Source organism: Cnephaeus nilssonii (assembly GCF_951640355.1).
Source record: "Cnephaeus nilssonii genome assembly, chromosome: 9".
Taxonomy (NCBI): domain Eukaryota; kingdom Metazoa; phylum Chordata; class Mammalia; order Chiroptera; family Vespertilionidae; genus Cnephaeus; species Cnephaeus nilssonii.
Genome location: NC_137080.1, coordinates 83,901,658 through 83,971,136, shown reverse-complemented (window position 1 = coordinate 83,971,136; position 69,479 = coordinate 83,901,658). Strand labels below are relative to the sequence as shown.

General features: G+C 55.6%; 2 protein-coding genes across 7 annotated transcripts; one reads left to right on the top strand and one right to left on the bottom strand.

Moving 5' to 3' along the window:
* Positions 1 to 31,869: 31,869 nt before the first annotated feature.
* On the bottom strand, positions 31,870 to 44,741 carry MRPL14 (mitochondrial ribosomal protein L14). Of its 6 annotated transcripts, none has more exons than XM_079779746.1 (4): positions 44,638 to 44,715; positions 35,747 to 35,943; positions 34,437 to 34,528; positions 31,870 to 32,380 (listed from the first exon to the last, which is right to left on the bottom strand). In XM_079779746.1, the coding sequence occupies exons 2-4, from the start codon at positions 35,822 to 35,824 to the stop codon at positions 32,014 to 32,016; spliced, it is 537 nt and encodes a 178-aa protein (XP_079635872.1). In that variant the 5' UTR covers positions 35,825 to 35,943; positions 44,638 to 44,715; the 3' UTR covers positions 31,870 to 32,013. The 6 variants fall into 6 exon arrangements, with proteins under 6 accessions (XP_079635872.1, XP_079635871.1, XP_079635873.1 ...); XM_079779745.1 differs by lacking the exon at positions 44,638 to 44,715 and adding an exon at positions 40,205 to 41,035; XM_079779747.1 differs by lacking the exon at positions 44,638 to 44,715 and adding an exon at positions 40,205 to 40,341 and having other exon boundaries at positions 35,872 to 35,943.
* Positions 44,742 to 49,936: 5,195 nt separating this feature from the next.
* Positions 49,937 to 67,784, top strand: TMEM63B (transmembrane protein 63B). The gene is made up of 23 exons (XM_079779743.1): positions 49,937 to 50,790; positions 51,067 to 51,146; positions 51,379 to 51,417; positions 52,309 to 52,399; positions 53,810 to 53,847; positions 54,754 to 54,896; positions 54,991 to 55,042; positions 55,520 to 55,628; positions 56,222 to 56,292; positions 59,464 to 59,544; positions 60,087 to 60,210; positions 60,828 to 60,961; positions 61,067 to 61,204; positions 61,339 to 61,492; positions 62,385 to 62,491; positions 62,728 to 62,814; positions 63,002 to 63,067; positions 64,252 to 64,414; positions 64,930 to 65,035; positions 65,989 to 66,156; positions 66,391 to 66,506; positions 66,681 to 66,761; positions 67,005 to 67,784. Exons 1-23 carry the CDS (start codon positions 50,632 to 50,634, stop codon positions 67,194 to 67,196), a joined length of 2,499 nt encoding a protein of 832 aa, XP_079635869.1. The 5' UTR covers positions 49,937 to 50,631; the 3' UTR covers positions 67,197 to 67,784.
* The last annotated feature ends 1,695 nt before the right edge of the window (positions 67,785 to 69,479 follow it).

Below are 69,479 nucleotides of genomic sequence, written 5' to 3'. Positions count from 1 at the left end.
CACAGAGGAAAGGGGACTTGCCCCAGGTCCCTCCAAGAGGGAGGGCAGAGGGCAGGTCTGCTAGCCCCAAGCCATCCTCTCTGCCCTGCGATGCCCCGGCCCCAGGTCAGAAGGAAAGCCAGGGCAGGGGCCAAGGAGGCTCGAAGGGCCCATGGGCCCCAGCAGGGAAGGGGTCCTGTGGGGGGTTGCGGAGGGGTCAGTAAGTAGGAGCTGATCTGGAAACAGTGGGGGTGTCTATGGGAGGTCACTGGACCTCAAAGGCCGTGAAAAAGAAAGACCAGAAATCACGTCCTCTGGAATGGACGTGAAAAGCTCCCCTTCTCTTCCCACTCGGGGTTTTAACTAAGACGTCGCCGAGGCCTGCAGGACGCTTGTGCTTCCTCCACAGCCCAAGGCACCTCCTCCGGGAGGCCCACCCTGACCAGCGCCCGCAGTGGCCCAAGCTGTGTCTTTTTTTTTTTAAATATATTTTATTGATTTTTTACAGAGAGGAAAGGAGAGGGATAGAGAGCTAGAAACATCGATGAGAGAGAAACATCGATCAGCTGCCTCCTGCACACCTCCTACTGGGGATGTGCCTGCAACCAAGGCACATGCCCTTGACCGGAATCGAACCTGGGGCCCTTCAGTCCGCAGGCCGACGCTCTATCCACTGAGCCAAACCGGCTAGGGCCCAAGCTGTGCCTTGCAGTGCCCTCTCTCTGAGGCCCAGCGGCCCCCCGGTCAGTGAAGAAGTTGTTCTCCCCACTGAGCTGGTGGTGTTGAGGCCAGGCCCCCTCTTCATCCAATGGAGGCCCCAGGTCCGATGCCAGGATCCAGCCTAGTGCTGGCGAGTGTGGGATGAGGAACCTTGATGAGCTGGGCCTAGACCTGCCGGGGGCAAGGGCACCCACGGGGTAGGCACAGGACTTGGGGCAGCTGCTGCCCTGCCCTGGCCGGTCTCCCTCCCCCCGCCTGGGCCCCGTGCTAAGAGCAAGTTCCTGGTGCAGGCTGTACCCTGTTCCGGACGCCTGGCATTTACCGAAAGGGCAGAGACAGTGAGAAGGGCCTCACCTGTGCCATCCACTCAGAACGGGCGGGCGGCAGGCAGGAGGGAGCGGGGTTAGGTTTCAAAGGGCCTGAAGGTGACAGAGTGACGGTGAGTGCCGGCCGGCTGGGTGGCACCTGACAAAGGTTCATATCTGGACGAGATGGCACAGGAGCACCCGCGAGCAGTGCGAGGGAGCGGCCCCACCCGAAAATGGACGAGAGAAATGAACAGGCGAAACGGAGAGGCGGCCCAAGGAGACCAGACCCCACTCTCACAAGCTCGAGAAAGGGCGCTGAAAACCAGACATCCCTGTGCCTCCAGCCGATGAGCAGAACGGGAGAGCTGGACGGAGCCCAGCGCTGGCAGGCTGCGGGGACACAGAAGCCCTGTGCTCGGCAGGTGTGGACGCGTCAGCCACCGGGGTTAGCCGTGCTGAATGAAATGGAACACCAGCGTGTCCTGTGACCAGCAGCGCCACTCCTGACGACGTCCCTGATCTCAGCCCAGGCCCTACCGGCCAGGCCGGGGGAGCCAGGCAGCTCATTCCCGGGGGGGAGGAAGGGGGGCGCAGAAACGTGTGGGTTTGCACATGACGGAGTGCGAGGAAACTGTTTGAAGCAACACGGCTAGATTTTTAAAACAGCGCTAAGTGAAGAGCTATTTCACAACGGCATTTACCAAAGTAAAAAAATTAAAACCATGTGTATAAAACAGCAATTCCCGTTTGCAGGAAACCTACAAGCAGAGAAAGAAGGTGTGGGAAGGGATGGAAAGGAATCACCGTACAAACAAAACACGGAAGGCCGGTGATGCCGGCGCACCTGCTGTGACCGAGGGAGGCCAACTCCGCGCCGGAGGTGGGCCCAGGACCTGGCACAGGCTCACAGGTGGAGCCGCGTGCTGAGGGTCAGAGCTGGGCTGACCTCAGAGGTTTCCACCCCACCGCCTGGCAGGGGAAGGTCTGGCCAGAGTCACTCGGACGCACACGCAGCCCCCACAGCCTGCACTGCTCTCTCGCCCTGGAAACGGACGCCGAAGAGCCTCAGACCTGGAGCAGTGGGCTCCCCTGGGCCGGGTGCAGGGGGACAGGAGCAGCAAGTCCTTGGCTTCGCAAGTCTCTATAATTAAGGGGGTTTCCCTTTTCTTGAAGAGTCTATCTCTAGACACACATTCAGAAACAGCGGTGAAATGATATGGAGTCTGAGATGCGCTTCAAAATCACCTAAGGGGTGGGGGGCCTGGGGGGGAGGAGAGGGTGGGATTGGTAAAGCCAGATTGGCCATGATGGATGGCTGCCACGCCTGCCAGTGGGTGCGTGAGGTTTATTATGCTTTATCCCTACTTACATGTATGCTCAAAAGTTTCCGTGGTAGAACTTTAAAAAAAAAGTTCCCAGGGAGAAAGTCTGTCATGTGAGGAGATTAGCCCCTGACCTCAGGGAGCCCCCACGCTGATCAGAGAGAGGCAGCCCCTGCCTTCTGAGTGGCCAGGCCTCCCTGCTCCCAGGGGCCACATGTGGACAGAGGCCTGGTCCCCGCACTGAGGCCCTGGACCCCTCTCCACGCAGACCTGGGTCTGGTTCCAGCTCCACCTGCCGGAAACCCCTCTTCACCGTCACAGCGCGTGCCTGGAACAGAGGGGACACGGTGAACCCACTCCTGTCCGTGGGGAGAAGCCCAGCCTCCCCCCACTCCCGACCAAGTCTCTGTTCTTCTTCTTCTTCTTTTTTAATATATTTTCATTGATTTCAAAGAGGAAGGGAGAAAGAGATAGAAACATCAATGATGAAAGAGAATCACTGATCAGCTGCCTCCTGCACGCCCCCTACTGGGGATCGAGTCCACAACCCAGGCACATGCCCTTGACTGGAATCAAACCTGGGAACCTTCAGTCCACAGGCCGACACTCTATCCACTGAGCCAAGCCAGCCAGGGCCCAAGTCTCTGTTCTTATTGTGGTTGCTCACCCGGCGCTGCCACAGCTTCCAGGTCGTATAATGAGAATGAGAATCCTGGTGACTTTGCGGAATAATGAGGTAATATTTCATAAATGCTCATACTGTCACCAGGACCGAGGAGGGAGCCAAGGCCACATAGCCAGGTAGTGGTCGAGCTGACTTATTCACAGGTACCAGCTGCCAATCCCCCCCCCCCCCACCACCACCACCACCATCACCACCACCATGAGGCCTGTAGGCTGGTAGACCAAGTGCTCTGGGTCAGAGTCCAGGGTGGGATGCCTGGAACCAGCTCCTCTGCCTCCAGTCCCACTACCGGAGCCACCAGGAGCCCTGCCTGGGTGAGATGCAAGCCAGGGAGAGGGGGGCTGGGGAAGGAGGGAGGCAGAGGCCCTTACCCTGCCCCTGGGAACACAGAGGGACCCGGAGATGTCTGCCTGGGTGGGTGTGCCCAGACTCCCGGGCTCTCAGGGGCTGGGGGCGACTCTAGGTCAGGAGTCTTCGCCGGGCCTAGCCTCTCCCTTCATGGCAGCAGTAATAACAAGAGCCCACACTCTCAGGGTTCCTACTAGGGTAGCCCCCCCTTATCTGTGGCTTTGCTCTCTGTGGTTTCCGTTACCCACAGTCAACCGCAGTCTGAAAATATTAAATGGCAATTTTCAGAAAGAAACAATTGGTACGTTTTTAATGGCATGCCGTTCTGAGTAGCGTGATGGAATCTGGCTCCGTCCCACCCGGGACGTGAGCCTTCCCTTTGTCCGGTGCCTTCACGCCATAGATACCACCTGCCCATTAGGTCAGTTACTGGTTATCAGATCCACTGTCCCAGTATCGTCCTGCTCACATTCAAGTAACCCTTATTTTACTTAATTATGGCTCATCCACAAACTTTTACTGCAGTATATTATAATTGTCCTACTTTATTATTAGTTATTATTGTTAATCTCTTACTGTGCCTAGTTTATAAATTATATATATATATATATATATATATATATATATATATATATATGAAAAAGCATGCATATACAGGGCTCGTGCTGTCTGCAGTGTCACATCCACTGGGGGTCTTGGGACGTACCCCAGCAGATAAGGGGACTAGTGCATGTGTTCTGTCTGCCTTGTGGATATTATCTCGATTAATTCTCAAAGGACCCTAAGAGGCCAAAGTTGTCACTGTTTCCGCTTCACAGATGGGGGAGCTGAGGCTCTGGGTGAGTAAATAACTTTCTCAGAGTCACTCAGCTCCACACAGCAGAGCTAGGAGTGGATCCCAGGCAGTCTGCCCTGAGTCTGTGCTCTCAACCACGCAGCACACTCAGACTGCGAACCTGGCTTCTCCCAAGACCGCACTTCTGATTGCCCAGGGGTCTGAAGTTGGTGACAGAGGGGCGGTGCTTTATCACAAAGGGGCACGGGCCAATGGCCACACACCCTCCCCCCGTGGGAGCCTGAGACACCCACTCCCCATCTGCCTCGTGGGAGCTCAGATGGTGGGGAGACCAGGCAGCAGCTGGTACCCTGTTTACACCACAGCACGTACGCAGGGTCTTTACCGGGGGCGGCGGCACCGGCGCGTGGGCAGGACCTGCACTCTTGTTCTTGCTCAGCAAACAGAGTGAAAGGGAAGGGACAGTATCAGAGAGATGGGCCTAAATTCACTTATTTTTTCTTGACTAAAACCATTCACAGAAAGCTAACCAAGATCCATAACAAGTTACTTGTGAAACCCCCTCACAACCGGTCACAGAGCGGCCCTGGGGAATCTCTGTCCCCGTTAAATGGGAGTTGGGGCCTCCGCTTCCCCTCTCCCTGAAGCTCGTCCCCCTCAGGAGGAATGACTCGAGATCATTTGAAGATTGGAAGAGCCCGTGCCCCGGGCTCCTAGTGTAGCCACAAAAAGGGGTACCGTGGGCAGGAGCCCGGTCTTGGGAGGCAGACAAAGCTGGGGCTCAGGTGAGTGCTGCCACTTCCAAGCTGTGCAACCGGAGACCACATGTTAGTTAACCTCTCTGGGCCTCAGTTTCCTCATCTGTAAAGTGGGGATCACACCATCCCCTCCCAGACTTGTTACGAAGTTTAAACGAAGTGATGTCTTTAAAGCAATCAGCCTGGTGCCTACCGCATAGGAAGTGTGCAGCGTTGGCTATTGGCATTACTACTGATATCAGAACCAGCCCCAACCAAGCTGCAGGCTCCTTTGGGGAAGAAACTGCGTCTTGTCTATCTTTGTCTTTCTCAGCATTTCCCACAGGACTTCGCAACAGCAGGTACTCTGTGTCTTAGGTGGAGTTCCCCAGAAGCAGAGCCTGAGACGGGGATTCCGGGCTGAGGGAGTCCCTGAGGGAGTGCCCCCCGCCCCCGGGGACAGGAGAGGGACTGGGGGAAGCAGGACAGGAGAGGAGGAGGCCACAAGGTGCGGAGGATGCCTGTCCCCCAGGGGACCCAGACGTGTAAGTTCCGCCTCAGGGTTGCTCCCTTGGAGGTAAGGGAGCTGGGACCTCCCTCTCCTGCACCCCAGGCATTGGCTAAGGACTGCCTTGGGGGATAAACTCCCAGGCACATCCATGGTGCTCCTGTAGCGGTGGGCAGTCTGCAGAGAGAGTGTGCGCACAGAAGGGAAAGTGCACGGGTGGGGGGGGGGTGCAGGGAGCGTGCACAGAAACGGAAAAGGGGTTTGGGGGCTCTGCTACCCTCCATAATGTCTCCTGGGATGAATGGAAATCAGGCCTGGCCCAGCCTCGGAAGGGTCATGGCTCCCTGTGTCGTTCAGGGTGGTAGAGGGGATGGGGACTGTCAGGCAGAGGGGAGCAGCTCTAGTTTACCCCACAGTCCCAGCTGGTCAGAGCCAGGAAGGTCCCCTGGGAGGCCAGCCTCTCCCCTAGCTGAGCAGGAGTGGGCTGGGCCGACCCGAGATGGTCTTGAGAGTCCCTCCTATGTGCCCACCCAGTACGGATGCTGTTCTTTGCATGATTCACTCATTTCATCCTCACAACAACCCTAGGTAGTACCCTGATTTCAACATGAGGAATCTACGGCAATAGACAGAGTGAGGGACCTGCTTGAGACGCCCCCCAAAAGAGTTCAGGGCAAAGATGATCAATGCCATTACTCACTCAAAAAATGCAGAGAAAACCCACAATGAGACACCATTTCGCACCCACTAGGATGGCTATACAAAGGGAAAGACCAGCTCTAGCCGATTTGGCTCAGTGGGTAGAGTGTTGGCCAGTGGACTGAAGGGTCCTGGGTTTAATTCTGGTCAAGGGCATGTACCTCAGTTGCGAGCTCCTCCCCAGCCCAGGACCTGGTCAGGAGGCAACCAGTTGTGTTTCTCTCACATCAATGTTTCTCTGTCTTTCCCTCTCTCTTCCACTTTCTCTAAAAATTATTGGAAAAATATCCTCAGGTAAGGATTTAAAAAAAAAAAAAAAAGGAAAAGAACAATGTTGGCAAAGAACTGGAGAAATTGACCCCTCACACACTGCTGGTGGGAATGTCGAATGATGCAGCTACTGTAGCAAACAGTACAGCTGTTCCTCAATAAGTTTAACATAGAGTTATCATATGACCCAACAATTCCACTCCTAGTACGTACCCAAAAATTGAGATCAGGTGTTCAGACCCAAATTTGGATAAGAACATTCACAAGAGCACTATTCACAAGAGCTAAAAGGTAGAAACAACTTAAATGCCCATCTAACCTAATAATAGACAAACATGCAAATTGACCGCACCTCCGCTATGCCCACAGCCAATCAGAGCGAACAAGATGGTGGTTAATTTGCATATGTGGGCGCTGAGCGGCCTGGGTCCTGTAAACATCCTCCAGACCCAGGCCGCTCAGAGCCTATAGGCCCACGCTTAGGTCCTGAGTGGCAGGGGCCCAGAACGCCCCCTGGCCACTGGGAGCCTTGGTGGGGCAGGAACATTCCCGCGTCGCCATAGCGATGCAGGAATGTTCCCACCCCCAAACACTTGCAGAGGTCTGGGGTCTGGGAAACATCCTCCAGACCCAAGCCGCTCAGAGCCTGTAGGCCTGCGCTTAGGTCCTGAGCAGCAGGGTCCCAGAATGCCCCCTGGCCACTTGGAGCCTAAGGGTGCAGGCGCCAAGGGGCTGGGTCCCGCAAACATCCTCAGGACCCAGGCCAGTCTGAGCCTGTAGGCCCCTTGCTTAGGTCCTGAGTGGCAGGGGTCCCAGAATGCCCCCTGGCCACTTTGAGCCTATAGGTGCAGGCGCCAAGGGGCTGGGGGCGGGGCGGGGCAGGAACATCCCGTGTCACCATAGTGCCCCCAGCCGCTTGGGAATGCTCCAGCACCAAGAGGCAGTTTGGGTCCACGCCCCCAGCCTGGCGCACATGATGGGGGGCTGGCTGCTGGCCTCTGGGGTGTGTGGAGACCCCCGGCGGCCACCGCTGCATGTGGCCCAGGGGTCCCTGCATGCCCCCCAGCCTGGCGCCCATGGTCAGGGCTCATACAGGAGGCAACCAATCAAAGTGTCCCTCTCACATTGATGTTTCTCTCTGTCTCTCCCTCTCTCTTCCACACTCTCTAAAAATCAATGGGAACATACCCTCAGGTGAGGATTAAAAAAAAAAAATGCATATCCTATGAAAGACACATCTTGAAAATGCCTAAAGAAAGTTGTCATTTTTTCTTGGTGAAGGGACTGGAGTCCATGTTGATGAAAACACCTTGGTGGCTGTGGTGACTGGCAGTGGCTGCAGTAGCAGGGTGATGGGGCTGGTGCCTTCCCCTGATCAGCCCGGTTGTCTCCCACAAAGGAGCGTGGTGAGCAGGCCTAAGCCATCAGTAGGACATCCCCTGAGGGCACCCAGTATGTGAGAGGGGGCAGGTTGGGCTGAGGGACCCCCAACCCCAGTGCACGAATTTCGTGCACCGGGCCCCTAGTCAACTAATAAATGGATAAGCAAAATGTGGCACATCATACAATGAAATATTATCCTATATAATAAAAGACCAGCATAACGACCAGAACGACCAATCGACCAGTCGCTATGAGCTACATTGACCACCTCTCGGTCCCTCTCCCCAGCCCACAGGCTCCAATCGTTGGATGGCCAACAAGGAACCACAGGGAACCGGGTTGGGTGGTGGTGGGGCAGGACTGGGGACTGGCGAGCGGATGGAAGATGGCCCTGATCGCAGGCTAGGCCTAGGGACCTTACCCGCGCATGATTTTGTGCGCTGGACTATATAATAATCCTATATAATAAAAGGCTAATATGGCCCTAGCTGGTTTGGCTCAGTGGATAGAGCGTCGGCCTGCAGACTAAAGGGTCCCAGGTTCGATTCCGGCCAAGGGCACATGCCTGGGTTGCGGGCTCGATCCCCAGTGGGGGGTGTGCAGGAGGCAGCCAATCAATGATTCTCTCCTATCATTGATGTTTCAATCTCTCTCTCTCTCTCCCTCTCCCTTCCTCTCTGAAATCAATAAAGAAATATATATATATTTTAAAAAAGGCTAATATGGAAATAGAACAAACAGCGGAACAACCGAACAACTGGTCGCTATGACATGCGCTGACCACCAGGGGGTGCATGAGGAACATGGCAGGCATTGGCCGCAGTGGGATGGTGGAGCAGGTGAGCAGGAGCACCAAACCAAGGCAGGGCGCCGGTTGCTGTCATTAGGGTGAGCCTCTGGTGGTTACTGAAAATTCTTTGCTCCCGCATGCCATGGTCCCACCGGCCACTCGCACCCGCTGCCGGCGCCTGGCACCGACCCTGATCGCTCAGTGCCATCAGCGGGTGCAAGTGTGAGTGGCAGCTACTACCCCGATCGCCCTTCTGCTCCTGAGGGGCGATCGGGGCAGCAGCCGCTGCTCCCACCCATTGAAGGCACCAGCCCCGGTAGCACCCGCTGCTGGTGCCAGCCCCAATCACCCCGCACCATCAGCACGTGGGAGCAGCGGTGGGAGCGGGGCTGCCGGCAGATGGGTGGGGGGAGGGCTGCAGCAGGAGGGGCCGGGTGGGGGCATGGAGGATGGGCTGAGACCTGCCCCTGTGCCCACTGCAGCCTCGCGGCCCACAGTGCCTTTCAAGGTGCATGAATTCGAGCACTGGGCTCCTAGTGTAGCCATAAAAAGGCTACATAATATTCATCTATGCTGAGACATAGAATAAAAGAAGCCAGTCACAAAAGGCCACAGATTGTATGATTCCATTTATGTGAAATGTTCAGAATAGGCAAATCCATAGAGACAGCAGATTGGTGGCTGCCAGGGGCTGGGGGAGGAGGACTAGGGAGTGACCACTTAATGGAACTGGAACTAGACAGAGCTGGTGGTCGCTCAGCATGGTACATGCACTAAAAGCTTCTGAATTCCATACACTTGAAGTATACACTTTTAAATGGTTAAGATGGTAAATTTTGTGTTATTTAAAAAAAAATTTTAAGTGACTTGACAGAGCCTGGACAGACCAGTTCTTGACATTCCCGCACAGGCCTGGGGGCAGCTGGCACAGGGATGGACAGCATGAATCTGACACAAGTCTACCAGGCACTCTGCTGCCACAGATGCTGGGCTCAAGTTGTTCTTACACATTTCTGTGCCTTGTCCCACTCAAGAAACAAAAGCTCTGGCTCTGAATTCAGAGAAGCCTGGATTTTATAGCCCGCTGGCTCCCCCACCAGTTGTGTGACCTTGGACAGGCACTGTACCTTTCTGGGCCTCAGTTTTCTCATCTGGAAAATGGAGCAGCGGCTCTCCATGTCTTTGGGAGAATTCACTGAGTTAACACACGTGGAAGAGGCCAGGCAGAGTACCTGACATGCAGGGAGGCTCAGCCGTGGCTGGTCCCTCCCCGCCCTCCCTTTACCCACACACACCCTTGACATTTATCCCAACCAGATGTCACCTGGACAAACACCTTCCCGGAGGTGTTTGTCCAGGTCCCTGATGGGCCCTACCCATGGGATGTTTGCACTTTCAAAGAGAAACCTGTTAATCCACAGAAAGCTGTGATACAGGGAAGTGAAGAATTCCTGGTCTCACCCAAGGAATGTTTAGGGTGGAGGGGCACTCCCTTTTTCCTCCAGTCACAACACCTAGGCAGCTACCTGCTCCCATAGGATTTCACCACACACACTCACACACACTCACACACACACACATTTACACACACACACACACTCACACACACACTCACACACACACTCACACACACATTTACACACACAGACACTCGCACTCACACACACTCTCTCTCACACACACACTCACACACACACACTCACACACACACACACACACACTCACACACACACACACTCACACACACACTCTCACACACTCACACACACACTCTCACACACTCACTCACACACACTCACACACACTCTCACACACACACACCCCTGAGCCAAGAATCCCCGAGAGCTGCTCCCTCCGTGTCCTCACCTGTCCACAGCTCAGAATGCCAGTGTAAGGATGTCTATCCAGCGTTCTTGGGAAGGACTAGTCATCTTTATTTCAATTTTTGGGGGGTATTAAAGTGTTCAATTTTTAGGATGTAATAATAGAAAGTTAGTTTTTAATTGCCCTTATGTCTTTACTTAACAAAATAAGGGGCCAGCAACCCTTCCATCAATCCTGAAATTTTATCAGTAAATCTTCAAATGCAAGGAGCCCGGCCCTCCCTGCCCACCACAAGCCTCTCTCAGGCAGGGGCTGCATCCGGCCTTCCCTGCCCAGGGGCGGGAGGGGGCGGCCCTGGGACCTCCCTGCGGGGTCGCTCTTTCAGCTCCTCACCCCTTCGTGTCCATAGCCGTGGACTGCCTCCGGGGCGGAGCGCCTCAGCCTCCAGGCAGCCTCTGCACCCACAGACTGCGCCTGCCGCGGGCTCCCGGGGCCTGCCCTCCCGCACAGAGAGGGTGACCTCCGGGAAGACCTCCAGTTTGGCTTATGAAGGGACACCCCGTGTTCAGGGACCACTTTTTCTGTGAACCAAACGAGGCTGCTTCACTCGTCCTGGGCAGCTTCCAGCCCACGCTCCCCACCTGCCAGGGGTCCGTGGGCATCGCTGGGACCGCCTGGCTTTCTCCGAGTCTCTCAGGTTACACCAGACCATCTAGGTCACTGTCCTGAGGGCATGGCCAAGGCCGCTGTACGACAGCCAGGAATGGACCCCAAACTCCTGCTTAAACTCCTGTCTTTGGCTTGGAAGCAGAGACCTGGGCCTGTCCAGCACAGCCCCCTCTGGGAGATGCCAGGCTCTGCCTGACATGCATTAGAAGCCATTAGTTGGCCTTGAGGAGCGTGAAGGGAAAAGAAGGGAGAACAAAGGAGGAGAGGGCAGATGGAGGGCCCACTCTGGGCCATGCCCAGTGCCCGGTGCCCAAATGCAGACACAAGAGACACGCCCGAGATGAGCGGGTGGAAGAGGCGAGGCCAGGACGACACTCATCAAGTCTGTTCATCCCCCATAATCCCAGGAACAATGGCCTCATCCTCACAGACTTGACAACCAATTCAAAAAGGAGGAAACGTACAGACTGGGAAAGCCCAGAAGGAAACAGAGAGAAGGTGAGACCCAGGTGGGGATTTAGAGGGTGTTTGCAGAGAACCTCTCTGAGGAGGCAACATTGAAGACGAGGTGGAGGAGGCTGAGGAGGAAGTGTTCTGGGTGCAGAGCGGCAGGCACAAAGGCCAGGAGGCAGGAAGGTCTGAGCGGTTCCAGGACAAGCGGGGAGGCTGGCGTGGCTGCAGCGTGGCACCTGGGAGAGAGGAAGGAGCTGGGGCAGGCCAGGCCTTGCGGGCCGTGGTCAGGAATGTAGGTCGTATAATAAGAGCTTTATCCCCATTTAGCAGATAAGAAACCCGAGACTCAGAGAGGTTAACGACCTTGCCCAAGGTCACACAGCTGGTGAGTGGCCAGGCCGAGACCCCCACCTTGCCACCTGACGCCCAGGCACACACATTATTTTCCTTCTACCCTCTGAACAGGCACTGGGCCGGCTGTTCCAAACGTGGCGACTGTGAGTGATTCATGGTGTCTGGCTTAATGACGGGGCACGGGGTGGCCAGTGTGCCAGGGAAGTCTCGGTGGAGGAGCTAACGATGGAACCAGGCCTCGAAGGAGGAGGACTTGACCAGGTGAGAAGCGGGGAGGAGGCAGAAAGCCAAGCAAAGGCAGAGATGGGGGCACAGGCCCTGCGGGGGGGTGCAGGTGATGGGTGGGGAGAATGGGAGTCACGGGTGACAGGTGTGAGAGGGCCCTTGGCCAGACCACAGGACCTGATGCTGGTCAGGACATCTGAACTGACTCTCGGGCAACGAGAAGCAAAGGAAGGCTCTCCAACAGTGGTCGGCAAACTCATTAGTCAACAGAGCCAAATATCAACAGTACAACGATTGAAATTTCTTTTGAGACCCAAATTTTTTAAACTTAAACTTCTTCTAATGCCACTTCTTCAAAATAGACTCGCCCAGGCCGTGGTATTTTGTGGAAGAGCCACACTCAAGGGGCCAAAGAGCCGCATGTGGCTCTCGAGCCTCAGTTTGCTGACCACGGCCCTATGCTGTTCTGTGCTTTAGGAAAATAGCTTTGCTGCAGGAGCCAGGAAAGGCTGGGGCTGCGGGGAGGGACGGCTAAAGCAAGCGAGGAAAGGAGAGAAGGAAAGAGGGAAGTGGCGAGTCATGAACGGCAGAGGGAGGTGGGGAGGCAGGGTGGGCCCCTCACACCCCAAAATAACCAGCACTGTTGGTCCCCACCCACAGTGGTGTATTTATCCTGATCACACTTAACCGCCACGGCCTGGCAGGGCCTGGGACAGCAGAGGAGCTTGGCATTGGGGAAGAGGGGGGGGGGTTTTGCAGACCCCAAATATGGGGTGCCACAGCCCGGGACCCCACCCTGGTTTGCTCCACCCCCACCTCAGGCCTGGCCTGGGTCCTCAGTCCATTCTTAGCCAATAGCCCCAGGCCCTGCTGCCAGTGACCCGCCCCGCCCCCCCCCCACCCCCCAGTGGCCCAGAGCTGTCTGTTCAGGCCCAGCCCCCATTATCTGGGAGCATAAAGGGTGGGGTGTCGGCTTCACAGGGTTGGGTGACCCTCAGATACTGATAGCAGCCAACCCGTAACAGCCCTCACCGAGGGGGCCTATTCTCAGTGTTTTACTCTCACTCATTTCATCTTCGCCACACCCCTGCGAGGCAGACACCATCGTGTTCCCAGGAGGGGAGACTGTCTTGAGGGACTTGACCAAGGGGTTGGCACCCTGGTTACCTGGTGCCAGGTCCAGGTGTAGCGGCTCCTCGCCCCTGGGCGCGGGGTCTTCGTTAGCCCTCGTTCTCGCTGGGCTCTGAGCGGCTCTGCCCTCTCTCCTCGCCGCTCTTTGCTTTCATGACGACCCTGCCAGAGTGACAGATGTGGGTGACACTTTTGCATCTGGGCCTCATGCTCTGGCCCCTCAGGAACACCTGCCTGCCTGCAACAGCCGGGGTGGCCCCCTGGCGTCAGAGGGCCCTCTGGGGAAGCAGGGCAAGCCCGTCCACCCTCTCCCACCCTGCACTAGTGCAGCCCCCCCTTACCCCCCCCCCCTTCTGCTCCAGGGGCTGCCCCAGGGTGCCCTGGCACCAAGGTTGCACACCAACTCGGGGACCCAGGGAGCAGGGAGCCACCATGCCCACTAGATGGCGAGATGCACGCAGAAATGAGGGCTTGCCTCCCCTCTCACCTGAAGACTGATTCTCACCACATACCCTTTGTGTTTATCTCACTTTTATCCCCATTCCTCACCCCACCCCGTAGCCAACCATTTGTATGTGTTTCTGCAAAACATGAGCACATGTTTTTCAGTTTTAGTATTTAAAAAACCCATCCATGTGGCGATGGGCATATTTAGTCCCCAGTGGGCACCCTCCACATTTACTTCCCCACGCTGAGGGTGCTGGGCACCAAGGTTCCCTCCAACAGCCCTCAATCATCGGGCGAGAGCACCATTGCACGTGGCTCCTGTGGGCCTGAGAATTGCCAGCTCACAGGGTACACGTCGACTGGATGTGGTGCAGCTCCACCAGCCAGCGCTCAACTCACCCATTCTGTGGAGGTTCCTGAGGAGAAGACAGCAGCCTCCTAGGTTAGGGCAGCCTGGCATGCCTCCCGAATCCTTCCGCTCGGGCCTTAGGGGAGTGGGAGGGCTGCTGGGCGGTGGCCTCTGTCAAACGCATCTTGCAAATGTAAGACCTTAGGTCCTGCTGTCCCCCCTGGGCCTGCAGTCCCCACCTTTACTGAGTGCTCGCCAAGGCCACACTGGCCCATTAAATGCCCCACATCCCTGTCTTCAGGAGTCTTTCTGGTACCAAAGCCCATTCTTCCCTCTTCTCCCTCCCACAGAACCATCCCAGTTTTCTGCATTTTCCCAAGTTCTCCTCCTAAGCTCATTCCTTCCGTATGATCACTTCTGCACTTCCTCACTCTGCGTCTGTGGGCAACTAGTTTAGAAACTCCAAGTGTCCTTGTCTGTGAGATCCCTCTTGGCCTTTGCACACAGCCTTCTCTCTGACTCACTGCTGCTCTATTTCCCCCTTAGGTAGCTCAAACTCCTCCTCTTCCTCCAGGAAGTCATCGCAGATGGAATCGATGGTCCCAAAGTCCTAACCCAACTGTCACCTAGTAAAAGCTCATATCTTCTCGGCTGAAAATTGAAATAGCAATAATGGCTATAATTCATCAAGTACCTACTATGTGCTATGAGTTATTTTTCCCTGAAAGGCAAACATTATCATCCCATTACGCAGATGAGGAAGTTGAGGCTCAGAGAGTTCAACCTCAAGCCTCAAGAACTCAAAGTTCAAGCCCAATGACTTGCCCAAGGTCACTGGCGGGTAATTGTCAAGGTCAGGACTGGAATACAACATTGTCCAACATGAAGGCTTTTCCCTACCCCACACTACCTCTTTCAGCATCCCTTCCTCCTTTCCCATATACCCATTGTGTGTGCCACATTTTAAAGTTCATATTAAGCCCTGGCCAGTGTGGCTCAGTGGTTGAGCATCAACCTATGAACCAGGAGGTCAAGGTTCGATTTCCGGTCAGGGCACAAGCCCAGGTTGTGGGCTCGATCCCCAGTGTGGGGTGTGCAGGAAGCAGCTGATCAATGATTCTCTCTCATCATTGAAGTTACTATCTCTCTCTCCCTCTCCCTTCTTCTCTGAAATAAAAAATAAATACAGTTAGTATGGAGTATACAAATAAAGGGATATATTCTCCTTATAAAAAATTTACAGCACTGCAGACAGGGCTGTGTCACCTTTGTCCAGGACCTTCTACCCTCCCCAAAGTGCCCTCGCTATTAGTGGCATCCTGGATATCTCCAGTCCCTTGTACATGCCTTCACATATTTTTTCTGCATGTGTAGGAAATAAGTACCATTGTTGCGTGCTTTTATTGTGTTTTATTTTGCACAAATGATGTGTGTGCATATCACGCCTCAACATGCTTTTCCCCCACTCAACAACATGCGTGGGAGAGGAGCTCTGTGTGCGCCTGTGCCACCCCTTCCTGGAACTGTGTGCGGAGCTTGCTCATTGAGCCAGCCACTGCTGGTGGTCACCACATTGGTTCCAGGTCTTGCTAAAGGCGGGGCTGAAATGAGCGTGTACGAACAGACCTCCTCGTGCACTGTGATGTGTGTCCAGCCGGGGCATGGACAGTCACCTCTTCGCGTCTATCACACTGTTAAGGAACACCTCTCACGGGAACGCTCAACCTGGGAACCACTGGAGGCCTCAGGGGCCTCGAACCCCTGAAATCGTACCCAAAGCTATCTGTGCGTGCCTCTGCATGAATGGCCTATTGTGGGGGAGGGTCCGTAACCCCTACCAGCTTTCAGGTTTTCAAAGAGCCCCTAAAAGCTACACAGCACTGACCCATGTTAATTTCTGTGCCTTTCCATAGTAATGGCATGTATGTGCTCAGAGCAACCAGGTGGGCCGCATAGCCTCTTCCTCCCAGCGGCTTTGCTAACAAGAATTCCATCTAGGGCTGAGAGGACCTCTGAAGCCAGACCGAGGCCCAAATCCTGGCTCCATTCCTCGCTGTGGGCAACTAATTAACACCTGAGCCTCAGTTTCCACTTTACAAAGTGAGGGGAGTAATACCTGCTTCATAGGTACCAAGAGTGAATGCAATGGTCTAGAGCACATAGTAGGTACTGCTGCACATCCCTGCCCTCGGCCTCCTTCACTGCTGGCCACGCCCTTTAGGCAACCAGAACCTTCTCAAGGGCAGGCACCAAGCCTCACCCAGAGCCCACAGCCCCTTATGCTCGGAGTCTAAACCTGCCGTGGACAAATTTAGGAGCAATTATGCTGGGAGCAGATTCCCTGCCGCCCGCTCTGGGTCACACCACAGTGAGGCCCCAGGGAGGCCCGGGACAGGCCCTGGGCCCAGAGAGGTCCTGCTCCAGGCAGCTCTGACTGAAGCGTGTGTGTGTGTGTGTGTGTGTGTGTGTACGTGCATTCATGTGAGTGTGAGCTCTTATGTGAGTGTGTGTGTGCATGTGTGCATGTGTATGTCTGTGAGTGTGTGTGTGTGCACATTCATGTGAGTGTGAGCTCTTGTATGAGTGTATGTGTGTTCATGTGTGCATGTGTATGTCTCTGAGTGTGTGTGTGCGCACACATTCATGTGAGTGTGAGCTCTTGTGTGAGTGTGTATGTGTTCATGTGTGCATGTGTGCATGTGTGTGTATGTGAGTGTGTGTGCACGTGTGTTCATGTGAGCGTGAGCTCATGTGTGAGTATATATGTGTTCATGTGTGCATGTGTGTGTGTATGTCTGTGAGTGTGTGTACACAGATGTGTTGGGAGAAGCAGAGACCAAAGGAGACCAAACCCTGTCTCTCAGGGTTTCCAGAGAGACAGGAGCCCCAGCCCTTCCCCTTGTCAACGTAAGAAACACTCAACCTGTGAAGAATTTTCGTGAGTTTATTGGAAACAAACCATTGACAATTGCCGGGAAGCAGAATCTCAAGGGATTGAGATAATGCTCCGGAGAATGGCAGTTTTCACCTTGTTTTACACATTACAATCAAAAGAGGAGACTTATGTGGGTTACATGAAATCCACTGGTGATAGATTAGGGAGGCGGGAGAAAGCAAAGCGGGGAGACCTCTGGGACCGGGATAGAGAGGAAAACGATAGACACACACTTCTTTTACATAAGTGGGTGCGGGATAGTTAACAGTCAACAGTTAACTCAGTGACATTGAGGGGACGTGTGGTCTCTGCAGAGCAGTGCCTGTGCTTTGAGGGGTCCGGAAAAGGGAAAATTACTTTAACATTCCAAAGATATGTTATCCTAGATGCAAAAAGACAATAGACTCAGTTAGGTAAAGACTGACCTTTTTCAGGGAAGATACCGGCCTAGGACATAAACTGCTCTTAGTTAAAAAGTTTTCATTTCAGACCCTCCTTTGCGGCTACTTTAGGTCCCTGAGTTTGCAAGGCCCTCCATGAGCTAGTCAGCTTAGCATGCGGCCCTTTTGTGTCCATACCCTTGAGGCGTCCCCAGGATGTGGGACAGATGTGAGGTCGCCTACTAGGCGCCACACACTGCTCCTGTCCCTGAGAAACTCAGGGGGACAAGAACCGGACAGTTGGGGTAAGTGAGATTCCCGGGTGCTAGCATCGTATCAAGTGCTGGCGACAGAGCCCGACTCGTCCTTTTTATGTTTCCTTCTAGAATCTGACAGGACACGCCCCTGGCATCAGACTCCTACTTCAACACGCACAGCTCCGTGCGTGGTGCCCAGGAACAGGCCAGTTCAGACACAGGGAGAAGAGGGGGTGGCATTAACTCTGTCCTGGGGCCACAAACCTGTTGGGAGCAAGGGGCGCTTCCCTGCGGGGCCCTTAGACCCTGGCCCAGGATGACCCAGCCACCCCCTCACCTCCCCCACCCCCAGGTGGCCACTGAGCCCTGCTGGACAGCCCCCTCCATTGCACAGGTGGGAGACCTTTCTCCATCCTCGGCTCTGCCTCCTCCTGAACCCCCACACTCAGTGGGCAGCCTCCCTCTCCAAGGCCTTTAGGGTGCACGACTTCAACCTCCTGTCCCCCCCGCCCCCTGCGCTTGCCTCCAGGCTCAGGGTGCCCTGTGCTTGCTCGGGCACCCCTGGTCTCCCTGTGCCGGGGCCTCCTCCCGCCTCCAGCAGCATTGCAGAGGCTAAGCACCCCAGCACCGGTGTTTGTCCCCCATGAGTTTCTCAGGGACAGGAGCAGCCCCGGGACCTTAGACAGTTAGTCCACCAGCCGGAGCGTCGGTTCCCACATCGGCAGCCCCGGCAAACCCGGTGGGACTGACAGGCCTGCGGCGCTGGGAAGACAAGGTGTATCAGCAGGTGACCCGCCTGGAAGGGAGCTGCCGGCGGGTGTGCCTCGGCTGTGCTTGCTACCGCTTTAACCCGAGCCACAGCATCCCATTAGGTGGTCAGGATGCAGAACCTGGGGGTGGCACCACATGGCCGTTTACTGTCCCCACCCAATCCTCCTTCAGTCTAAGTCAGACGCACCCCCACACCCATCCCTCCTGGGGGGTCTGCCACCTCCACCCGGGCCTGTCTCCCAGCGGGCAGTTTGATCCATGGTCCTCCCAGGAGTCAGCTTCCTCAGGCCTGGGTGACTGGGAGGAGAGAGAAGCACAGACCACGCTAGTGGGTCTTCTCACGCCAACGCTGACCGCTTAGCCCTCACCAGGTGCCAAAAGCTCAGAAATGACAGAAGGTAAACCAGGGAGTCGCCGAGCAGCCAGTAGTCCAAGTTGACTGCGCACACACCAGAAAGACAGCTCGCAAACCGACACGCGGGCGGCGGCTCGGGGTCTTGTGCTGTAACGCAGCTCATGCGGTGAGAAGGCAGTGACTGTCTGTTCTTCACAGATTTGGGTGACAATATTAGTATTTTCTGAAGTGACGGGCATTGGGCAGGGGATACCTCATACCCGCCTTAGGAAACAGTTCACATTGTGCTTTTGAATTCCAGAGCGTAAACAAGAAATGCCACCGGCCAAGGTAGACGCCCACAGTAAGCTTAAACTAAGCCTTGCCTGCACGATTAAACTGGCTTCGTCTCCTCGGGGACTCTTCTAGGCTGGCCTCCGTTTGTGGTTTATTTTAACACCTGCTAACATCTTACCCAAGACCCCCTCACAGCCCGGGGAAGGACCCGCATGTCTGCAAAGGTGCTCAGGGCTCTCCCAGCCTAAACACTCCCCTCTGTGGCCCTCTAGCCACAGCCCACACTCCCGGGGGCACCCCCTTCTAACCCTCTTTTTAACCCACTGCGGGTGCCTCTGACCAGCTCCCCGCCCAGGACGGCCACGTGGCCATGTCACCAGCCCCGCAGACCTCACGTCAAATGGCCCTGCCACATCTGGCCAAGGGACACTTCCTCTGGGCCCTCACCGCCTGCCTCAGGACTCCACTCCGCAGCCTCTCCCTCCCTCCCTGACCACTGCTTCTCGACCTCCTGCCCAGCTTCCTCCTCCTTCACCCGCCTCTTTTTTTTTTAATATATATTTTATTGATTTTTTTACAGAGAGAAAGGGAGAGGGATAGAGAGTTAGAAACATCGATGAGAGAGAAACATCGATCAGCTGCCTCTTGCACACCCCCTACTGGGGATGTGCCCGCAACCAAGGTACATGCCCTTGACCGGAATCGAACCTGGGACCCTTGAGTCCGAAGGCCGACGCTCTATCCACTGAGCCAAACCGGTTTCGGCTCTTTTTTTTTTTAATATATATTTTTATTGATTTCAGAGAGAGGAAGGGAGAGGGATAGAAATATAAGAATCATCGGTCGGCTGCCTCCTGCATGCCTCCTACTGGGAAGGGGCCTCCATGTGGGCATGTGCCCTGACCAGGAATCGAGCTGTGACCTCCTGGTTTACGGGCAGATGCCCGACCACTGAGCCACACTGGCTGGGCTCCACTCCCACCTCTTACCATCAGTGGTCAGCGCTCTGCCCTCGGCTCACTGCTCCTTTCTCCCTCCCCTCCCCTCTCCTCGGGTGACCTCATGGTCAGGAACCATGTATGTGCTGATGGCTCTGAAATGTCCCGCCGTGCTCTCTCCCCTGACCTTGTGTTTAGCGTAGCCCACTGTCCCCCAAACCCTTCAACTCAACAACCACCTCCTCTCAGAGCCTCTCCCCCAGAATCCCTGAGGAGCCCCCCCCGCTACACCCCACACCGGGAGACCTAGAAAGAAGGCACCCTGGCCTCCTTCCTCCTCCACTCACTCTCCAGGGCCGGCCTCATCCATCTCTGGGCCAGTTTGGCCAGCGGGTGGCCCAGCAGCTTTGACACCCAAGGTGCAGGGTGCATGGCTGCACCTTACTCCCAGGACGTGGCTCCGAGGAGCGGCAGCTCCTGAGGGCGAGGGCGAGGGCGGGGCGGGAAGCACACAGGACGTGATGGGAGCAGGCCCCGTGGCTCGGTCACAGGGCTGTCTGAGCAGGTCTCCCCACCACAGGGATGTGGGGGCACCGCCCCTGCCCTCCTCAGCCCAGGCCACCACCAGCCACCCCCTGAGCTGGCCGAGTTGGTTTCCCACCACACAGTTCCTCTGGATACAAAGCTCACCCCTCAATAACTTGTCCCCCAATAGCTGGGTGGTGCTAACCCGAATTTCTGGACCACTGCCCTGCCTCCAGCCTGACTCCTCTAAGCCAAACGATCTCAACCTGCTAAACACCGATTTCGCCCCCCGGTTTTTCTCGACTCCACCCTCCATCCCTGACTTGCTCTGCCCCAGTGCTCTCACCATCTCTTGAACTTACTGACCCCCTGCCGCCGGCCTGGCCCCACCCGTCCCCTCAGAGGGCTCCTCTGCACAGCAGCTGGGCGAGCTTGACAACACACACCCGGGAAGGGGAGCCCCTGGGCGGTGACAAGGTCTGCGTGTGACCCCCCCTCCGCCACCTCACTCACTGCCGCCTCCTAGGAACCCCGAAGGGCTGGCAGGTCCAGGTGCATCCCCGGGGGTGCCACCTGGCTTGGGCCGGGCGGAACGGCGCTGGCACCTCAGACTGTCACTTGACTGCCTGCCTAATCCTCCAGCTTCCGGGCATCTCCGCGGGAAGCCTTTCTGACTCGCCCAGGCTGACGGGGTCACGGCACACAAGCATCCGGACACTCGCCGCGGAGTGAACCAGTCCCGGCCCCGCCCTGCAGCTTCTCGGGGCAGGAACCAGATGTGCCCTCTGGGTCCACACGGTGACAGCTGGGCCACGCCCGTTAGGATCATCTGCGGAGGGTTCAACAAAGCGACTTTTTGCAAAGCTGTGGGCCTGGAGGGAGTGTGGTGACACCCGACCAGCCTGCCAGCCCTGCCAGGAGAGGGGGGCAAGTGGTGGGGGCGGGGGATGCGAGGAGAGAGGGTGCAGGCCCTTACTTTCCTCCTGTCCTTCCACCTCCTGCTGGCTCCTCCCACTGGCCACGCCCAGCTGGAAGCCAGAGGCCTGGAGCCTAACGCAGCCCACACAGGCCAGTCTCTGGACGGGCACAAAGCGGGTGGGAAGGGGCAAGAGGGGCCCTGAAGGGCAAACTCAGAGGTCAACCCGGGGCTCCATGACTGTCAGTGGACCGAACTTAACTGAGGGGATGACTGAGGGGCCGCCTCTTCCAGTCGAACAGGTGCAGCCTGCCTCGCGCTGGGCTCCGCCTGCCTCCCGCGGGGCCCACACAGTAAATGTTTGTGGAGGCAGCAGCCCAGCCGAGGGGACGGGGCTGGGGGAACGAGGAGTGAGCTGACAAGCCCACCGCCCCCTGGAGGGCCGCTGAGCAGAGCTGTGCCTCTGGCCTTCCTTGCCCGGGTGTTCCAGCCGAGATGGGTGTGGAGAAGCAGAGGCCGCCTGGCATGGAGGTGAGGAAGGACACACACACCCAGCACACAGGGAGAGCCGCTCCGTCCTGCTGCTGCGGGCTGCACCCGAGCCCAGGGAGCCCCCCTGGCTGGGCACACAGAGTGGAAGGCAGAGGCCCATGTCCTTGGCCGGAGCAGATGCTCGAGTGGATAGGGACCGGAGACGGTGCCGACAAACAGGCGAGGAGCGGCCTTCCAGCGGGAAGCACTGCCGTGCGGCTGGAAGGAGCTGACAAGTGGCAACCGGAGCAACTGCGAGTGTCTGCAGTAGGCACCCAGCTGGTGCTCCCGGAGGACGGTTTTAATAGCCGAGGGAGGGCACGGTACCAGGAAGCATTTCCATCGCAGGTCCGAGCAGCGGAACCGAGCAGGAGCTGTGAGGTCAGGCGGGCCGGCCTGCAGATCCCGGCCGCCACGCACTGCCTGCCCCTCCCTCTTCTCAGCCTGGGTTTCCCACTCACGTCAGGCACAGCGGTCACCGTGTCATCGCGAGGACCACCTGGAACAGGGCGTGTGAAGCCCGAGTTCAACACGGCACAGGACGCCCTCGGGGCGCTGGTTCCTCCTCTGCTCCTACAGCCCCATGCTGGACCCCGGGCGGGAGGGGTGGGCAGCTGGACTGTCGCAGGAACCCGGCCGCAGGGTGGCAAGGGGGCGAGGGCCCCCGAGTTGGAGGACGAGGAGGAGGGCCGCTCCCACCATTGCAGAACGGGCAGCACTTCCTGAAAACTAAAAGTGGACGAGGAAAAGCGGGACAAAGCCCCAAGTGACCCCAGTGTTGTATGATTTGTGAGGTAGGAAGGGTGTTGGTGCCGCGGCTGCGACAGCCAATGAGAATGAGGACTCGGGCAGAAGCTGAGACAGTGACCAGCCAAGTTGACCCAACCACAAGCAAGCGGCAGAGTCCAACTGCAGCCTTGACCTCAGGCCCCGCCCGGAGCCCTCACGTGGACCAAGTTCTTCCATCTGCACTGTGTGAGCCAAATGCCCGGGACTCTGCTGGCCTTGACTCTGTTGGTCTATTTCTCAACTCTTCAGTGAGCTGCAGCCCTTCTGAATTCCCAATTACCTGCTCTACCTTTTCTTAAAAATATTTTTTTTATTGATTTCAGAGAGGAAGAGAGAGGGGGAGAGGGATAGAAGCATCAATGATGAAAGAGAATCAGTGATTGGCTGCCTCTTGCACACCCCACACTGGGGATCCAGCCTGCAACCCTGGCATGTGCCCTGACTGAAATCGAACCGTCACCTCCTGGTTCATAAGTCCACGCTCAAACACTGAGCCACGCCAGAGGACTTACCTGCTCCACCTTTAAGGCTCAAGTCAGAGTCCTGGGCAGATACATAGTGGCCAAGGACAGTTTCATGGATTTTAGTTTCATGGATTTCCTATAATTCTACACCATTATTTAGGAACCAACAGTTCACTCCAATTCCCAGATAGCCTCTGTCCCCTACACTAGGCCCCACCTAGTCTCACCCCAGGGTTCCTCACCTGAACCTGGGCTGGATGGCTTTGTTCAGGGGGGCGGGGGGCCTACCCCGTAGGCAGCTTCCCTGGCTCCTATCCACTAGATGCTCCCCGCCCCCAGTTCTAACAACCAGCAAGGTCTCCAAACAAATGTCCCCCGTTGGGGACCACTGCCTTATCCCTTACACATTTGTCTTTTCTCCTAAAAATCCAACTTTAGTCCATTAGTAAGCACATTTATTCAACAGCCCTCTGGGTGGGGAGGGGGAGGACATAAGATGGAGGAAGGTGGCAGAGCTTGGTCAGCAAGAAGCAACCAACCAAGACCTGGGCCTGACGAGCATTGAGGCCAACTTACAGCGCTGCATCGTCACCTGCCATCACCCGCATCTTCCTGTTTGCTTTCCACTTTCGCTCCCGTTCTTTCTGTCCCCTGCCTAAGCTCGAGGACTGCTGACTGCCTCCCAGGACACCAAGGAATGTGAGCCCAGGACTGAGCTGTTTCCATTCACCTTGTCCCTTCGACCCTCCCATACCCCCCAGCTGCAGGGAGTGCTGCCCTCTGAGCCGCTATCGGAAGCCTGCCTCACAGCCACCTGCAGCTATCTTTTTTATTGTTGCCTGAATAGGTGAAGGTATGAAAATGTTTGTGATTGAAAGCAAGTCCAGGAAAGGGTACAGTATTTTTTAACGTGTTTTTATTTATTTTGAGAGAGAGGGAGAGAAACATTGATGTGAGAGACATTGATCAATTGCCTCCCGCATGCACCCCAACCAGGGATCAAACCCGAAACCTGGACATGTGCCATGACCAGGAATCGAACTGGCGACCTTTCAGTGCACCGGACGACGCTCAACCACCGGAGCCACACCAGCCAGGGCAAGGTACAGCATTTTATATTTGGAAAAGAAAGACACCAAGTTCCAGGTAAGGGCTCCTTTTCCTCCTAGCTCGTCCTGATCAAAGGCATGGCCAAAAGCCACACCTCACCATGGGTCCTCTCCAAAACATCACACATTGATTCTTTGCACATGAATGCGCACTCCAGTTTAACAGGCTTATCAGTCTGGCCCTGGCATGGGGAGGTATCCTATGAGCAGGAAACACTGGGCGTCCGGCCAGTGTGGGTGAAATCCCCTGGGTAAGGATCTACACGGAGATAAGCAACCCTGGCCAGCAGCGGTCCTTGGAAATACTCCGTAGATGTCTTAATTTTTGCCAACTCCTATAGGAGACATCTCCTAAACTGAGAATCCAAATTCTAACTTTGGAGCTCTCGATATTTTGTGCACCTACTAAGCGGAGGGGAATGGCAGTGAACAGCCGGATACTGCTCAGAGCCAGTGGGCCTGACCGTGACAAAGGGGTGACCGTGCTAGGCTGGCGTGTGGGCACAGCAGGGCCACGGAGTAATAAAAAGACCACTGCGCGCTAAGCGTTCTACCTATGAAATAAGGACAGCAGCCCGACCGGCCCCCGCAGTGGTCACGGCGGCTGGAGGAAGCCCAGCAGCCAGCGGGAGGTGCGATGGCGGAGGTGAGACCGTGGTGCAGGAGGAGCGCTGGCAGAGGTCGAGGTTGCCATGTGGTATTCAGAAACCACAAGGACGCGCGCCCTGCTACTCAGGAAGAGGAGGAGGAAGCAGGGAGACGGGCTCTGAAGCTCGGGGGCCCAGTGGGAATGAAGGGGCCAGAGGCGGGGCTTCAGACCACAGCAGCACAGCGTCCTGCTGCTCCGCGTCCCATCTCCACGGCACACACCAAACCGCCGCCTCACCTCCTCACCTCGGGAACACAGGCTCGGCAGGGCAGCCGAGATCCTCCCAACTCCTCACACGCAGTTGCTTTCCACCCCACGGGCTCGGGAGGCATGGTGAAGGTTTTAAAAATCCAACTTTAGTCCAAAGGGCTTTAAACTCAGCGGGGAAAAACAGTGCTCACTGACGCGGTGAGGTTCTGAAAAGCACTGGACTGGGAACCAGAAAAGCCGAGTTCTCATCCTGAATCTTCTACTTCCACCTGGGAAATTCGGGGGCCTCCTCAGCCCCAACTCTACATGGTCGGGGTGAAAGGTCCAAGCCACACCTGTTTTGTATTGAAATAAACTCCTGGGAGGGTGAGCTCTGGCAAGCGCTTGCCCAGTGAGAAAGGCTCCTATGCATTCCCAACCACGTGTCGCCAAAGGAAACAAAGGTTGCTTAGGAAGCACAAAGCTCTCCTTTCCCTTCAAAACTCACCACAGCCCTGCCCGGGTGGCTCAGTGGTTGAACCAGGAGGTCACAGTTCAATTCCCAGTCCGGGCACATGTCCGGGTTATGGACTCGATCCCCAGTAGGGGGCGTGCAGGAGGCAACCGATCATGATTCCCTCTCATCAATGAATGATGTTTCTCTCTCTCCCTCTCCCTTCCTCTTTGAAATCAATAAAAATATGTACTTTTAAAAAACAATTCACCACAAACTTGAACAGAAGCAATTTATTAATGACATTTACTGCATACCTACTATGTGCCAGATGTTCAGAACACAGAGTTAAAAGAAATACAATAGTCATGTTCCTAAACTGAAAGAAGGAAAGAATACAGCCCAAGCCCAGGCCACAGGGAGGGGGAGGGGTGGTGTGAAAGGGGGAGCCAGGAGCTGGAGTGTGGGCAGCGGGTGGGTGGACTCCGCAGCCCGGACTCCCGCTTCTGAACTGTCCAGTCCCGTGGCCAGTGCAGAGCTACTAGCTCAGAGGACCCAGCCGGGGCCCTGGCCAGGGGAACACACTTCAAACATAGGTTTGGTTTCATCAGAATTTTTTAATTCCTTTCTATTTCTTTTATCCTTGACATTATTATTTGAAAATGTCAAACTTAAATAAGGTGGAAAGAATGGTACAATCACCATATACTCATTGAGATTCATCAGTTGATCATTTTTTGCAGACATCATGACAATGCACTCCTAATTCACTCAGCATCAGGCTTTTAAAAAACATAGCCCTGGCCAACGAGGCCCAGCTGGTTGGGCATCGTCCTGTGCACCAAAAGTTGCCGGTTCAGCCCTGGACAGTGTTGCTCAGGATTAGAGCATTGGCCCGCTCACCAAAGGTGTGTACCTGGGTGCAGGTTTGATCCCCAGCCCCAGTCGGGGCATATGCGGGAGGCAACCAATGAATGTGTCTCACTCACATCGATATTCTCTCTCTCTCTCTCCCCCCCCCCCTTCCTCCCTCCCTCCCCCCACACTCCTGCTTAGAGTCTCAAAAAAAAATCAATGGGGAAAAAATATTCTCAGGTGACGATTAACAAAAAATAAATAAAAGTTGCCAGTTTGATTCCTGATCAGGGCACATGCCCTGGCTGTGGGCTCGATCCCCAGTAGGGGACATGCAGGAGGTATCCTCACATTGATGTTTCTCTCTCTCTCTCTCTCTCTCTCTCTCTCTGTCAAAAAAATCAATAAAAATATTTTTTTAATTTAAAAAAACATAAATGCATGATTTTATATAGGGAATGGGTAAGACTAAAATTAATTTTTATGTGTAACAAAAGAAAAATATAGATACATGTACTATCTCTCTGCAAGCAGTTACCTGCCAGAGAGCAACTTCATTAAGTACAAAGGGAAGCCTATGGGGCAGAAGACCTGCAGCAAAGGCTGAAAAATAAATGGAGAACTCTATGACTAATTCTCAGTGTTTGCATATTGTGGGGACCAGCCTGGAGAAACGAAATCCACAGACAACCCTAAAACCTCGTTTCAAGCAAGGTTTCTTCACCAGCAAACCTTTAACCAGAGCTGGCAGCAAAACGATGAGTTAACTCAGCTGGCTACGGACAGTGCCGGTGAGGTAAGTGGACAAATGAGAGCTCTGCTCCCTGGCCTGTGGGAGCCAGCCAACAAGGGCACTGGGTTAGCCTGTGGGATGGGGCGGCACAGCCCACTCCCAGGCCAGGAAGTCCGCCGGGGGCCAGCACGTGGGAGAGCTCCTCCAGGCCTCTGCTTCCCCGCCCTCCCTGCCCTCAGGAGGTGGCACCACGCGGCGGGAGCAGGACGGGTGGCTTTGATCAGTCCCAATGGACCAAGAGGTGACTCAATTTGCCAAGTAAACACCTGGCCTAAAATCAACTGCCAATCAAGGTTTCATAATATCCAAGGGCATCCCAATTATTCAAGAGCTCTTGTGAAATTCTCAAGATAAAATGCGTTTAAATTGCCTTTCCTTTTTAAATGAAATAGTTGACACCCGGTATGTCTTAGGAGGTAGCCTGTCATAATATCGAGCAAATGACAACTGATTCTCCCCATTCCTGAACCAGGATGGAAACCACTGGCTTAAACACAAGGAAACTGGCTTGATGTTGAAAACTGAGGAGCAAACTTATGACCATTTTGAGCTTAGGAAGCCCAAATAATTTGGAAAATTACTAATATTTAGCAAAACGATTCACCAATTGTCTAAAATGCTGAGGGGGGACTGAACTTTGATCTACAGCCATCCTCCAGGTGGGAGAGAATAAAACAAAGCCCCGAAACTTCTTGTTAAAGATTGGATTACCAGAAGGGAAGAAATGCAGCTGCTGGGCAGATTTGAATTTCAGTTAAGTATTCCAGTATCATGCAATTTTCTTCAAAAACAAGCATTCTCTAAGAACATGAGAGAACATGAGAAGCCCAGAAATGCGGTGAGAGGGTGGAGGAGGGAACCTGAGGAGGCTGTGCCCAGGCGAGGCCAGAGGACCCCACTGGCCCCCCAGGCCTGGGACTCGCCCCGCTGCTGGGGAGGCGGCAGGCTTCATGCCTGGGTGCATGCTGCCTGGAACAGTGGGGCTCTCACTGCCCTCCGCTGGAACAAGGCTGAGCGCGAGAGTTCCAGGAGGGAACTGCCTGTCATCCAGGAAGTGGCCGGCCGCTTCTCCAGGAGTGTTTACCGTGACAGGATGATCTCTGCACATTCTTGGCCGGGTCCCCATCTGCAGCCAAGGGCACGCCCTTCAAGGTGTCTGGGGCAAGGGCTGCAGTCAGAGCCGGGCCTGGTCTGCTCCAGAGGCGCCCCACTGCTGGGTCCCGAGCACCAGGCCTCCATGCCACCCACCCCACACACACACAAGTTGTGGCTTGCCCAAAGTGACCCTGGAGTTAGCAGCACAGGCCCGACTGGAGCCCTGGTCTCCCGACCACAGCCTCCAGTCTGCAGCCCTTCCCACCACATTCCTCCCGCAGCGGTGCGGCAGAGGGAGCCCAACCAGGAGCGGGGCCGGGCACCTCGGCGGGCACGGCAGCAGACACTGCAGTGAAGGCTGTGAACCCGGAGAGATGAGGCTCTCTGACCCGTCGGGGGCAGCTTCTTACGGGCACCGGAGGGGAAAAAACAAAAGCAAGTTTATACGCATAGGGAAACATAATCTGTGATTATAAATATTTTATGAGCAAAGAAAGCAGTACCGGCCGAGAGGCTGGGGTGTGGAGGGTGGACAGCAAATTAGATCCCGGTTTGCAAAGTGATAGGGCAGCTGGAAAAGCAGTAACGCCGAGGCTATTCTGGGCTGTGTGCGGCGCGGGCCTGCGTCAGAGTGTGGGCTCTGGCCAGCGGCTTTGTGGAAACCGCAGCCTTCCAGCGGGCAGCAAGAACACCTTGGGAGGTGTGGTGAGCCCACGGGAGACCAGGAGAGGGGGCAGCGAGGACAGTCACTGGAGTGACTAGGGTAAACCTTAACACGGGAAGGGGGGGAGGGATGCAGCTGAGCAGCCAGTGGCCTGGGAGCGTGTGGAAGGATGAGCACACGTTCTGCTGACTAAGGAGAGAGGAGTGAGCCCGACCCCAGAGAGCAAGTGACCTGCAAAGAGAGACAACAACTCAGGTCAAGCTGCCCGGTCGGAGCAAAGGCCCAGCCCCTGGGCAGGCGGTGCCAGGATGAGAATGCCAATCCCACCTCTCCTTTACCTCCGGGGGGGGGCGGGGTCCCCTCCTCCTGCAGCCTTTGGGAAGCAGCCCAGAAACAGAAGTGAAGAGCTTGCTGAGGGCCAGCTGCTGCCGCCGAAGAGACACTCACCACGGGCAAAGCAGGCCTGGCCTGGGTGTGATTCCTCCTCCTTGGCCGGGCGCCACCGCAGCGACCACGCCACAGAGTCTACTGGCCCTTCCAGAGGCCAGATGGAGAGGGATTTCAGCTCCTAAAACACCCAGAGGTGCCCGGAATCCAGCTCCGTCGGAGAAGCCCGGGGAGCAGTGCACCGCTCCGCCGGGAAGACAGAAGCTAAAAGCCCGTGTCCGCTTCCTGGCAGTCAAGGCTTAGCAGGCAAGAGGCTCCCCACGTGCCCACTGGACACGGGAGAACTGGACCATTCTCTGGGGTCACAGCCAGTGAGAATCGACTCAAGGTGGGAAGGACTCCTCGGCAGCAAACCCCCTCACGGTGTGGGACGACCTGAGTTGGAGTCCCGGGATCGGGCTTGGAGACCCGCCTTAGCACCTAAGAAATCATGTGACCTCTGAAACTCAGTGTCTCCATCCTAAAGGCAGGACCAGTGTCTGCCAAACCTAAGGTCTGAAGAACACCAAGAATATGCATATACACACAGAGGCTTTCAAAATAGATGCTAAGTGCTATTCCAACTTAAGAGTTTATTTATAGCCAGCTACCTACTTGACATCTGCTGGCGGTCTCAAAGGCACCCCACTCAGATGCCCCACTGCTCTTCCTCCCCCACGCTCAGGCCTCTCCCAGGGCACCCAGTGCAGGGCTGGTCGGGACCAGCCGTACAGGCAGGGATGGAAAACAGAAACCTAGGACCATTCTCGGCCCTCCCCCGCCCCCCACCATATTAGCGCATTACCAAGCCCAGCCAACTCTACCGCCTAAAGGCTTCTACTCCCTTCCATCGCCCGTCCTAGTCCAACATGCCGTCCCCTCGCAGTCTCCAACAAAGCCTATGCCCATCCGTGCTGGCCTCCCCCAGCCCACTCCACAGAGCAAACAGAACCATGCCTTCCCTCCCACCACCCTGCCCTGCTCGCTAAATACTCCACAGCAGTACCCCAGGCCCTCCGACAGGGAAACCTCCTTCCCACGGCTCCTCCTGCAGCCTCGCCCTACACCACGCTCTCCTGCGCTCCTGGTCCAGCCACACTGGCTGTTCCTTCGGTCCCTGGTAGTTACCCCATTCCCTCCCACCACGGGGTTTTGCACATGTTCTTCCCTCTGCCTGAAATACCCTCCCCCCCCCCCCCGCCCACCTCTCACCTAGCTAATGCCTCTCCATTTGTTTACTAAGGTATAAAGTACATAGAGTGCATTCAAGTACACAGCTTCCTAATTAGTTCAGATGTACACATTCATGCAACTTCCGCCCAGACCTCAAACAACCCAGCACCCATAAGGTGCCTCTTGCCCTTGTCAGTCTACACTCCTCCCCACTCCCAGGTAACCGCTGTTGCGACTCCTATCACAGTGCCTGCTCGTTCTTCAGAAAGCAGCTGATGCAACCCTTTCTCAGGAAGCTGCCTCCAGTCCCACTGGGAAAGTCGAAGCCCTCCTTCGTGGGTACTATGTTTACACCGAGGGGTTTGCATTTAAGCAACTGTGTGATCTGTGTCGATGACCCCTAGGACACAGTAAGCCCCACAGGAACAAGGACCATCCGTTTCCCTGTGCCTGCACATGCTCAGTAATGATGATGGAAAATAGCTCATACCTGTCGAGTGCTTATTACTGCCAGCCATTCACAGATACTAACTCACGAAACTCTCACATCAGCCCTATCGCGTAGGTAGCATTATTATATCCCCATTTTACTGGTAAGGAAACTGAGGGACAGAGGAGTTAAAGAACCATAACTCAAAGTCACCATAAAAGCCAGACAGTCTGGCTACAGGACAGAGTTCTTAATCATCATGCGACTCTGCCTCTCAGAGGCCCCTGGATTATTTAATGAATTAGCGCCCAAGATATTTTGAATGAATGAATTCATAAATGAGTTAAGGAGGTTCCATCAAAGGAACCAAGAGAGGCCCCAAACCGCCCCAAGGAGACCAATGAATAAATGGAAGATAAACTGCCATTGAATCACCTGCACGGGCCCAAGATCAGTCATCCACAAAACACAGGGCTAGTCCCTCCCCCCTCCTCTGGGGGCGTAGAGGAGGCTTTGGTCCCTGACAGGGCGCCCCACAGCAGAGGAGGGATGACTGCCTGGGTCCTGTCAGAGCCTAAAGGCAACATCCCACTACATGAAACCAGTCACTCTGCTCCTGTTCATGACAACCCAGTCCTCTCCGTACCCACCTCCTAACGCAGCCCTCTGACACAGGGAGAGGACACTCTGAATGGGGGAGGGTCCGCCTGGTTAGAAGTGACGGGTTCCACTGCACATTTACTAACGGGCATTTGGTTGCCCCCTCACCTCCCAGAGCCTGATGCTCCCGGGGAGCTCCGAGGCTGCTCCATGCAGACACTGCCGTCTGTGGCTGACACGGGTTGGCCACCTTGTAACTGCTTCCGGGCCATTTACCTCCCAACCCCATTCCAGAAAGCTCAAGAAGGAGACACATGTGAACATGTTTATTTCTCACAGGACACTGTTCCCCAGCCACGGGACCCCAAGCTCCCCGCCAGCAGGGGCGCGGTTTTCCGAACTGCTCCTTCCTGAGCCCCACGGCAGCGGCGGCTGGCTCTGCTCACACAAAGTTCTGAGCAATGGCCAGCACCTTGGAAAACTCGCCTTCCCTCCGGCGCAGGCTGGTGGGGATGGGCGTCTTAATGCGGGTGCCCACGGGGTTCCCATTGTCCTCAATGAGGACCACGTTATTGGAGTCGAACCTGGGGGTCATCCGAGGACCAGGCATGCGATGCCCCACAATGAGCGCCTTTTTCTTCTGTCCCTTGATGGCCAGCAGTATGCGGTCACCCACCTTGCCCACCCCGTTCTTGTTATAGACGTGGATGCAGCGGGGAGGGCGATGGTACGGGGTGTTCCCCAGGGCACTGTTGTCCACCACACGCACCCGTGTCATCTTCTGAATCGCACTGAGGGTCCCGGTGGTGCTGGTGGGAAAGAAAGAAGTCTGAGACCTGCACCTCTCCTGGTCCAGTGCGGAGGCCGGGGTGGGACAGAGCCCACGTTAGCAACAACACGCTGGACAGAGACCCACCCAAGCTCTGACGGAAGGCAGGTGCTTCTGAGGCTTCTCTGTACCCGACACAGACAAAAGCTTCCGCTGACGGGTCAAGATCTTGACTCGGATGGGTTTTAAGAGAACCCGCTTTTCTGTTACAACAAACTTCATGGCAGCCTGAACTGAAAGCCTTTGATTTCCAAAAGGACTCTGAGCATTAAGGGAATACCTTATGGGCCAGGCCTCACCCACTACCTAGCCTGCAAAACCTGCTCCCCCAGACTATACTGATTCCCAAATTTTCTCATCTATATGTTGCTGGGAACCAAAGAGATGAGTGAGTAGGTCTGCTAAGGGAGTCTGTTGACACCACATAGCAGAGACAGGAGATATGTCAAGGTAACACTCTTCTGTTTTAATGCATTTTCCCCCACTCGAAATAAATTTGTGGTTTTTTGTTAATATTTCATTTTTAGAAATATTTTTTAAACAGGTCCCTATTAAAGGCAGACAAGCGATTATTAAGTAATCTGAGGACAGTGGATTTCCATTTTCCTGATGCTGGCACCTTACGTGCTGGAGTTCCCCAGGTAGCCCCAGGTCCTCTCCTCTCCCCCCACATGCCTATTCTGGGCCATTTTATCTATGCCCATCGCTTCCAACTGGTAACCTCCATCTCCAGCCCCACCTGTCTCCTGTGTTCTAGTCCTGTGTTTCCACTCTAAACTCACTCCACATCCTGCAGCCCCACACTGACCTCGTCGCCTCCCCTTGTGATCTTCCCCCTGCGGCTGCATTTCCCATCGAGATCACGGCTTCTCCAGAAACTCCAGCACCCAAGCCATACGCCTCTCTCTCCATCACCATCCGCTGCTGCCAGTCCTACCGATACTGCCTCCGAAGCAGCTCTGTCCTCTCCCTCCACCCCATCAACACTTCCTAGATTCAGCAGCTCACGCTCTCACACCAAGATTATGACGTTGTGTCCTAACCGGCTCCCAGTGCATCTGACTACGCCAACCAAGAGCTCTTTTTAGAATATAAACTGAGGCCACTCCCTCCCCTGCTTAGGAGTGTTCAATGGTTTCCCACTGTCTAACTGTCAACAACCTGGCCCCACTGTACCTGCCTGCTAAGGTTCCATCTCCTACCACCTACACACCCGCCCTGTGCCCCAGTGGCCGGGAAGCTCTGGAGCTCGCCCAGCACACGGCCCCCGCAGCCTTCCCCGAGGCTTGCCCAGGGCCTGCTCCCTCTCCCCTTCTGGGAAGGCCGCCTCCACTCTCCTTTCCCCCTCCTCCTCCTCCTCCTCCTCCATTAGCAGCTCTGGTCTCGGGCCTTCCACAGCACCATACAAACCTCTATTATCACACTTGTCACATTTCCTTCCAGTTATTTGTTTCCAAGTTTGCTCCCATGGCCAACTGTGAGAACTCTTCCAGGGCAGGAAGCAATTCTTATTCATCTCTCTATTACCAACCCAGACACGGTGCTCGGTAAGCGCCTGTGAAAGGAGTGCACGGACGGGGCCAAAAGGCATGTTTGCCAACAGGAATGCAACTGTGCTCTCCCCCTGGGTGAGCGTCCAAAAGGCGGGGAGGCTGTCACACTTCCGTCATGCTTGCGTTTTCGGGAGTAAGTCACTTTTTAAAAACGACTCCAGTTTTTAAATAGGAGGTTTCGATGCACTGGGGAAAACCACAGGGTTAAGAGTTGTCAGATTCCCTCAAGTCGGGCAAGGACTGAAAAGTTCCATCTTCCACCTCATGCCTCTCCCTATCCCGCCTCTCACAGCACCGTCACCTCCGTTCCTGTGCCCCTCACCTGACCTCACCAGGCCCCAGCTCAGTCTGATTCCTTCGGCTTCCTGACCCAAGGCCCACCTCCCTGAGTTTCCACTCCCGTTCTAGTCACCAAAATACCCAGCCCTGATGGGAGGAGGCTGATCAAAGATGCAGCTTGAAGAGCTTCCTGGGGAAAGTTACCTGAAACAGCGCTGGCTGAGGGCTCTGCTGATGTGGGCGAAAGGGCCCCTTAGCCCAGTCAAGAAAGCCATGGGATCCCCAGAGGGCAAATCCTGCAGAAAAAGAAAGGGGAAGATTTTATTGTTAAGTCAGTGGCCTTGCTCAGAGCCAGTGTTCTTTGTTGTTGTTTTTTAATAAAAGACTGTTGGGGACTTGTGTGGGAGACGGCACTTCCAGCACACGATCATTCGTCACTAAATATAAATCTCAGTGGTTAAAAGGTACGCAGATGATTAGCTGGAACTCCAGCTACAATTCTGCTGATTCATATTCTAGCTGGGGTCAGGGAGCCGGCATGACCCACAGCAGTTCTCGCCGTAAGGAACACAACAGCACAGACAGTGCCTTCATCACCACGTCACTCCCACGGGCCGGAGGGAAGCATCGATCCCTGCTACACAGCCAGCCGGCGACCCCGTTCCAAGTCCTCCCCAAAGGAAACCTGCACACTCCGGCCCTGTTGACGCTCACGGCCTCCTGAGACCAGAACTTCTACCCCCGGAAAGAAAGCAGATGATCTGAGCCACTGCCCAGGTTGTCTGTCACATCACCTTCCCCCCACATGTCAACGCCAGGACATCTGGACAGCTCCAGGCTAGCAAAGTGGAGCCAAACGAAGCCTTGGACAAGTCACCGACCAAAGTCTCTATTTGGGTCAGTCTCCCAAACAACATCGTAACACAGAACAACGACCCGCCCCACCCTGCAGCTAACGTGGGGTACGGGAGAGCAAACCCCGACCCAACACTAAGGCTCCAGCTTGCACAGCCGCAGCCCAGTGGCTCCCTGGAACATGGCAACCCCGTTTCCTGCAACACCTGGGCATCAGGTAGGGGCGTGTTCACGAAAAACGTACAGCCAGCTAGTATTTCCAACTGCAAAACAGGCCTGTTCTTCCCTCCACGCGTCTGGCTGCAGCGGGCCTCTGCGAGAGCCCTGCTAAGAGAGGCTCCCCCACCGGAGTGTTTACATACAGCTTTGCCCAAGTTCAAAGCACCTCAAGTAAGACTTTTATTTCATAAGGGTGTGGGGGCAGGGAACCCACGCTTACCTCCACAGGAATATCTACACACTTTAGAAATGCTTTTTAACTGCAATTTAGCCTCAAATCACAGGCCTACTCTCCAGTGTTTTCCTTATGACGACCCAGTCAGCACTGGCCAAAATGGAAGTACGGTCGAAAAATTAAGTGCAAAAGGAGTCAGCTAACTTGCAGAACTACTAACATCTAATGCACAGCATCGAGGACTACTGGATGAGCCAAGCTTTACCTGGGTAGCGAGGTAACGCTGCAGAAGGAAACGGAGCTCCCGTGCCCCCATCTGTAACACGTACTCACAGGTGGCCATGGCGTGAGCCGTTCAGAGCACAGGGCGCAGTCTCTGGCACTCAATACCTATTAGCTGTCTTCATCATCATCATCGTCGTCATCATCATCTAGTCGCATCTCATTTCACAGATTAGGAAACTGAGACACAGAGAGATGGAGTGACTTATGTAAAGCCCCACAACTAGCCAAGGGCAGAACCAGCACCAGAAGTGGACCCAGTTTCCATCCAAGGTTCTTTTTACCACACCCTCCAGCCTCACTCTACCATACAAAACTCACTTCACACAAGGAAGCTCAGGGTCAGAAGCAGCGGTAAGGGTAAGGGTAATCTGGTCTCTTCCTGTTTCCTTTATGAAAAGGTACTGAGCAGTCATTATGGTCCAGGCACTGGACTAAATGCTTTACGTTATCATCCCATTTAAGCCTCACACAACTCTAGGAAACAGGCGCTGTAATTGGCCCCATTTTGCACACGAGGAAACGAGGCCCGGAGACGTGAGATAACGTGGCCAAGGTCACACAGACAGGAGTGACAACGGTGTAACTTATACCCAAATAGTCGGCTTCCTGAGCCCTTGCTCTTCGTCAACAGCGTTAACATGGTCACTTTAATTTAAAAATTAATATTTTTCCAACTGTTAAATCATCCTTGTTCCATGCACATTTTACTCATACCCAACTCAATGTTTGCTGAATCAACGGCAACATAGATGAACATCAGGTTAAAATTTTTCATTGTAACCCAATTTAAGTTTTCAAGACAATCTGTGGTGTCGGTGGCAAGAGCTCCATAACGGAGCAATAACTGACAACTGGCTTTTTAAAAACCTGCTCTGAACAGCAGTCCTGGTCCAGGCTGCAGTTACCGCCCATCTTGGCCACGCTCCTGAGAGAGGAGGCTCCTCGGCTCCTCCAGAGCCCTCGAGGTTAGCCCAGCACCACCCACACGTCCGCTCCTGAGAAGGAGACACCTGCCCCTTCACACCACTCTGCTTCCTCAACAGCACTTCTGTTAGTCCAAGACCTGCAGAAGTGCCTGGGGGCTTCCCAGAACTTTCCTGGCTTGAGTGTAACCAACCCCGTCCTTCAAAGTGCCCAAGCTCTTCAGGGCAACAGACCCAGGCCTCGCAGGGCCTTGCTCACAAGCCCCCCAGCCTATGCCCATCTCTGCCCGGCTAAGTCTGACCCAACTCCAAGTGCAATTCCTCCATGAAGCCTCGTGCAAAACTGCAGCATCAGATGCTACCCCTCCTGAGCGCTGAGGACGGCTGGGCAGCCCGTGCCAAAAGAACTCTCACTGCTCCAACTTCCAGGATCCAAACTCAAACAGTGAATAAATTTAGGTACTTTTTTTTTTTTAATTTAGGTACTTTTTAAAAATATGTTTTTATTGATTTCAGAGAGAGGAAGGGAGAAGGAAGGAGGGAGGGAGGGAAGGGGAGGGAGAGAGAACATCAATGATTAGAGAGAATCATCCATCAGCTGCCTCTTGCACACCCCACATGGGGATCGAACCCACAACCCCGGCATGTGCCCCGACCGGGAATTAAACCGCGACCTCCTGGTTCATGGGTTGATTCTCAACCACTGAGCAACACCGGCCGGGCAAATTTAGGTACTTTTTAAAAAATAAAGCTGATATTCCTTGTGGGTTTTTTTTTTTGTTGTTGTTGTTTTAAAGATAACCCTTAACATTCTAGTTCTTGCTACTCAAACTCAGAAACCACAGAAATCTTGATAACGTGGCGTCTGAACTCATTGCAGGAATTCAGGAATCGCACAGACTCAGATCATGAGGAATACTTGTACTGTCCTCAAACACAAGAGTACACATTCCTGTCTCCAGGGAGCTCTTACACGGAAGGGCCTGATTCAAGGACTTTTCACTAACTCTTGGTGACCTAATGATGACCTTCAGGCCCAAAGGGCCTAAGACATCAAATGGACAACAGTAAGCCTTCCTACAAACTTGAAAGCACAAAAGAACCAAATTATTCACTTATTGTAAAGATAGATAGATAGATAGATAGATAGATCATCTTTATTTCTTTTTTTAAAAAAATATATTTTATTGATCTTTTACAGAGAGGAAGAGAGAGGGATAGAGAGTTAGAAACATCGATGAGAGAGAAACATCAATCAGCTGCCTCTTGCACACCCCCTACTGAGGATGTGCCCGCAACTAAGGTACATGCCCTTGACCGGAATCGAACCTGGGACCCTTCAGTCTGCAGGCCGACACTCTATCCACTGAGCCAAACCGGTTTTGGCGATCATCTTTTATTTCTTAAAAAAAAGTCTGTGGCTTCCTCTACTCCCACCCCAGCAAGACCTCAGCAGGTCCCCCTGGAGTAGTGCAATCAACACTGATTGAATAAAATAAATGAAGTAGCCAAAGAAAGACACCCCTACTCATGACTCCAGACACACTGCAGAGCAGCGGTCAGCAGCCGGTGGTCCTCGGACCACTGGTGGCCCGTGAGGTCCGAAAGGTTGGCGACCGGTGCTGTAGAGCTCTTCTGTCTGTCGGGAACCAGGACATCACACGCAAACATGCTTTAGGAGACCATAGTGCTGTTGGCGGCAGGACTGGCCATGCTATGTTTACAGGCCCCTGGAATCATCCCCAGGCCTGGTGCCCACACGGCCCACTGTAAAAAACACCGCATGCCACCACTAAATGACCGGTTTGAATCAAGGAAGAATAATGGAGGCAGCAATTTACTTCAAAGTAACTTTGATTGGCCTTGATGTTATTTCCTAACATAAATCCATCCTGTAGACACAGGCCCTGATTCACTTCAAATGTAGTCTATATATAATGCTTTATTTCAACACCGAGTCTTATGTTTGCACGGAAAATAACCCCAATGATACTTCCTCCTCTACAACACTCTCACTCAGAGGAGGCCAGGTGTTCAGACGACTCCAGTGCCAGAGATGGCTTTTCATGCCATTTTCTGGTCAGCACAGAGTATTGCCCTTCAGGTTTGGTCTATGAATCACAACCTCTCCAAAAGGGGGAAGGGGAGAGGAGGAGGAAGAGAGGGGAGGGCAAAGGAAGAAAGGGAGGCAGGGAGGAAGGAAAGGAGAAAGGGAGAGAAGGAAGGACGGGGGAAGGGAGGGGAGGGGAGGGCAGGGGAGAGGGGAGGGCAGCAGGGAGGGGAGGGCAGCAGGGAGGGGAGGGCAGGGGAAGGGAGGGGAGGGCAGGGGAGGGGAGAGGAGGGAAGGGGAGGATAGGGGAGGGAGAAAGAGAAGAAAGAAAAGATACCCTAGCTGGTTTGGCTCAGTGGATAGAGTGTCGGCCTGAGGATTGAAAGGTCCCAGGTTCGATTATCAGGGCACATGTCCGGGCTGCAGGCTCGATCCCCAGTAGGGGGTGTGCAGGAGGCAGCCGATCAATGATTCTCTCTCATCACTGATGTTTCTCTCTCCCTCTTCCTTCCTCTCTGAAATCAATAAAAACATTTTTTTTAAAAAAAGAGAGAAGGAAGAAAGGAAAGGATAAATTACTTACAACCCAAGAACCATGCCCATTTTCCACCTGATTTAACTTGAAGATCTATCTGCCTTCAGCTGTGGAAGCCAGGGAGGACGGTACATTTCAGGTACACATAGGTGAGTTTTTCACTTGGCATCACCTTATAGATCCCACTGGAAGGGCGCTCAGTGAGGGCAGGGCCGTGCCTGCCTGCCCGCCCTGTACAGTGCTGCACACTCAGGACCCAGAACAGTGCCTGGCACACAAATGCAGCTCAGTGAGTATCTGTCAAATGAATAAAATTAATCTGCAACTCATCCTCCAGAAGGCTCCATGTAGGGGGATTGGTGGTCTTTCTTGTGCCTTTCTCCCAGTGACTTGGGGGGCGGGGGGGGACCTCCTACCCACTGAGAGCTCATTTTTAACTAATTTTAATACACAGAGATTGATTGAAAAAAAATAATGGATGCTTTGTGGAAAACTGGAAAGTACCATTACTTGAGGATCATGGAAATGTACTTAGTATCACAGCCCTGTATATAATTACACATTGTTTCCACATGAACGGTTTCCATCTTTAGGTGAGGCATGTTACATACATGTCAAAGGCTTTTCAACAGGAATGGGCTCTACAGAAAAGAGACTAAACAAACAAAAGCTCCACAATCATAAAGGAGTGCTTAGAGGAGATTCTGTTCCTAAGGAACAGGACGGAAGAGAAACACTAAGAAATCAAATGCAGCAAAGCACCCACAAACAGGAGACACCCCACAGGCCTGAGGAGGCAGACGTCCTCTCAGCTAAGGCAGGAAAACGCAGAGGCCTGGCAGCTTCGAGGAACCAAGGAAAGGAAATCCCAGGACCCCCCATCTCCTGCAGGTTTCACCCCAATCATCCTGGACCCACAAGTACTCCTACCTGCTGCTTAAAAACTCATTCCTGTTTTGCTGTCCACTGACCCTCTTCCGGGAATCTTCTTTAACCTCACACGAGGATAGCATGTTACAATCCTCAAAGCACTTTCACACAGATTACTTTCTTGGGTGATTTCATTCCTGAGCACCCAATGGAAACACAAAGACAAATAACCAAGAGCAACAATCTGCAAGGGACTGAATCAGCTGAGGACTGTGAATGGTTCTGGGGGCTCAATAATGTCAGTACCATTTTGCAGACCAGAAATGAAGTCTGAAATGCTACATGACTTGTTGACTCATTCAAGATTAGAAGGCTGTTTCTATTACACCCTGCACAATACCTGCCCAGCTAAGATGCTGCTTTAACCACTAATACAATTCACAGAAAAAAAAAAAAAAAAAACACCCCACACAGGACAAGGACTCATGCTTCTCTATCAAGGCTGCCCTATAATCTTTAAAAACTCAGGAATTAAAAAGCTGTCTTTTCAATAACTATCTGTACTACATCCAGCACAGCCTAGGCAAAGACCTGAAGCTGACCTGATTCCCCTGCCAAATTGAGTCTTCACAGTGTATTCTTCAGCACGATGAGCTGTTTGTGCCAGGGCTGCCACTGAAGACCCCATTTCTCCATTTGATTCACAAAACAAAAATGTTTCCAGAACTCTTGTCCTGTGTTTATTTACTCACCTCTCCCCACCTTGTCACAAAAGTATTTAAAGCTGTGGTTCTAAAATATAGCTGACAATTCTCAATCATTCCAACTCCTCCTCAATCCCGACTTCCCAGGTACCCTAACATCTATAGTCCGAAAATAAGTTTGTAATAATCAAGTATGGTCAGACTCAGAGGAAGTGCGCAAAGTTCAGTTCTACTCAATGGTGTACGTTTTTCCTTCCTATCACCACCTCTAGTGGGCCAGCGGCAAGAAGCCAGGTTTACGGAGCTGTCAGGTGGGGAGATGGGTAAAGGAGGAAAGGAAGCGCCTAGAGGAGTCCCTGGACTCAAACAGGAAATGCTGCTGATAGAAACCTACCTCCTCCACCCTGTCCTCCCCTCTGCTGCTAAGTCTGTGACCTTGGGATCAGCTTCTCCAGGCCTTAATGACTCTCTGCCAAGCAAGGGTCATCAGCTTCTCCAGGCCTTCATGACTCTGCCAAGCAAGGGTAACTGGGAAGAGCAAAGAGGCATGGAAGGGACTGTGCTTCAGTTTCATTCATGTAAGTGGTCATTTTAAAGTGGGGAATCCCTTCTACATCAAGCAGTAGGGGGCAGGGACCACGTCAGCAGGATACGCAGTTTGTTTCCCGAATCCTCACAGGGAGAACAGCCTCACTCCCTATTCTCAGGGCAGCACTATTAGTGTCTCTTTAAGATCACTCAGTCCTAAAAGTAGGTGTGTGTGGTTTTCTTTTCTTTTTTTAATGTTTTTATTTATTTCAGAGAGAGGAAGGGAGAGGGAGAGAGAGAAACATCAATGATGAGAGAGAATCACTGATCTGCTGCCTCCTGCATGCCCACTACTAGGGATCGAGCCCGCAACCTAAGCATGTGCCCTGACTGGGAATCGAACCGTAACTTCCTGGTTCATGGGTCAACACTCAACTACTGAGGCACACTGGCCCAGCCTAAAAGTGTTTTTCAAGTTAAAGTAAACATGGAAAAGTACTCCCTCTCTTTTTTAGGGACATAGGTGATTTTTTTTTTTTTTTTTGGAAGTTTTGGACAGGGAGACTTGCCAACTCTGAGTTGTTTCACTAGTGAATAATAAGCAACCTAGTACCTTTCTTACTAAGAGAGCATATGACCTGAACCAGAGCAACATTTCTGGGATCTGAATCATAGTTCTCTCTTACATGCTGGTTGTGATTGTAAAATCGCACCCGAGTGAGCTACAACCCAGAACAAACCATCAGCCTTTAAAAAGGACGGCTAGCCCTAACCGGTTTGGCTCAGTGGATAGAGCGTGGGCCTGCGGACTGAAGGGTCCCAGGTTCGATTCCGGTCAAGGGCACGTACCTTGGTTGTGGGCATATCCCCAATGGGGGGGGGGGGGGTGCAGGAGGCAGCTAATCGATGTTTCTCTCTCATTGATGTTTCTAACTCTCTATCCCTCTCCCTTCCTCTCTGTAAAAAAAAAAATCAATGAAATATATTTAAAAATAAAAAGGACAGCTAAATCACTACCGGGTTTTTGAGACCCTCCTAAGCTCTCGCACAACCATGAAAGCAATGGGAAAATCCACCTAATGTGGGTCCAGGTGTCATAATCCCCAAGACAGAAGTGGGGCAAGACAGGCTGTAAGCACTCTTGCATCATCTAAGATTCCAGTTGCTGAGGAGAGCCTGCCCATGAGAGCACCTCCTGACAAATGGACTCCAGAAGAGATTTTTACCCTGCATATTCAGGAGCAGTAATAAAACAAACACTGTTCCTTCAAGAATTCCACCATGCACTTCATACTATTCTCATCTCTGTCTGTTAACATGTGTGACCCCAGTTAGGTAGGCACTGGCAGGAACAGATCAGGAATCCACCACATGTTCAGATTGATAACTGCATTCTTAAAAATAATAATACATAATAAATGACCCATGAACCAGGAAGTGATCCTCAGAGGTCCAAAAACCAGGCTAGTATGGCCTCCATCTCCACTTTCTAGATAACCGTCACAAGTGCTATCCAGCAATGGATCACGGCAGCTTTACAACCACAGAACCAACAATATGTAAAGTGTTTCATAGGAAATACACATCTGAGAAGCTCTAGTGGTAAAATGGACAATTCCACCCAAAAACAAACAAACACCAGAGTCGATGCCTTTTCATCTAAAAGTCTTGCTCCTACTCCAACAAAATCCTGTTCTCCGATCGCACGCATTTCCAACGAGTGAAGAGTGACTGTCCGTCTTTCTTCTTGGGCAGTAAACTCCTGAAGGAGACCCACTCTGTTCTTTACTGTGTACTAGAGGCCCGATGCACAAGATTCGTGCAAAGGGCTCGGCCCCCTGCCTCCGTGGCTTTGTCCAGAAGGTCATCTGGAAGGACGTCTGGTCTAATTAGCATATTACGATTTTATTATTATACATTCCTGGTGTGCTAACTGCATCCTCAAGGACAGGTTTAAATTAATGAAAATTCAGGTTAAAGAAGGCAAGAGGGCAAACAGGTAACCAATATGTTTCAAGCTTTTCTGTTATACACAGACACATTTTCTAACATCTCTTAGTACACTAACACATGTGTGTATACCTGAAACAAGTGTCAAGAAACAATATTTACCCTTACAAGGACAATGCACTCCGCTATCTTCTGTTTCTTTTTTTCCTTTAATGATGTTGTGATCCACTAAGCTGATTTCCAACTAATCAATGGGACTCGGTTTGACTGGGAGTTCAGTTTGAACTGCACTAGATCAAAACTGATAGCCTCATTCCACAAGCCACTAATGAACGCTTCGGAAAGCCCCCAGAGACACTGACACGCCACAGGAGCCAGGCTCACCCGCAGGTAGGCAGTGCCCTTCCCGGGCCGGCAGCCCAGGGTTAAGCATCGCCCAACCTCCCAGCTTTTCCCAATAACCCCATAGGCCCTTTTGTTAACCTCTTTATAAATGCAGCCCTTTCGATCTCTTCGGGTGGCAAAGACCATGTACTGCCCTCTGTGAAAAGCGGTACTTCCCTTTTTGTCTCCAAACCAAGCCCCTTCAAGACTGAAGGGAAGAAAACCTTCCAGGAACCCAAAGTTAAACGAACCAGTCGGTACCCTGTGCCTAAGTGTGTGGGTGATGCACTCCTGCACATGTGTCCGCAAACGCGCGCGCGCACACACATCTATCTCCCGCTCCGCTTAGCTCTCTATTTACCCAGCCTCAATCCCTGGCAGACGCGGCCTCTGATGAAATGAGAAACCGGGGAAGCCCCGGGAGCCGCGGAAGCACTCATCGCAGGACAGCGAAAGCAGTGGCCTCACTCTCCACACCACAAAACGCCTGACAAACAAGTCACCGAGTTGTCTCCAGATCCAAACTGGGAAGGGGAGCGAGGACGAGAGAAGCAGACAAACTCGGAGGGACGAGCCGCGCCAGAGGGACCGGCCGAGGACACCTCGCCAAGGCCTGCCCGCAGCTCGCCCCTGCCCGCGCCGCCGGCCCCAAACTCCTGGGAAGCAGGTGAGCGCCGCCCGGGCGCGGGGCGCAGAGGCCACGGGAGCCCCGCGCCGCCCTTGGGGGTGGGAGGGAGGAGGGTCCGGGTACGAGACCTCCCCTCCCCTCCCACAGCCCCTGAGCCCCAAGGCGCCTATCCTCAGCCCCCTCCGGCCTCTGCTCGCTCACGCACCCCGGGAAGTGCGCCTCCCGCACTGCAGGCACGGGAAGCGGAGGAAGTAAAGCGTTAGGAGCCGGACGCCCCCACCCCCGCCTCCCCTCCGTACCGCTCTCGCCGCCCCGGAATATCCCGCCGCGGGCCCCTCCGGCCAAGCGCCGCCTCCCCCCGCGCCCCACGCGGCCTCTCCCTGCGCCTGCGCCGGACTCGGCTGGGCGGGCCCCGCTCCGAGAGTGCGCGCGCGCCCTGCGTGTGCGGGCGTGGGGGTGGGCCCTGCGTGGCCCCGCCCCGTCCCCCCTCCTCCGCCCCCCTCCCGGGACACTGCCGCGGCCGCCGCAGGAGCCGGGAGCTCGAGCCGCCCAGCGACTCCCCCTCCCCCTCCCCCAGCCCCGCCCCGCCCCAACCGGGGGCTCCGAGCCGGAGCCGAGTCTGCGCCTGGGGGTGAGTACGCGACCCTTCCCCAGCCCCCCTCTCTCCTCTTTGACGATCCCGCCACCACCCAAGGAAAAACCCCAGACTCAGCTGCGCGTCCCCTCCCTTCTCCCTCCTGCTGGACCCAGAGGTGCCCGGGCCCGCGGGACCTGCTGGTGCCGCGCGCTGCCCCTAACCCCACACCATCTCGAGCCAGATGCGAGCCCTGCGACCCCTGCCAGGGCTCCAGATGTGCACCGCCTTCTGTCCCCACCCCTCCGGAGATCCTGAGGGGTGGGACCCCCACCACCCCAGAGCCACTCTTCTCCCTGCTGCCCGGTCCAGGTGCGCCTCCCCTCCGCGGCCCTCCGGGGTTCCAGCTGCGCCCAGTCAACCCGCCGCCGCTGTGGGGAACCTGCCGCCGCCGCCGCCCCCGCCCCCGAGTTTTGTATTCCAGGGTCTCCAAGTCCGATGGCCTCGGTTTCTTTTATATTTTCTCGTGCTCCCGGGGCCAAGTACCCCCGAGGCCGATCCCGGGGCAGGGGTTCGAGCTCGGGGAAGGGCAGGTTTCGCGGGTGCTGGCACGAGGCCGGCCGCTGCCCCCAGCCGGTCTGGGGACTGGTCGCAGGCTGGGGAGGCGGCTAGCCCCAGGAGCGTGCGTCCTCTCCCTGCGCCCCACACAGTGCAGTTCATTCATGAGCCGCCCGGGCCTGCGTTGGAGGGTGCGGTGGAGAAGGGAGTCAGCGCGGAACCGGGAGTGGGGCAAAGGCCCAGCTGGGAGGAGGCGCGCTTTGTCCCTCCCGGCCTTCTTGACCACCTAGGGAGGACAGTCTCAAAGCTTTGGCGCCTTGTGTCCCAGAAGAGAAGGACGCTTGGGAAGTGGAGAGGAGAGGTCAGAGGGGCCGACTGCCCTTGGGGCTCTGTGCTGCCACCTGCCTGGGTCCCCTGGGCAGAGGTCTGGCCGCTGAGCACTACACTTCCCCAGGGGAGAAGGGAGGGGGCCTGGGGTTCTCCGCTCGATACCACTCTCTAGCCTCACTCTGGGTCTGCAGCAGCCTAGGAAGAATGAGGCTGAGCCTAACCTCTCCGAGGAGGGCCCCTCGCCCTGCCTCCCAGGCACTTGTGAGTAGGGGAGTGGGAGTGTCTGCCAGGCTTCCAGTGGGGGGGTGCTGGCAGCATGGCTGTCCTCCAGGGCACCAGAGGGTCCAAGCCCTGGCATGCCCCAGGTGGCACATGCTGAGGCCTGTTGTTGGCTCTCCTGACTCAGTCGTGGCCCATGGGTGGGTGGGTGGGGATGTTGCAAGGCAAAAGGCAGGTGGGGGGTAGCTAAGAACCCCCTTTTAGACATCCTACAAGTTCCCTCCAATTATAACAGTCTTGGAGACTTCAGTTCAAATTCCAGCTCTGCTGTGTGACCTTGACAAGTTACCTAACCTGTCTGAACTTCAGTTTCAATTAAAAAGTGTGTTTGCTGCCACTTCCTTTCAAGATTTAGCATGGGGATCAAAGTAGACAACACAGGTAGGGTCTGGCACCCTGCCTGGTAGTTGATCAATAACGGGTTCTCTTCTCTGAACTTCTGACCCGTCTAGCACAGCATCACCCTCCTGTACTCCCACCTCCCAGCCTGCTACCCGTGGAGTGGGTACAATGGAAGAGTTTGGGAACATTCCCTGCCTCTCGGTGGCAGAGTCCCGAATGTGGTATAAGCCCTTAGGTGGAAACAAGCAGCCCATCCTGACGGAGGGGCTCTATCATATTAAATTATATGTTTTCTTTTCTTTTTATTTTGAACAGTTTTTCCCCCACAATTTATTAATAACAGTAGGTAATTTTTTAGAACCAATTATGTACCTTGAACTGTATTAAGAGCTTTACATAAGTCATCTTGTTTAATCCTCAGAACAACCACACGGCTGAATTATTATCCCATTTTACACATGAAGGAACTGAGGCCCAGGATGGTAATTTGCCCAGGTCAGGCCAGATCTGTCTCATCCTAGAGCCTGTGCTTTTACCCACCAGGCTCTGTGCCTTGTTTCCTACACCTGCCTCAGAACCTAAAATCACAAACCCAAGGCCTGAGTGTGTGTGTGTGTGGGGGGGGGGGGGGGGGGGGGTTGGGAGCTACAAGCAAGAGGGAAGGCAAACAGGTAGAAAATAGGGTGTGGCGTTTTCCAGAGTGAGAGCTGGCAGCCCCCAGCTCCCTGGTGGAAGTGGCTCCTCTGTTGGCCCAGGCAACAGAGTGTAGTGGTTAAGAGCATAGACTTCAACTGGGCTGCCTCGGTCCATATCCGGACCTACCACAGACTGGCTGTGTGACATTGGGCATGTGTACCCTCTCGGTACCTCACTGTCCTCCTAGAGTTGTGATGTGGAGTAAATGAGTTAATATTTGTAAAGTGCTTAGAACAGTGCCTGGCACAGAATAAGAGTTAAAGAAGTATTTGATAAATGCATTCTTTTCCTACTCATTTGTGGATACATTTTTGCCTATCCCTCTGAAGTTGGTAGGAACGGAGAGAGGATATTAACTCTGTTACGGATTAGAAGACTCAGGCCCAGGTTACATAGTAGCAGAGTAGCCTCCGTTTTCATCTCCTCCCAGTAGATCACACTACCTTCCTATGATCCCAAGCCCTAAATTAAATCTTCCCAAGTAACTCTGTAAGAAAACACTTGGAACTTCTAACTCACCCACCCCTGCCATGCACACTCTTCTTAATGGTAAAATAACAGCCTTCCGTTAGCCATAAATAAAATCTTCCATCACTCTACACACTTCCAGCTAAAAGCCTGCATCAGACTAGAGAAATTCCGGGATACAGCTGGCTCTGGCAACCCCATGGAATGGAGAAACTGCCCCCGCTCCCCTACTACCTACCCCCCCCCACCCCCCAGAAAAAAAAATTCTGCCTCATTCTCTTCCCTCTGCTGCTCTCAGGGAGGGAACAGCTGCCCTGGGTGAAACAGCCCAGCAAACCCACCCCCACAATTAAGAGCGTGGAGTAACCTGTCAGCAAGTAGAGCCACCAGCCCTGGCGCCCCCCGACCTGCCCTGTGACCTCCTTTGAGGGGCTTCTCCTCCCTGGGTCCCTGAAAATGGGGATATGGGGATAGTGATCTGATGGAGCCGGCCCTGCTTTCCTCATGGATTAGGTGGGAAGATCAGTGCAATTGGGGGGGGGGGGGGGCAAGCAGAGTGTTTGACTGTAAAAAGGAAGTCCCCAGATGGACATGGTGATTTCAGTTACTAAGCATCTACCTGGACTCTCCTCACGCACCCTACCTGGTTCCCTTAATATAGAAGCTCCCAGAATATTCCACATCTTTCCAGGTGGAGAAGATGGGGGTGGGGGGGGTGCTCCAGGGGTTTGTACCCATTACCTTCTGACCTGGTGGAACCTTGGAGTTGGGGAGAGAAACAGACAAGGAGTGGGAATGGACTATCTTAATTTCTGGAGTGCATTGGAGTTGGGGGTCAAAGGGGGGACTAATGTACATGCCCCTCAACTACCACAGACCCCAGGTACCTATACCTACCTTTAACCTCCCCTGGTACCCCAGAGTTCTGGGCACCTTGTGTTTACACACCCAGGCTCCCAGACAAACCCACATACATACCCCACTTAGAGACCAGCACTCACTTCATCTCTGTGGGCTGCCATGCAGTCACCTAGCTTCCCCCCACCCCACCCCCACACATAAATACACCAACATGCATTTACAAACCTAGATGCGTACCCACAGTGCTCCCGTGTTCTCTCGCCAGGGGACAGTTAATGAGCATGTACCGAGTTTCCGTGGTCTGCAGAGTCCTATGCTAGGCACGTCAGAAAGCATCGTGGTGCCCTGAAAAGTGTTCTAGCTTTGGAAAGAAGAACTAGGCTTGAATCCCAGGCCCATCATTTTGTTAGTAGCGTGACTTCAGGAGTTACTTAACCTTTTTGAGCCCCCATGTCTTCATCTTAAAATGCCAATGTCCTCTAACTCAGGATTGTCAAGGATTAAATGAATTCATATATGTATTCTTGGAACAGTGGGTACTCTAAATGACACTTGCTACAATTACTAAATTGGGGGGGGGGGGGCGGAGGGGGGTTCTTAAGGCAACTCAGGCTGGAAAGGGAGAGGGAGGCATATCACACGGCAGGTGCTCCCTTAGCCTTCCTAACAGGCTTTCAGAGACTCCCGGGGTCCAAGTGGAACACATAAACAGCCCAGCTTCTCCCTCCATCTAAGAGTCATGCCTCTTGCCCTGTGGTTTAAGTGTTTGGGGGCGGGGGGCGGGGGCAGGAATTGGTGGGCAGGAAAAACTCTGAGTCACCCCATGGGGCTGTGGGGACACTTGACCCCAGCGTTGCAGTCACCAATTCTGGGTTTGTTGTTCTCTTTGTCTGCTTTCCTTTCTTCCCTGGAGACACCACCCCTCCCCACCCCCACAAAGCAGAGCTTCAGTGTTGTCAGCAGAAGGGGGCCCCAGGGGCCCTCCAGTAAAACGGGGGTGGGGCAGTGATGCCACAGCCACACTTCTCCCTGGGAGCCTCCCCAGCGCTGTGCAGGGCCGTCCCCAGGCACTTCCAGAACCCAGGCATCTGGGCTGCCTGTCCCTTCTCTTCTCCCCACCCTCCACCTGGACCATCGGACCATCCAGGGCTGCACAGCCCTGCAGTAGCAGGGAACCGGACTGGATGGCAGTACCCGGCAGCCAGGGGTTCGGGCAGGCTAAGAGGCCCCCGCCCACTCTCCCTTCCTTTGCCAATGGAAAAGCTCGCTGGAGGCACGGCATTCCCAGCCTGCCCTGCTCCTGCCCCTGGAGCAGGGCGGGCTGGGAGTTGTAGTCTCCACACCATTCTGGTGACTCCAGTGCAGAAATAATTGGAGCGAGGTGAAGAAGTCTAGTGGAGAAGGGTGTAGCTGCTGCCTGGGCAGGGGAAAAGGAATGAGAATAAGCAACAGTGACTGGGTTAGCAAGTAACGCAAGTCCAGAAGTCCTGCTTTTTAATCACCTTCCCACTCTGACCCTCTTCTCAGACCCCCTACTCTGGGGACAGAGCGGGCAGCTGTGAAGGTGAATATCTTATTTTGAAGTCAGTTATGTTGGGAAGGTGATTAACACTTGAAAATTCTAAGCAAATGAAAACATGCCATTTTTCTAATGGGGTAGAAAGAGAAGATCAGGGTGCGGTAGCTGGTTCCTGACCCACCCTCCCTTGGCCTAGAGACCCCACCTTTTAGCCTTGGATCCTCGGGCCTAGGACCCCTCCCCATCTCCTCTCAGGCTCAGCTCCGCCCCCTGCCTGAGACAGGGAAAGAAGGAGACAGAGGACTGTGTTTGGAGAGTATTTGCAAGTGTGTGTGGAGGCGGTGGGTGGTAGGTGTTAGAGGCCCACAGACGACTTCTAGCTTAGAAAAACCAGTCTCCCCAGTCCAGATCTGGGCCAAGTTCCCCAGACCCGGGTGGGGTCACAGCCCGAGAGCCAGTGAAGGTAAATTTATGTGACTCAACCCTCCCCTTCCCAGGCCCTTATCTCTGGAGGCCAGAGCTTCCACCCACCCAGCGAGCCCGGTGACCTATCCTCGCTTTCCCCCTCCCCACACCCACCTTGCCAGCGCTCTGAGAGGGATAGGGGCCGGGCCCCGCTGACCGCTCTGCCCTCTGCCCAGGAGGGACCATGCGGCAGTAGCAGCCATGCTGCCCTTCCTGCTGGCCACACTGGGCACCACGGCCCTCAACAACAGCAACCCCAAGGACTACTGCTACAGCGCGCGCATCCGCAGCACCGTCCTGCAGGGCCTGCCCTTCGGGGGCGTCCCCACCGTGCTGGCTCTCGACTTCATGTGCTTCCTTGTGAGTGCTCGCATGCCACCCACATCCTTGGCGCCCACGCTCTGTACATAGCTTGCTAGTACCAGGAGCTCTAACCACTCTCCCACCTGACCCTGACTCCCCAGGCTTCACTGCAGGAGGTATCCCCATCACACAGCCCAAGCCTAGCCTCTGACCATTCCCAGGCCAGGGCCACCCCCTTCTAAGACAAGATGCTGGCCCCTCTGCCCCTGCTCTTCTGGCTAGTCCAGTGGGTGAGTGGCCTCTCCACCTGCCAACCGCCCCCTCTCCCCTCAGGCATTGCTGTTCTTGTTCTCCATCCTCCGGAAGGTAGCCTGGGACTATGGGCGGCTGGCCTTGGTGACCGATGCAGACAGGTAAAGCTTTGGGGCTTCCCCACCTCTGCACATGCACACACAGCTTGTTCCGCACTCCTCTAGAAAAGGGGCAGCCCTCTGCCATCCCCCCTGGTTGGGGGGACAAAGAGGGCCCAGTCCCAGAGCAGGCAAGGGGGGCATGAGGGCCCCCAGTTGGGCCTTTGTCCCTTGCCTTTTCCAGGGACCCTCCTTCCTCCCCCTGCCCCTAACTTTGTCTGTTCTCTGCCCCCAGGCTTCGGCGGCAGGAGAGGGACCGAGTGGAACAGGAATAGTATGTGGGGCACCAGCCCCCTCATCCACTAAACCAGCTTTCTCTTTTCTTCTCTCATGCTTCTCTTCTCTTCTGCCAAGTTGCTGGTTTCTCTTTGCAGTTTTCTCTTCTGCAGGCTCATTTTCGGATTAACGCAGGCGGTGTGCTTTGTAGAGCAGGGGGCTCCCCAACTTGTCGCTGCCTTACCCCCCCATCTCTCTCCCTGGCTCTCTGCCTGGGAGAAGCCCCTCGCCATGCACCCAGCCTCCGCGGCCCTGGTTGGCTGGAGTGGAGAGGCCATCCTCCCGGAAGTTCACGCACCCTGTTGGTGGCAGAGACAAGATTGGGTGTCACCTGTGGCTTCCCTAACAGCTAGTTCTTCATGTTCCAGGGTTCTCTGCTCACTTCTTCTGGAGGCCTGAGAGGGGAGCTGCCCAAGGAGCCCCCCCCGTCTGGCCCTTTGTGTCACGTCTCGGTCTCTGTCTGTAGGACTGGTGGTGGAATTTCGGCAGCTGCTGGGGTCAGGGAAGAGGGTGGATCCGGACCCACCTGGGAGACATCCCCTCCGCCCCCTTATCCCCACCCTCTCCCAGTCCATCCTGCCCTTCACCTCCCATTGCCCTGTGCCCTGTCGGCTCCGGAACTGCAGGGCCTGGCCGGTTCACACGCTAACTTCAGCCTCCAGGGGGCGATGATGAAGACACCCTCCTCCCTTCCCCCTGCGGCCTGTGTCTTTCCCCAGACCCCGCTGAAGGGAGGAGGCGGGGAGAGGGTAGTCATTTCTTCCTGCTGGGCCACTGCGCTTTCTGTGCCTTGTCTCACGCCTGGAGCTCTGGAGGGGGAGCCCACCCGCGTCACCCCTGCTCGCCAGGGGCTCAGACTCACCAGGCTCTCTCATCTCCTCACCCCCAGTGTGGCCTCAGCTATGCACGGGGACAGTCATGACCGATATGAGCGTCTCACGTCTGTCTCCAGCTCCGTCGACTTTGACCAAAGAGACAATGTGAGTGCCCTCCCTGGACTTCTTCGCTACCCCTGGCGCTCCAGGGCAGGGGGGCCCAGCAGCCGCTAGCTCCCGGTGAACAGGCAGACCTGTGCAGCGTGGCCTTCTCACCAGGGCAGTGGTGCTGTGAGAGCCACAGGGTAACCACCCAGACCAGAACTCCTGGCGCTGTCCTCCACGCCAGCCTCCAGGCTGGCACCAGCCTAATTCGTGGTTTCAGACTTGTTCCCCTGTAGAGTCCTGTGCCCGCCTCTTGCGTAATTCTAAGGACCCCTTTTTCCTTGGTTATGGTCTTAGAAGTGATAATGAGCTTTCCATGCCGCTTACAAAACATACAGAACTCACCGTGTTGCTCAGAGGTTGCAGGCAGGCAGGCAGGCAGCCCCTGGCTGGCGGGGTGGGCGGGGCCAGTTGACGTGCTTGCGGATTGGAGCTGAGTGGCGGGCGGGGGGGGGGGGGGGGGGGCCCTGAAGATAAGGCTTGTCCTTGGTGATTCCCAGCAGTCCCCAGACCCCCTTTCCCATCAGACCCAACACCCTGGCGTTCCCTGCCTGGCCCTACCGTTCTGCCAGGGTGTGTCCTGGTCAGACCCGAATCTTCAGGCCCTAGGGTGGCCCTGGCCAGACCCCACTTAGGCTGGGCCCCTGGGCAGCAGCTGCTGAGGTAGCTGTAGCAGAAGAAGCCCGCCAGCTTCCAGAATTGGACGCATACTGGTAAGTGGCTAAGCGAAGGTGTCACCTGCCAGCCAGAGGGAGGCTGCCCCGATGGTCCCCAGACGCGGCGACATTGGCAACAGGTGGCACAGCCCTGCATTTTGGCCAGAGGTTAGCTCTGTCCCCCGACCTGTGTGAAGCCTGGACCTTTCCCTGGCCGGAAGGTGGGGAAGGGTTCTCCCTGCCCAGCCCTGCCCCGCGTCCCCCGGCTCTGAGTGTGGGCTCTGCCGGAAGCGGGTCTGGGACTTGTGGATGGGAGATGGTGCTCAGTGACCTCTGAGGTGTGCTGGAAGACAAGCGGCCAGGTCCCAGGCAGTGTGGCAAAGCCCTCTGCTTTTGCCAGCCATGCTGCAAACTCTCCTTATTAGCTACAGGTCTGGAGGTCCCACTGCTCTTCCTAGACCCCCGAATCCCACCCATCCCTACCCTGGCCACACAGCCACAGGCCTGCTCCAGTCTGCCGCCCTGTCGGGTGTTTGTGGGGATCGTAGCTCTGGGCATGATCCCTTTCTTTGCCCTTGGTCCCATTCTTCCTTGAAGGCTGGCTCTTCCCTCTCTCCCTCCCCGGGGTGAGCCAGTTTCTTGGAGGGGGAGAGGTGGGTGTGTGGAAGCTGCGCCAGGGTGAGCGGGACCTGAGGGGGGGAGGTTTAGGGCGGTGGGGGCCGGGGCTGCCGCTGATGGCCCTCTGTCCCCCCAGGGTTTCTGTTCCTGGCTGACAGCCATCTTCAGGATAAAGTAAGTGAATGGTCTTCAGGCTCTAAAGAAAGAAACAGAAAGACTTCAGAACTTGTCATCTCCCCACAAAATCCAGAGGCCAGCAGCGTTGAGGGCCTTAGCGCTCCTAGCCAGCCCAGCACCCTCGTCCCTCCTCCAGGAGCCTGGCCCCGGGGCCTTGGCTTCGGCTGAGCTCTGAGCTAGCCTCACTGACCACCCATGGTCTCCTGTGCCCCCTGCCTGGGAGGCCCACGCCGCCCACAGCTCTCCCTGCCCCTGTGGGTGGGAGCGGCAGGCAGGCTGGGAGCAGCCAGCCAGCAGCAGGCAGGAGCCAGTCTCCAGCAGAAGGCAGGAGATCGCGAGTGCGGCAGGCAGGCAGTGAGCGCTGAGAGAGGCAGGAAGCCGCACAGGTCAGCACCGCCACCACCCGCAGCCCCCGCCCCTCCCCGAGTGTGCCATGTACTGCCTGCACCAGCACCCATAAGGGACCTGCTTCCCGAACCCCCCTCCAGCCTCCTGCGTCTGCTGCTTCCTGTCACCGTTCTCCTCCTTTGGCCTCAACCCCCCTTTTCCCATCTTCTCTTCTCCTTTCCCTTTCTCCATCCTTCATTTCTCTCTGCAGTCTTTCTTCTCCTTTTACTCCTCTCTCCCTCCTCTTCCTTCCTAACTTCCTTCCTGTTCCCTCAGTTATTCCTCTCCTTCTCCCTTTTCCTCCCCTTCTCCCTTCATCCTTCTTTTCCCCTTTCCCTTCCCGCTCCTCCTCCCTCCCTTCCCAGAAAATAGGAGACTCAGACCCCATTTCAGCCCCACACTGCTGCCAGATTGGCAGGGGCTGGGGGTGGGGGTGGGGTGGGGTGGGCAAGAGCAGGCACGTGGGTCCCCTGGTGGCCTGGTCCTCACCTGACGCCTCTGTTCCCCGCACCTCAGGGATGATGAGATCCGGGACAAGTGTGGGGGCGACGCCGTGCACTACCTGTCCTTCCAGAGGCACATCATCGGGCTGCTGGTCGTCGTGGGTGTCCTCTCCGTGGGCATCGTGCTGCCTGTCAACTTCTCAGGGGACCTGCTGGGTCCGTGAGGGCCAGGATGGGTGGGGCGGAGAGGAGGGGCCGGAGGCCACAGGCCCTGACCCCCCACCGTCCTCTCCCCTTCCCTACCCCCCAGAGAACAATGCCTATAGCTTCGGGCGAACCACCATTGCCAACCTGAAATCAGGGTAAGTTTGAGAAGCAGGTCAGTGAGGCCAGGGGTCTGTGTCAGAGTTGAGCCCTAACAAGGAGGGAAGGAAAGGAAGTGTCGGGGGACAGTGGCTGAGGCTGAGGCTGAGGCTGTGGGGCCGGGAGGCTGGGGTTGGAAGCGGAAGAGGTAGAACCTGCTGTGGGTCGCCAGGAAGGACCAGATACAGAGAGGGGGATGCAACCTCAGGCCAGGCCGGCAAGGCCACCTGGGGTGGGGGGAGGGCAGTGTAGCCAGGGGGTAAAGCACGGAGAGGTGACCTCTGGGACATTTCCGTTGGAATGGGTCAGTCTTGGAGTCTAGAGGATGTGGAGTGAGGGCCCGCTCTGTGGGGTATCAGTTCCAGAAGACGTGGCAGTAGAGGGGCCCTGTCCCGGGGTTTGATGACCACCGAGAGGTCGGGGCTGTCTGAGTGGGTTTCTAGCCGCTGTGGCTCCTGTGCCCTCTGCTCTGCCAGGAACCACCTGCTCTGGCTGCACACCTCCTTCGCCTTCCTGTACCTGCTGCTCACTGTCTATAGCATGCGCAGACACACGTCCAAGATGCGCTACAAGGAGGATGACCTGGTGAGTGGGGCAGAGCCGGGACCACCCGTGCCGCCTCTTCCCCTCCCCCTCCCCCACTCCCCAGGCCTCTCTGGCCTCAGCTTGAGGTGCATCAGCCCCAGAGTCAGGCCAGCTCGGTTGGACTCCTGGCCCAGCAGCTCAGGAGCCCCCACCCTGTACGTTAGTTGTTACCTCCTTGGTTTCCTCTTCTGACGAATGAAGTAACAGCAGTGCCTCCTGAGGGCGCTGGGAAGGTGAGGTGAGGTGAGGGATGCGTGGAAAGCACGCGTGCTGTGCCTGGCGCTCAGGAAATGCCATGGTTCTCAAATCCCCTCCCCTTCTACCCTGATTCCCTGAACTAGTAGCAAACGCCCACACCCCATGCCAGCCATTGCTCTGGGTCTTCACGGCCTGGGGATCCGAGACCGCCACCCCATCTCCTCGCCCGCAAGCCCCCGTGGAGCAGGGGCCAGAAGGCTCTTTCATTAGGCTCACTGCGTGATTTCTACTAGAAATTCACCAAGGCCCCTCCCACCTCTGTCTGCTCCTCTCTGCTCTCCGATTCCCCACCCCTCCCTGCATCTTCGGTCCCTCTCACCTGCCTCTCACGCCAGGTGAAGCGGACTCTCTTCATCAATGGAATCTCCAAATATGCAGAGTCAGAAAAGATCAAGAAGCATTTTGAGTGAGTAGCCACACTCCTACCCCAGCCCCAGGCCCTGCACACCCTTCTTTGCCTTTCAACTCCCAAGACCCTCCTCACGCGCCTCCCACTCCTCTCCCTCCGAGGTCTGGGCCGCAGGAGGGTGGGGGTTAGACTAAAGAATTCTCTGGCTCTAGGGAGGCCTAACACTTGGGCTGGGTGATAGGCACCTCTCGGAACACAAGAGAAATACTTGAAATACTTGAGAAGGGAGTCCAGTGTGTGCCACACAACCACCCCGACCCCTCCATCCCCCGCCGTTTTCTGACATGAGCTGGATCGTGGGCTGTTGCCCGAGGGTCCGTAATGTGTAGCTTTTTCATAATTGCGTGTGACAGTTGGGAGTTTGTGTGTAGCCTGGCGGGGAGAGCTTCATCGTGGAGCCTAGGAGCGCCTGGCCGTGTGTTCTCCGAGGCTCTTTCCAGCTCTGGAAGTCTGTCCTGCAGGGAGGGGCACATGCCCCTCCAGGAGCCCCAGGTGCCAGGCGGTCTGTGTGCAGGATCAGGGATCCTAGCCTCATTCATTTGTCCACTCCGCACACTTCCTCAGGTGCTCAGGCACCAGTCAGTGTGGTGGGCCTTGGGACTGTAAGTGTGAATAAAGGATCATCGAACGCTCGGCGGTTCACAGTAGGGAGGTCAGCTTTAGGAGCCAGTCCAGAGCCTGATCAAAGAGTGGCCTGCGGTCAGTCTGTGGTCAGAATTAGGAGTTGATAGGGGGCGTTGATGGTCTGAATCAGGGCTATCTGTGGTCAGGATCGGGATTTGGTGAGGTCTGGATTCCCTGTCGGTTGGCCGGGATCAGAGGTCAGGCGCTGTTCCGGGTCAGGACAGCATTGCGAGTGAGTCTGGTCAGGGTGAGGTTCCGTCCCTCTGTGTTATGGGGAAATGACTGTGTTGTGATCAGCATGGGTAGATAAACACTCATTCATTCAATAGGCATTTATTAGTCACCTTCTATACCCCAGGCATAAGTAAATGAGAAACAGGCCCGCCCTCATAGCAGTCAAAATTAAATCAAACTTGGTCAGTATGAGAGAACGAGTTGGGGTCCTACCTGGCATTCAAGCCATGATCAGCATTAGGGGCAATCTGGGTCAGGATTAAGGACAGTGTATGCTCGAATTAAGTGACATCTTAATGGTACCGTCCAGTTGGAATCAACTGTTGGCTTGTACTGATGAGTCCTTTAACAACAAGTATCTATTGAGCTGCCCTGTGGCTTCACTGAAGTAGGAACTGGGGAAATAACAATAAACAGAGAAGAAAAAGTCCCCACCTTCACCTGCTTACATTCTAGGGGGCTGAGGAGGACAATAAGCAAGTGAACTAGTAATAGACACTGTCAAGAAGGTGCTAAGAAGAAAACCAGCCCGGCTGGCGTGGCTCCGTGGTTGAGTGTCAACCTATGAATCAGGAGGTCACAGTTCATTTCCCAGTCAGGGCACATGCCCAGGTTGTGAGCTCAATCCCCAGTGCAGGAGGCAGCGGATTGACGATTCTCTCTCATTGATGTTTCTCTCTCTCTCGCCCTCTCCCTTCCTTTCTGAAATCAACAAAAATATATTTAAAAAGGAAGAAGAAAACCAAAGCTGGAAGAGGGGCAGAGTAAAGGAGTCAGGAAGGGTGTGCGGATGGGATGAGTGGGGGGGATTCTGACAGGGGAACATTGGAGTGGAGACCTGCATGCAGTGAGGGAGTGAACCCCGCAGCCAAGCATCCATTCATTCCACACACATTTGTTGTGCGCCTACTCTGTGCATCATACCAGGAAGACAAAGAACCAGACATGGTGGCTATCTGTGGGGAGCTCATGATCCAAGTCCTCTGTTTCAAGGGTCAGGCTGTGGTTCTGTTTAGGAAATAGCCTTTGATTAAAATTGGTGGTTAGCCTATAAGCAGAGGTGGTCCTAATTGGAGTTTGGGGGGTCCATGGGGTGAATATTATGGCATAGCCATTTCATTGATCCAGGCTTCAGCACATGTTCATCGGGCACCTCCTATGTGCGAGCTGTTGGCTCAGGCATGGGTATGTGGTGATACACAGGCTGCCTGTCCTCAGGGAGCCCCTGGGCCAGTTGACCGTATTGGGCAGGGCTTGTGGTCCAGGCCTGGGGTCTGTCTGGATTGGAGGACTGACCCAGCAGAGTTAGGGAATATCCTGTGTGCAAAATCAGGGAGCCTGTGTGGCGGGGATTAAGGGATTAGAGATTAGTCTGGTGAGAATGAGGGCTCGCCCTGCCACAGGGGTGAGGCCCTTCCAAAGAGGAACCCTAAAATGGTTTGAAAATAACATTGTCAGGGAAAAGGTCTGGGAAGTGCTTTTCAAGAACCCCATCCCAGATTTCAGTTTCCAAGCCCTCATGTGTTTGTGTGGTCCATCTTGTTGCTTCAGAACCGTGTCTCCTGCATCTGTAACACTTAGTGGTCCTTCATGCAAATGTTTAATGGGGCTCAGTCTAGATTAGGGATTAAGACCAGTCAGCAGGTACCCCTTGAGTCCTGCCAGGTACCAGGTACTGAGAGCCAAGAACAGTCTGGTCAGTCTCAAGTCAAGGTTGGGGTCAATCTAGGGTCAGGGTTAGAGGGTCATTCTTGGGTCTAGGTTACGGATCAGTTTGGGTCAGAGTAAAGGGTCAGTCTCTGTCCAGGGTTAGAGGTCAATCTTAGGTCAGGGTTCAGGATCAATCTCTGGTTGGGTTTGGGGCAGAGATCATTCTGTAGCCTGGGCTGTAGGTTGGTTGGGGTCAGTCCATGGTCAAGGCTAAATGTTGAACTGTACCCAGACATTCTGGGGACAGGGTAAAGGGAACAACCCATGAGTAGAAACAGTCTCTCGACTTAAAGTTCACAGCCTTGGACAAGAATCAGACCACAGTCGTGGCTGCCCTAGCACCAAGCACTCACGTCCCGGGGCATCGGCCCACCCTCGCTCACACAGACCCCACACCTCTGTGCACACTCCCCCAACGCAGATCAGCATGAGGAGGAATTTCAAAGTTTTATTCTCGGACATCTCTCATTTGTGTGTAGACTAAGAAAGAGGTTGCTTGAATTGGGAGGGCGGGGGTCTTGAAGGTGATGGGGTCATGCATGAAAGTTGGGGGCATGTGGGCAGGGTCCCCGCTGAAGATGATGGTGGACTCTCTTTCAGGGAGGCCTACCCCAACTGCACGGTTCTGGAAGCCCGCCCGTGTTACAACGTGGCTCGCCTCATGTTCCTCGATGCAGAGAGGTAATGGGCCAGGGACTGGAGGAGGGGAGGTGACACCTGGGGCCGCTGCCCATTGAGGAGGGTGTCTTGGATCCACCGAGGAGCCTGGCTCCCCTGCCAGGTGTTTCCCGGGGCATTTGATGTTAATTCAGTCCCTGGAGCACTTATCAGTTCAGCTCTGGAGAGAGCAAGGCCTAGAGGTTAGAGCTGGTTGCAAAAGGAAAAGGGCTCATCGTCCCCACCCCCTCTGAGGACAGACCCTCCTTTAACTACCATGTCAGGAATTGAGGCCAGACTACAGGAAGAATGTCTGGCCTTCAAGGGATGGGTAGGCAGACCCTGGGAGGGGGACATGTTTGAACCATACATCCTACACAAACCCAATAGCAAGATAGCCCCGACTTTGGGGAGTGGACTAGATGATCCCTGAGCTGGGCCCCCTCCCTGTCCTCCCAGCCCCAGCCCTGCCCCAGCCCTATTCCCCACCCCCCACCCCAGCCCCTGCCCCAGCCCCCACCTCGGCCCCAGCCAGGCAGGCTGTGACTGGGCACTTGGGTCCACAGGAAGAAGGCTGAGCGGGGAAAGCTGTACTTCACAAACCTCCAGAGCAAAGATAACGTCCCCACCATGATCAACCCCAAGCCCTGCGGCCACCTCTGCTGCTGCGTGGTGCGAGGCTGTGAGCAGGTATGAGGTGGGCTGGCCAAGGGGCCTGCCTGGCCTGGGCGCAGACCTCAGGGCCCCAGAGCTGCAGGTGGCACGGGGAGGAGTTGGCAGGTCCTGGGGGGACAGGTCACAGCAGAGATGGATGCTCCCTGTGATGCATGTCCCACAACCCTGGGAACACACACATAAGCAGGCCCTGCACATAACACCCAAAGGTAAACAGACTCCCAGAGGAGGCTAGGGCCGGGCTGGAGCCAGGCCACGGCAGGGCGCAGCCCCTCTCTCCGCGGCCCTCCGCCTGTTCCTATAGTCCTTGCAGCCCCATCCCCACGGTTGGGTTGTCCCCTGTCCCTACAGTGACCAAATGTTCAAGCCCTGAATCAGAGGAGGTGAGCCAAGAGGACAGTGTTGTGCTGTATTTACTGGCTCAGGGGCTTTTAGGCAAGTTTCTTGACTGCTCTGTGCCTTAGTTTCCCCATCTGTAAGATGGGGCTAATTGTGCCTACCTCATAGGACCGTGAGAGACAGACAGAGCTCAAAGCAGTGCCTGGCCTGTAGGAAGCTATTGGTCAGTGCTGGTGGGTGCTGCGGGCGCCAGCCCAGCTCTCTGCCCAGATCTGCCTCACCCTCCCTGGCAGGTGGAGGCCATCGAGTACTACACGAAGCTGGAGCAGAAGCTGAAGGAGGACTACCAGCGGGAGAGGGAGAAGGTGAACGAGAAGCCTCTCGGCATGGCCTTCGTCACCTTCCACAACGAGACCATCACCGCCATGTGAGCCTCCTCCCAGCCTGCCCTCCCCCAGCCCTGGGCTCCTCAGCTGTCGGCAGTGGGGTCCCCGTCGGCTGGTGCCCCGGTAACTGGTGTCCCTCCCCACAGTATCCTGAAGGATTTCAACGTGTGTAAATGCCAGGGCTGCACCTGCCGCGGGGAGCCACGCTCCTCGTCCTGCAGCGAGTCCTTGCACATCTCCAACTGGACTGTGACCTACGCCCCTGACCCCCAGAACATCTATTGGTGAGCAAAGGGCAGGCTTCCTGGGACCTGGGGGGGCTCCAGTGGGCAGAGGGGAGGGGAGGGAGGTCCTAGGTGTCCCTGGGGACCAACCAGGCATCCGGTCCCTGGAGTGACCGCCTCCCCTTCCTTCCCAGGGAGCACCTCTCCATCCGCGGCTTCATCTGGTGGCTGCGCTGCCTGGTCATCAATGTCATCCTCTTCATCCTCCTCTTCTTCCTCACCACCCCGGCCATCATCATCACCACCATGGACAAGTTCAACGTCACCAAGCCCGTGGAGTACCTCAACGTGAGGCCACGTACCCCACCCCTCCACTGTGTGTCTCTACACAGAAATCAGGCTCTGAATCCCTCCTGGGAAGGGGCGGGGACCAGGATGCCTCCTGCCCAGCCCCACCCCACCAAGCAGTTCCCATGTGACCGTGGGCTGCAGATCCCACTGTGTGCTTCCCCTGGATTCCTCGCCACCTCCCCCCAGGGGAGCCCTCCTGGCATGTGCACACACAGAGAGACACCCAAGGGAGAAAGAGAGCCCAGGCCCAGTCCTAACTGACCATGTGACCTTGGATCAGTCCCACCCCTCGTCCCTCGTTCTCCCCAACAGTAGAATAGGAGGTTCAGACTAGGTCGTTGGCTTCCAGACTTGGAGCTTTTATCAGAAGGAATCTTACATGAAGCCCAATGTGGAAAATCAAGGCTCCTCAGATGACAATAGAGTGGGGGACACTCCACCTGGTCTCCCCTCACCCCTCCTGCCACATCATTCAAAGGAGGATAGTTTGAAAATCTCTGAGTGATAACGCACAGTAGATAAGACCCAGACTACCTGGGTTCAAATCCCCACCCCACTGCTTACGAGCTGGGTAAGCTATTGAATCGTGTGGGGGTTTTGCCTCAGTCTGTTCATCGCTAAAACGGAGTAATAGTGTATAAGGAATACACGTAAAGTACATGATCAGTGCTTGGCACATAGTATGTACTCAGCAAATACTAATATATTTCACCCTGGGGTTGTGCATCTGGCCCTGGCCCCAACCCTCAACCCTTGGCCTCCACATGTTCTGGACTTCTGATGTGGGGCCCAGGGCTCAGTGGGGGAGCGGGCAGGTAAGCAAAGCAAGCTGGACCCACTAGACTTCCCTCGCCTGAGTCATCCCCTCACCCACCATGTACCGCTGCAGAACCCCATCATCACCCAGTTCTTCCCCACCCTGCTGCTGTGGTGCTTCTCCGCCCTGCTCCCCACCATCGTCTACTACTCTGCCTTCTTTGAAGCCCACTGGACACGGTGAGACACCTCCACGTACATGACCCCTAGAGGCACACCCGGGCCATTGGACAGCCCTTTGCCATGTAGGCTGCCTGCCCCCGGGGTCCCAAAGCGGGCAGGGAAGGGATGGTGCCAGCATCCTCACCTTGGGAAGCCCCCCTCTTCCCAGGGGACCCTCCTGGGACACTGTATTGGCTGGGGGAGCAGCATGGGGACTGGACCGCCTGACCTCTGCCCTCTGCCCCCTGCCTCAGCTCCGGGGAGAACAGGACCACCATGCACAAGTGCTACACCTTCCTCATCTTCATGGTGCTGCTCCTGCCCTCGCTGGGACTGAGCAGGTGGGTCTGCAAGGAAGGGACGGGAGCTGGGGTGGGGGGGATCGCAGGATGGGGAGAGGGAGCAGTTCAGGCTCCCACCTCCCCTCCCAAGCGAGGGACCCCGTGTCTAGGGGCATCCTCAGAGGCTCCTGGCTGGGACTCCCCATCCCTGCTCCAGCCCCTGCACCACACCTCTCCTCCTCTCCAGCCTGGACCTCTTCTTCCGCTGGCTCTTTGACAAGAAATTCTTGGCTGAGGCAGCTATTCGGTTTGAGTGAGTGACCGGGGCCCCAGGGAAGAAGACTGGATGGAGGATGGGAATGCCTGGGAGACCCCTCCTTCCCCGGGGAGGGTACAGGGAAGCTCCCTACCCCTGCGGCTGGGAGGAAGAGGGGCTTACATCACAGGCTGCCAGGATGATCCCAAAGGACTCACGTGTCTCAGGTGTATGCCTGGGAGTTGTCCCTGGGGTTGTGTTGGGGCTCACTCCAAGGTCACCCTCAACGTGTATTTAAGGCCCCCACTGCGGGGGGTGGGGGGGGAGATTTGAGGGCTCTGGGTTTATATTCTGGGGTGAACTCTGGGACTCTAGAGTGTCCCTTGGGAGGTTTGGAGAGGTATGTGTGGTGGGATCTCGGGGGTCCCTAGAGTATCCTTGAGGGTCTCTGGAGCCCACACTTTTGAGTATCTGTGGGGGACTCTCGGGCTCATGCTTTGGGGTACTGACGGGGCACACGTTCTGGGAACACCTCTCACGTCTCAGGCTCCTGTTCAGAGGTGTGACTGGCGTTCTCTGGGCACCTGCTCTGGGAGTCCCTGGGAGGTGTCTTGGGGTGTGTGCCAGGGCTGTACCGTGGGTGCAGCTCTCGGGGTCTTGCTCTGGGCCATCTGTGGGAATCTTGGGCTCACACTTGGGGCATCATGAGCGTCCTGGGCTCTTCCCTCTGAACATCTCTAGGGAGGATCTCTGAGCTTGTGTTCTAGGGGAGACTGAGGCTCATCCCCCGGGGGGTAACTTTGGGTTAAGGCCTACAGAGGGGAGCCTTCTGGGTGTTCCTGGGCACACTCTCAGGGATCTTTGAGGGGGGGTGGGGGGGGTCTCAGGGCTTGTCTATGGAGATCTCGGGAGCCATGCCCTGAATACTGGTGGCCTTAGGGGTCTCAAGCACTCTCTCCATGGGGCTTTATGGGGCACAAGTTCGCAGGGTGCCTGTGGGCGCACCCTCTCCGTGGTGTCCACACACATGGAGGTGTCCGAGGTGGCTGCTGACACCCTGGCGTCTGTCTATGGGGCTCCCACTCTGGGGGGACTGGGCCACCCCGGCGCTTGAGGGCTGAGCTGGGACACCTGGTGCGCACAAGGCAGCTGGGGGGAAGGTGTGGTGCTGTCAGCCGGCAGTGGGCAGGAGGCCCCCAGGCCCCCCGAGGGTTCAGTGCTGGAGCACCCGGTGCCCGTAGGTGCGTGTTCCTGCCCGACAACGGCGCTTTCTTCGTGAACTACGTCATTGCCTCAGCCTTTATCGGCAACGCCATGGACCTGCTGCGCATCCCAGGCCTGCTCATGTACATGATCCGGCTCTGCCTGGCGCGCTCGGCCGCCGAGAGGCGCAACGTGAAGCGGGTACGGCCGCCCGGCGCAGCGGCCTGCACAGCGCCCCCTGGTGGGCCCGACCAGAAACAGCGGCAGTGCTAGGGTGTGGGGCTTCTGGGTGCTGGGACAGCCCCCTTCCCATCTGTTTTCCCGTATGTACAGTGATGGGTCGACATAGATAACCCTGAAGGCCCTGGCCAGTTCTGAGGGTCTAGTGCTCTGTGGTGGGAGCTGGGGGAGATCCAGGCCCCTACACCTAGGGCCCCTGGTCCTAACCCCACAGGAGGACTCTGAGCACCCCATTCCCAAGTGCACCCCCTGCCAGTCCCTGCTCCCTTCAAGGCTCCCTGCCTATGCCCTGTCGCTCTCCACCCTGGCCTCCTTCTCGGCCACAGCTCCTCTCTTCATCTGCTAGCCCCGCCCTTCCCTGGAAATGGGTTCCTTTCCCCCACTGCCTCTCCTGGCCCCTCCCCTCCCACCTGCCCTGTGCCCCTCCAGGCTGTCCCTCCCCACCCTGAGCCACCTCCCGCCCATCTCCCCCCCAGCATCAGGCCTACGAGTTCCAGTTTGGCGCAGCCTACGCCTGGATGATGTGCGTCTTCACGGTGGTCATGACCTACAGTATCACCTGCCCCATCATCGTGCCCTTCGGTAGGCACCGCCGCGCCGGGACCTGGGCCCTGCTCGGGGGGACCCAGGACCTCACGCTCTCCACTCTAGTAAGGCAGGCCGCCCCGAGTGGACAGGGCCCTGGCTGGGAGACCGGCCCCTCCGGCCTCCCACCCGGTTCCTGGCTCAGTCTGGGACCCGGCCTGGGGGGAGGAGGGGAAAAGCCAGCTCAGCTCAGGCGGGACCCACCTGGTGTGCTGGACCCCTGGGCACAGTCACCCCAACATGACCATCCTCGCCCACACCAAGGCTTTCACTCAACTGGATATACTGGGACACACGTCACATACCCACTGAGGTATCCGCACACGTCCACACGGCCATGGGCACACTTGTACACAGCCCTGTAGACTCAGGAAAGTCCTGCGTGCAGGGTGGGCTGGGTCCTCACAGCTCCTGGCTGAGCTGCGTGACTTAGGCGAGTCCCTCTTCTTTCTGAAATTTAGCAAAGTTTCTCTTCAACTATTGCCCTCACGAGTGGCCTCTACTTTCCCCCGAAAACATCCTAACCCGTTAACCACCCTCCCTGGTTATTGAAGGCTCCAAACTCCCAAACTAACCTCCTTGTCCTCATCCAAAAGCTCCCATTCCCTCAGTCTCCGGGAAAATAGAACGTGCCTCCTAGTGTATACGCGTCTGTTTAGGAACAGCAGCAGGAAAAAACAGTGTGGATCTTAACAGGATGCTTGTTGACCCAAACGAATGGGTTTCTCATAGTAGAGTGGCTAGTGGGGGGCTGCAGAACGAGGGATGGGAACAGAGGAAGCTGAGTCTGGGCCTGCTGGGGGCTGGGGGCATGCGCCTGTGTGGGGCCGAGGCAGGAGGAGGGAGGCCAGCCCTTCAGGGACCCCGGAAGGACCGGGACAACCTGTGACGGACGCACAGAGGTCTGGCAGCGCCGGGTCCGAGGTCAGGGCCCACGTGGCTTCCCCCAGGGCTCATGTACATGCTGCTGAAGCACCTGGTAGACAGGTACAACCTCTACTACGCCTACCTGCCGGCCAAGCTGGACAAGAAGATCCACTCGGGGGCCGTGAACCAGGTGGTGGCTGCGCCCATCCTCTGCCTCTTCTGGCTGCTCTTCTTCTCCACCATGCGCACGGGTGAGGGCCCTCCCCGCGGGGCCGGGGTGGGGCGGCGGGGGCTCCCTCCGGAGTCCAGGCCCCAGGAAGGTCCGTGGTGGGGGAGGGGCACAGAGGCCAGGGAGAGGCGGCAGCACGTGGGAGTGCGGGGCTGCATTCAGAAGGTAGCAAAATGGAGGGGGAGCCCCTGGGAGGGGGGGCCCAGAGGAGAGGTAGCAGCCCATTCTTTGTCTCCCCACCGCCCCCCAATAACAGGGTTCCTAGCCCCCACGTCCATGTTCACATTCGTGGTCCTGGTCATCACCATTGTCATCTGTCTCTGCCACGTCTGCTTCGGACACTTCAAATACCTCAGTGCCCACAACTACAAGGTGTGGGGCGAGGGGGTCGGGGGGCGGCTGAGGGCAGAGGCTCCAGGGTGTGCAGGGGGGTGGTTGGGAGCTGAGGGCAGGGGCAACGGGTGCCGAAAGGGTGTGGGGTCGTGATGGTGGCTGAGGGGAAGGACACCCCCCCCCCCAATCCCTGACTCATCCTGGGCCCTCAAGATTGAGCACACAGAGACAGACACCGCGGACTCCAGAATCAATGGCCGTCCCCCCACTGTTGCCGCTGTCCCCAAATCTGCGGTGAGTGCTCCACTCCGTGGCCAAGGTGGGGAGGGGCCTCGGAGACAGCCCAGAGCTGGCTGTCCCCGTATCCTCCAGAAAGGGGAGAGGGGCAGGAGAGACCTGCTTCACGGGGGGGCTGCCCGCCTCCCCTGGGCACAGGGTACTGCCCCTTCCCCTGCAGGCCCCGCGACTCCCCGTCCGTCACCCCTCCCCACAAGGGGCAGCTGTCCACCCTCACGCCTCACTCCTTTCCCCCTTCAGAAATACATCGCTCAGGTGCTGCAGGACTCAGAGGCGGACGGGGATGGGGATGGGGGTCCTGGAAGCTCGGGGGACGAGCCCCCGTCAACCTCGTCCCAGGATGAGGAGCTACTGATGCCACCCGATGGGCTCACGGACACAGACTTCCAGTCTTGCGAGGACAGCCTCATAGAGAATGAGATTCACCAGTAAGGGGAGGGGGGGGCCCTGGAGGCCACGCCCTGCCCCACCCATCCACCCCTCATGGACACTAAAAAAAACGCTAATAATTTATTAGATCTAAAGCCCCTTCCTCCCCAATCCCTGCTTTCATTAAGGTATTTAAACCTGGGGGTTTTGCTGCTCTCCCCCACCACAGAGGGGAGAGAGAGCCTCTAACCTCAGTGAGGAGAGCCCCGAGCTGGCCCCGGGGCAGAGGGGTGTGGACACAGTTCCCCCAGATCAGTGCCCCCCGCCCCAGGCTAGTAGTGTGGTCAGAAAAGGGTTAATGAGAGCCAAGATGGGTACCTGGTGCCATGGCTGGAGACGAGGGGGGTGTGCAGGCAGATCAGGGCAGCCCCCAGTTCTGTCCTCCCCCCCCCAACCCCCCCTGGGATCTGGCACTCCAGGGAAGTGGAGCCTCAGCCCCTGAGGGTTGCATGAGAGGGGAGGGGTGCTGAGTGGGAGGAAGAGTCAGGCCTGAACCAGGGGGGTGACCTGGGGTGGGGGATGGCATGGCTGACACTGGAAAATGGGTTTTTGCACTGTTTTTTTTTTTTTTTTTTCCTTTAAAATAAAAATGGAAAGAAAAGCTCCGAGACAGGTGTCCTATTTGTGCTGCTGCCCTGGACACATGGCTGGGGTCCAGCCACCCTCCTGTGAGCCTGGAGGATCTGTTTGGAGTCCCCACATGACCCTGAGTAGACTTCCTGTGCAGAGACTTCTGGGGGCCTCGGGGGAGGGGCCTGCTGTGCTAACATTGCCCCCCCTCCCCTTGCATCTGCCCCCTCTGCCTCCATCCCTTGCCCTGAGGAACTTGTGGGACCACTCAGACTGAGGGACAGGGACACAGGCCAACATTCTGAGTCCCCGAGAACCGTGCCAGTAGAATAGAGATGCAGGGTGGAAAGGCCATGAGAGGCCACACGTGCCAGGCTGGTCTGGGAAGGCTTCCTGGAGGAGGAAGGTCCCAAGAAAGTTGCCTCGGGGAAGGGGCTCAGCAGGCCGCGCTGGAGGGGAAGAGGCAAGAAAACGGCGCTGCAGTCATCAACCAAATTCTGTCGGCGTGATTCGTTGTCATTGTTACACAACTTACCGAGTGGTTAGCATGTGCCTGGGATTGCGCCGAATGGCCATGGCGTGCTGTAAAGCATTCACTCAGAGGCCTTGCTCGAGTCGGGCGTGGGTTTGCTGCGGGGATTACATAAGGTAATACATGTCAAGGGTTCCCTTGGCCCAGCACCTGGCACTTGATAAGCACCCAGTAAACATCAATTACAGCTAATGCCATGACCATGAATCGCACCTGCAAAGTGGTGTGGATGTCCACTTGCTGTGGATGAAGACACAGGCCCAGGGAGGGCTTGGGGGTGGCCCGAGGTTAAACCGGCCTGGGAGGGGTTTTGAAAGGTCCTGCTGACTCTCAGGGAACTGGCCCAGCCCATCTGTCCCTTAACCCTCATGAGTGTTCAAGGCCCTCCCCAAAGAGCCCCTCCCACCCTCCATCAATCTTACTCATCCTCTAAGCCAGTGATGGCGAACCTATGACACGCGTGCCATTTCTGATGACACGCGGCCGCTGAGGCGGCCACATGCCGAGGATGAAACATTTGCTGCTCCTGAGGATGAAACATTTGCGACTAGAGTCTTGGAGTTAGTTTTTTCCTCAAAGTGACACACTACCCGAGTTATGCTCAGTTTTTTGGCGAAGTTTGACACACCAAGCTCAAAAGGTTGCCCATCACTGCTCTAAGCCCAGCTTAAATGCACCTTCTCTAAGGAATTTCCTATGGCCCTGGCCAGTTTGGCTCAGTGGATAGAGCATCGGCCTGTGGACTCAAGGGCACCAGGTTCAATTCCAGGCAAGGGCATATGCCCAGGTTGCAGGCTCGATCCCCAGAAGGGGGTGTGCAGGAGGCAGCTGGTCTTCATTGATGTTTCTTTTTTTTTTTAATATATTTTTATTGATTTCAGAGAGGAAGGGAGAGGGAGAGAGAGACAGAAACATCAATGATGAGAGAGGATCATTGATTGGCTGCCTCCTGCACGCCCCCTACTGGGGATTGAGCCTGCAACCAGGCATATGCCCTTGCCTGGAATTGCACCCGTGACCCTTCAGTCTGCAGGCCAACGCTCTATCCACGGAGCCAAGCCGGCTAGGGCTCTTCATTTTTCTGTCTCCCTCTCCCTTCCTCTCTGAAATCAATAAAGATATATTTTTAAAAAAACAGAAATTTCCTGTGACTGCTGTAGCCCACCCTCCAGAGGCCCACAGAG

Coding starts and splice junctions, on each gene's coding strand:
- MRPL14 (XM_079779746.1), bottom strand. CDS start 35,824: ATGGCCACCTGTGAGTACGTGTTACAGATGGGGGCACGGGAGCTCCGT. Junction 34,529..35,746: donor AGCGTTACCTCGCTACCCAG/GTAAAGCTTGGC, acceptor CTTTTTCTGCAG/GATTTGCCCTCTGGGGATCC. Junction 32,381..34,436: donor CTCAGCCAGCGCTGTTTCAG/GTAACTTTCCCC, acceptor CTTTCCCACCAG/CACCACCGGGACCCTCAGTG.
- TMEM63B (XM_079779743.1), top strand. CDS start 50,632: ATGCTGCCCTTCCTGCTGGCCACACTGGGCACCACGGCCCTCAACAAC. Junction 51,147..51,378: donor TTGGTGACCGATGCAGACAG/GTAAAGCTTTGG, acceptor CTCTGCCCCCAG/GCTTCGGCGGCAGGAGAGGG. Junction 51,418..52,308: donor GACCGAGTGGAACAGGAATA/GTATGTGGGGCA, acceptor CCTCACCCCCAG/TGTGGCCTCAGCTATGCACG.